Source organism: Eubalaena glacialis, chromosome 11 (assembly GCF_028564815.1).
Source record: "Eubalaena glacialis isolate mEubGla1 chromosome 11, mEubGla1.1.hap2.+ XY, whole genome shotgun sequence".
NCBI lineage: Eukaryota > Metazoa > Chordata > Mammalia > Artiodactyla > Balaenidae > Eubalaena > Eubalaena glacialis.
In genome coordinates this window covers 87,604,345-87,665,292 of record NC_083726.1, presented here as the reverse complement: position 1 = coordinate 87,665,292, position 60,948 = coordinate 87,604,345, and the positions used below count along the sequence as shown (strand labels likewise).

The 60,948-nt window shown below is 43.0% G+C and overlaps 6 pseudogenes; all 6 read left to right on the top strand.

Moving 5' to 3' along the window:
* The first annotated feature begins 1,418 nt into the window (after positions 1–1,418).
* LOC133101220 (E3 ubiquitin-protein ligase KCMF1-like) lies at positions 1,419–2,553 on the top strand (annotated as a pseudogene).
* An 8,607-nt stretch (positions 2,554–11,160) lies between these two features.
* Positions 11,161–12,295, top strand: LOC133101207 (E3 ubiquitin-protein ligase KCMF1-like; annotated as a pseudogene).
* Positions 12,296–20,908: 8,613 nt separating this feature from the next.
* LOC133101222 (E3 ubiquitin-protein ligase KCMF1-like) lies at positions 20,909–22,043 on the top strand (annotated as a pseudogene).
* An 8,611-nt stretch (positions 22,044–30,654) lies between these two features.
* LOC133101211 (E3 ubiquitin-protein ligase KCMF1-like) lies at positions 30,655–31,789 on the top strand (annotated as a pseudogene).
* Positions 31,790–40,398: 8,609 nt separating this feature from the next.
* LOC133101223 (E3 ubiquitin-protein ligase KCMF1-like) lies at positions 40,399–41,533 on the top strand (annotated as a pseudogene).
* Positions 41,534–50,144: 8,611 nt separating this feature from the next.
* Positions 50,145–51,279, top strand: LOC133101213 (E3 ubiquitin-protein ligase KCMF1-like; annotated as a pseudogene).
* The last annotated feature ends 9,669 nt before the right edge of the window (positions 51,280–60,948 follow it).

Sequence of the window (60,948 nt, the reverse complement as noted above, 5' to 3'; positions counted from 1 at the left end):
ACGCCAAGTCCAAAAGTTGCTGCGTGGAAGGGTGAAGTGTGTCCCAAGGGTCATTTTAGCTACTCTGAAGAGATAGGGAAAAATGTCGTGGAATGATTTTGTAATTGGGAAGACTAGGAAGGGCAGTGGTTTCCTCGTTTGAAAACTAGATAGTGGCGGCCACAAGGCTGCATGATGTTGCCTATCTTTTTTGCACTTCTAGGAATGACTCCGTGACGAAAAATGAGTTTTCTCATAAGAAGCCGGAGATCTCCACTGCTTCCTAGGAGTTCATCCTAAGGCGCACCTTACCTATATTGCGAAGTCAATGTGACCCATAGCCTCAAGATAAACCCCAGTGTTTCCCATCAGCAAAGTTTGGTGTGCAGCTGCCTCCAGGATCCTTGAGTGCATCGAGTGTTTTAAGTCCTCTATGCCTTTTCGGAGATTTAAGACAGTGGCATATGAATTCACTTCCGAGGGAGAACGTGTGTCCTGTGGGTCCCTTGTGCATCTTCCAAGCAACATAACGCGAAACAGACTTTAGGATGAACTCTTTCTACGCAGAGGGAAGGGCAATTAATTACTTTCTTGCTTGCATAGCTACCTTTCTACAGCTTAAACCAGTCCCGGGGACAGGGTTCTAGCCAGTCTTGTGTTGAACGTGGCTCTCCATTTGTGAGGACCTCTAAACTCCACTGAAACAATCCCTGTGACTAAAGTACATCCTGGGAACTCATACCAGTCATCACTGTAGCATGGCGGGAAGGTCGACTCTAGGCCCAGCCTGAAAAACAGTACAGAGGTGGTAGTGAGGGGGCGGCCGCCAGGCCGAGGGCGGTTTCGGGCGGTCTCCGGCACCCGGCGCCCGACCGCTGCCTGCTTGTGGGTGCGCGCAGATGACGTGCCCCGAGTCGCTGCGGCCGCGCCGCTCCCACAGTTCCCTCCCGCCCAGGGCACCAGGCGTCTGGGCCCGACGCGGCCAGCGAGAGGCGGGGCTGCAGAGCAGGCGGGGGAATGAGGTGGAGGAGGAGGACGAAGAGGAGGAGAAGGCGGAAGTTGGAGCCCGGGGAGAGTGGCGGTTGGTGGGCCGGGTGTAGGGAGGAGCGGGATTTACGGAGCGCGGCGCCACAACCTGGAACCGGCGGGCCCGAGAGTGACCGAGTCAAGGCATGTGCCAGCGGAACCGCGGCGTCGGACCGCCTCCTGGAGGAGCTCGGCCCCGTCCAGGCCCGGCCTCATTCCCAGCCCGCGCTTCCTCCTGCCGCGGCCGCCGCGCTGCCGCCGGCGCCGTAGCGCTCTGCTGCCCACCCCGTCCCCGCGGCCGAGCCCTGGATTCCAGTGGAAGAAAGCCATCCCACGAGTGCAGGACCAGGACCCCGCGGGGGACACTGCAGCCTGCGCTCGGTAGGGCCCCCGCCGCCACCTTCTGAAATAGGATGTCCCGACGTGACGGTGTCAGCTGTGATGCATGTTTCAAGGGAAATTTTCAAGGTCACAGCTATAAGTGTTTAATATGCAATGGTTACGATTTTTGTGCATCTTGTTATGAAAGTGGTGCAACAAGAACAAGGCATACAACTGACCATCCAATGCACTGCATGTTAACAAGGGTAGATGTTGATTTGTACTATGGTTCCTAAGCTTTCTCTGTAGAGCAGCCACAGGCTTTTACTTGTCCCTATTGTGGAAAAATTGGCTATACGGAGACATCTCTTCAAGAACATGCAGAAACATCAACAGAAGTGATGTATACAGTATTTGCAGCATTACCTGGAGGCAGTCCTAATCATGTCACGGATGACCCTGCAGCTCGTCTTACTCTTGAACACAGAGCCCCTAGAGATTTAGATGAATCGAGTGGTGTTCGACATATACATAGAATGAATGCTTCACCTTGGCTGGGGATTGGGAGGTCCTGGTGTACGTAGATCAAACATTCATTCCACTAGCAGTTCTACTGGCAGGCTTTCTTCTTCTCGGACTTCATATTCTCCAAGCAATAGGGAAGCCATTGATCCTATAGGTGAGCTTTGATCCCAGTTATCAGGAGTGAGACGTTCCGCAGGGGGACAGCTTAATTCCTCTGGCCCTTCCGCTTCGCAGTTACAACAACTGCAGATACAGCTGCAGCTAGAATGGCAGCACGCCCGGGCAGCACGGCCACAACTGGACACTGCACGCAACGCAACCCGGCATACTAACACAAGGAGTGTCACCACTACAATCACACATTCCACAGAAACAAACAACACAACTAACACAGAAAGCAGTCAGCAAACTATCCAGAATTCCCAGTTTCTTCTAAAAAGGTTGAACGATCCTAAATTGTCTGAAACAGTGCACCAGTCCGTAGAAAGTGAGTGCACAGACCGCACCCTCTTTATTCAAGAGCACCTTCGATCAACTTTATTTCGTGAAGAGAGCTCGTCCTCAGACGAGAATGAACGGGGTGAATTGGCAGATTTTGGTGCTTTGGGCTGTGTAGATATTATGCCTTTAGATGTTGCTTTAGAAAACCTAAATTTAAAAGAGAGTACTATAGGAAATGAACCTCCACCACCTCCTCTTTGATGACACCCCAATTCACAGACCATGTCCTCTGTGCTGTATTTCCCAATGAATGTGGACAACAACTATCTTGGGTTTGATTGGTGATTGTAATTTCAGGTCTGTCACTCTTGTTTTATTGTGTACATTCAAAAGGAAGAGCGAAAATCTATATGATAATCCTTTCCACTTAACTAATTTTTACCTCTAGCTGGAAAATATAGGTAGCAGTGCAGGGTGATCTCTGCTTCCTGTACCTTGACATGCAAAAGCTTCTGCTAATACTCCACAATCAAACTGAAGAGGAAAATTGAAATATCTAATGAAGCTGCTGTGTGTGATTATGAATATTAATCGATAAAAACTGTTGGGATTGTTTACCTTAAAAAAAAAAAAAAAAAAGTCTACCTATATACCGGTAACACTCCGAGGCATTTGGGTGATCCAAAGTCTCCTAGGCCTGAATAGGTCATTACATGCATAATGCTATTCACCACACGCAGAAATCCCAGCCTCAAACGTGTCATCGTGGAAGGTCCCAGTGTGTCCCAAATGTCTCCAGTAGTCAGGAAGAGAGTGCCTGTAAATGACCTGTGGGATCAAATTGGTAACTGGAGAATGTCAGGAAAGCCCACGTTTCCCCCTTTGGAAAGCGACATGGTTTTGGCCTCCAAGGTGTCTCTAACACACACTGCCCATCTATTCGTCACTCTACAAATATTTATGCGAGGAACAGTGAGATTTGCGTAAAGAAACCACGTGCTTTCGATTTCTTTCTTGGAGCTCATCCCACAGCATTCTGTAGCTAATGTGCCAACCAAATGTGACCTCTAGTTTAGAGGTAAGGTGCACATTTTCCCATCACAAAAGATAGGGTGCAACAGTTTCCAGGAAACCTTAGTCAATGGACTGCTTTAGCTCCAGTATTCCTCACAGTGCTTAGGACTCTCGCGTGTGTACTTTTCCCGTGGAAGTACACTGTGGCCCAAAAGCCATCTTAGCACCATCCGGGGAAACACATCTCTGGGAACCGCCCTTTCTGTTCAGTTTGAAGGGCTAGGAGCAGCTTGCTTAATTCAATGGCTTGCATTCCTCAGCTTTCAAACAACCTCAGGAAGACAGTTCTTGGTAGGCTTTCTTTCAATGTGGGTGTGCCAAAGTGAGGAAACCTGAGCTGCAATGTAAAAACACCGGGTCTCCAATTCATTTTGAGAACTCATGACAGACGTCTCTCTAACTGAAGAGGAAACCAGACATTAGGTCCAGCCAAAAATAATGCAGAGATTTACTTTGAGCGCTGCTCAGCATTTACATCATCCAAAGACACCTAGGCCTACTGAGGGCATTTAGAAGATTCTACAGTTAATTGCTCACAGTACACGTAGCACCCAAAGGTCTCATCGTGCAAGGGCAATCTTTGTTCCAAGTGTCTCTTGTAGCTAGTCAGAAAAGATAAGTAAATGTGCTGTGTGATCTACTTTGTAATTGGGAGGACTAGAAAAGTCAGTATTTTTCCCTTTTTAAAGACAGATAGTGACAACTTCAAGGCTGTCTGACGTTAACCATCTTTTATTCATTTCTGGGGATGCCTCTGTGAATAAAAGCACGTTTTCTCATAAGTAGTGGGGAGGTTTTCACCGCTTGGTCAGAGCTCATGCCACTGCCCACCCTAGATAAAGTGCAAAGTGAACGTGACCCCTAACATCAAGGTAAGCCCCAGTGTTTCCCATAAGCAAAGTTTGGTGTGCAGCAGTCTCCATGAACCCTGAGTCGATCGACTGCTTGAACTCCTCGATGCCTTTTTCTAGGCTTAAGACCGTCATGTATGAATTCATGTGTTTGGGAGACAGTTTTGTCCTGTCAGTTCCTTGGATATCTTCCAAGAGAAATAACACGAGACAGACTGTTGAGATCAGCTATTTCTATGCAGTGGGAAGAGGAATTAATTGCTTTTTGCTTGTATAGCTCGCTTTCTACAGCTTTAAAACAGCCCTGGGGACACAGTTTGACCCATTCTTAAGTTCAACGTTGCTCTCCCTTTTTGAGTGTCACTGAGCTGAAATGAATCAATCCCCGTGGCTAAAGTACCTCCTGGAAACTCCTACTTGTCATCTCTCTTCCATGACGGGAAGGTAGACCTTGGGTGAAGCCAGATAAACGTACCAAAATACCGGTAACACCGCGAGGCATTTGGATGATACAAAGACACCTAGGCCTGCCTAGATCATTACATGGGTAATGCTATTCACCGTATGCAGGACTCTCGGCGTCCAATGTGTCATCATGTAAGGGCCCAGTGTGTCACCAAAGGCTCCAGTAGTCAGGCAGAGAGTGACGGTAAATGTGCTGTGAGGTCAAGTTTGTAATTGGAGAATGTCGGGAATCCCACATATATATATATATATATATATATAACAGTCATAAATGTATATGCACCCAACATAGGACCACTTCAATACATAAGGCAACTGCTAACATCTATAAAAGAGGAAATCGACAGTAACACATAAAGGTGGGGGAGTTTAACACCTCACTTACACCAATGGACAGATCATCCAAACAGAAAATTAATAAGGAAACTCGAGCTTTAAATGACACAATAGACCAGATAGATTTAATGGATATTTACAGGACATTCCATTCCAAAACAGCAGATTACACTTTCTTCTCAAGTGCACATGGAACATTCTCTAGGATAGATTACATCACGGGTCACAAATTAAACCTCAGTAAATTTAAGAAAATTGAAATCACATCAATTATCTTTTGGGACCACAATGCTATGAGATTAGAAATCTATTACAGGGGAAAAAACATAAGAAACACAAAACATATGGAGGCTAAACACTACATTACTAAATAACCAAGAGATCACTGAAGAAATCAAAGAGGAAATCAAAAAATACCTAGAGACACATGACAAAGAAAACAAGACGATCCTAAACCTATGGGATGCAGCAAAAGCCGTTCTAAGGGAAGTTTATAGCAATAAAAGCCTACCTCAAGAAACAAGAAAAATCACAAATAAACAATCTAACCTTACACCTCAAAGAACTAGAGAAAGAAAAACAAACAAATTGCAAAGTGAGTAGAAGGAAAGAAATCAAAAGGATCAGAGCAGAAATAAAATAAATAGAAACAAAGAAAGCAATAACAAAGATCAATAAAACTAAAAGCTGCTTCTTTGAGAAGATAAACAAAATTCATATACCATTAACCAGACTCATCAAGAAAAACAGAGAGAGGACTCAGATCAATAAAAATAAAAATGAAAACGGAGAAGTTACAACAGACAATGCAGAAATACAAAGCATCCTAAGAGACTACTACAAGCAAATCTATGCAAATAAAATGGACAAACTGGAAGAAATGGACAAATTCTTAGAAAGATATCACCTTCCAAGACTGAACCAGGAAGAAACGGAAAATATGAACAGACAAATCACAAGTAATGAAATTGAAACCGTGATTTAAAAACTTCCAACAAGCAAAAGTCCAGGTCCAGATGGCTTCACAGGTGACTTCTATCAAACATTTAGAGAAGAGCTAACACCCATCCTTCTCAAACTCTTCCAAAAAATTGCGGAGGAAGGAAGACTCCCAAACACATTCTATGAGGCCACCATCACCCTGATACCAAAACCAGGCAAAGATACTACAAAAAAAGGAAATTACAGACCAATATCACTCTTGAATATACATGCAAAAATCCTCAACCAAATACTGGCAAACAGAATCCAACAACACATTAATAGAATTATACACCATGTCAAGTGGGATTTATCCCAGGGATGCAAGGATTCTTCAATATACGCAAATCAATCAATGTGATACACCAAATTAGCAAATTGAAGAAGAAACACCATATGATCATCACAATAGATGTAGAAAAAGCTTTTGACTTTTCAACACCCATTTATGATAAAAACTCTCCAGAGAGTGGGCATAGAGGAAACCTACCTCAACATCATAAAGGCCGTATATGAAAAACCCAAAGCAAACATCATTCTCAAAGGTGAAAAACTGAAAGAATTTCCTCTCAGATCAGGAACAAGACAAGGATGTGCACTCTCACCACGATTATTCAACATAGTTTTCGAAGTCCTAGCCACGGCCATCAGAGAAGAAAAAGAAATATACAGAATACAAATTGGGAAAGAAGAAGCAAAACTGTCACTGTTTGCAGACGACATGATACTATACATAGAGAATCCTAAAGATGCCACCAGAAAACTACTAGAGCTAATCAATAAATCTGGTAAAGTTGAAGGATACAAGTTTAATGCATAGAAATCTCTTGCATTCCTATATACTAATGATGAAAAATCTGAAAGAGAAATTAAGGAAACACTCCCATTTACCATTGCAACAACAACAAAAAATTACCTAGGAAGAAACCTACATAGGGAGGCAACTATGCAGAAAACTATAAGACACTGATGAAAGAAATTAAAGACGATACCAACAGATGGAGAGATATACCATATTTTTGGATTGGAAGAATCAATATTGTGAAAATGAGTATACTACCCACAGCAATCTAAAGATTCAATGCAATCCCTATCAAATTACCAATGACATTTTATACAGAAGTAGAACAAAAAAATCTTAAAATTTCTATGGAGACACAAAAGACCCCAAATAGCCAAAGCAGGCTTGTGGGAAAAAAATGGAGTTGGAGGAATCAGACTCCCTGACTTCAGACTATACTACAAAGCTACAGTAATCAAGGCAATATGGTACTGTCAGAAAACCAGAAATAGAGATCAACGGAACAGGATGGAAAGCCCAGAGATAAACAAACGCACCTGTAGTCAACTAATCTATGACAGAGTAGGCAAGGATATACAATAGAGAAAAGACAGTCTCTGCAATAAGTGGTGCTGGGAAAACTGGACAGCTACCTGTAAAAGAAGGAAATTAGAACACTCCATAACACCATACCCAAAAATAAACTCAAAATGGATTAGAGACCTAAATGTCAGACTGGGCAATATAAAAGTCTTAGAGGAAAACGTAGGAGGAACACTCTTTGACATAAATCACAGCAAGATCTTTTTTGATCCACTGCCTAGAGTAATGGAAATAAAACAAAAATAAACAAATGGGACCGAATGAAACATAAAAGCTTTTGCACAGCAAAGGAAACCATAAACAAGAGGAAAAGACAACCCTCAGAATGGGAGAAAATATTTCAAATGAATCAGAGGACAAAGGATTAATCTCCAAAACATATAAAAAGCTCATGCAGCTCAATAGTAAAAAAAAAAAGAAAACCACCCCAGCAAAAAATGGGCAGAAGAGCTAAATACACATTTTTTGAAAGAAGACATACAGATGGCCAAGAAGCACATGAAAAGCTGCCCAACACCACTAATTGTTAGAGAAAAGCAAATCGAAACTACAATGAGGTATCACCTCACACCACTTACAATGGGCATCATCAGAAAATCTACAAACAACAAATGCTGGAGAGGGTGTGGAGAAAAGGGAACCCTCTTGCACTGTTGGTGGGAATGTAAATTGATACCGCCACTATGGAGAACAATACGGAGGTTCCTTAAAGACCTAAAAATAGAATTACCATATGACCCAGCAATCCAACTACTGGGCATATACCCAGAGAACCATAATTCAAAAAGACACATGCACCCCAAAGTTCATTGCAGCACTATTTACAATAGCCAGGTCATGGAAGCAACCTAAATGCCCATGAAAAGATTAATGGATCTAGAGACTGTCATACAGAGTGAAGTAAGTCAGAAAGAGAAAAACAAATATCGTATATTAAGGCATATATGTGGAACCTAGAAAAATGGTACAGATGAACCACTTAGCAGGGCAGATATTGAGACAAAGATGTAGGGAACAAATGTACAGACACCAAGTGGGGAAAGCAGTGGTGGGGTGGGAGTGGGGGTGTGATGAATTGGGCAATTAGGGTTGACATGTATACACAGATGTGTATACAATTGATGACTAATAAGAACCTGCTGTATAAAAAAAATATATAAAATAAAATTCAAAAATTAAAAAAAAACCACCCAATCAAAAAATGGGCAGAAGAGCTAAGTAGACATTTCTCGAAAAAAGACATACAAATGGCCAATAAGCACATGAAAAGCTGCTCAACATCACTAATTATTAGAGAAAAGCAAATCAAAACTGCAATGTGGTATCACCTCACACCAGTTACAATGGGTATCATCAGAAAATCTACAAACAACAAATGATGGAGAGGGTGTGGAGAAAAGGGAACCCTCTTGCACTGTTGGTTGGAATGTAAATTGATACAGCCACTATGGAGAACAGTATGGAGCTTCCTTAAAAGACTAAAAATAGAATTACCATATGACCCAGCAATACCACTAGTGGGCATATAACCTGAGAATACCATAATTCAAAAAGACACATGCACCCCAGTATTCCTTGCAGCACTACTTACAATAGCCAGGTCATGGAAGCAACCTAAATGCCCATCAACAGACGAATAGTTAAAGAAGATGTGGTACATATGTACAATGGGATATTACTCAGCCTTAAAAAGAACGAAATTGTGTCATTTGTAGACAAGTGGATGGATCTAGAGACTGTCATACAGAGTGAAGTAAGCCAGAAAGAGAAAAACAGTTATGGTATATTAACACATGTATGTGGAACCTAGAAAAATGGTACAGAAGAACGGGTTTGCAGGGCAGAAATAGTGACACAGATGTACAGGAAAAAAGTATGGACAAAAAGAGGGGAAAGTGGCACGAGGGTGGAGGTGGTGTGATGAATTGAGAGACTGACATTGACATATATACACACATATGTATAAATTGGATAACTAATATAATCCTGCTGCATTAAAAAAATTTAAAATTCAAAACTTCAAAAAAAATAATTAAAATTAAAATTAATGTGACTATTTGAAACAAACAAACAAACAAAAAAACAACCTCAGGAAGACGGTTCTAGGCAGGCTCTCTTTCAATGTGGGTCTGCCTAAGTGAGGAAAGTGGAGCTGCACTGCAAAAAACCACCGGGACTCCAATTCATTTGGGGAATTCATGCCAGATGTCTCTCATCTTGAAGCAGCGATTAGACTGTAGGACCATCCCGAAATACACTAGAGATTTACCCTGAGCATTGCTACGCATTTGGAACATCCAATGTCACCTAGGTCTACCGGGGGCATTCAGACGATTATGCAATGCAGCAGACGCAGAACACGCCAAGTCCAAAAGTTGCTGCGTGGAAGGGTGAAGTGTGTCCCAAGGGTCATTTTAGCTACTCTGAAGAGATAGGGAAAAATGTCGTGGAATGATTTTGTAATTGGGAAGACTAGGAAGGGCAGTGGTTTCCTCGTTTGAAAACTAGATAGTGGCGGCCACAAGGCTGCATGATGTTGCCTATCTTTTTTGCACTTCTAGGAATGACTCCGTGACGAAAAATGAGTTTTCTCATAAGAAGCCGGAGATCTCCACTGCTTCCTAGGAGTTCATCCTAAGGCGCACCTTACCTATATTGCGGAGTCAATGTGACCCATAGCCTCAAGATAAACCCCAGTGTTTCCCATCAGCAAAGTTTGGTGTGCAGCTGCCTCCAGGATCCTTGAGTGCATCGAGTGTTTTAAGTCCTCTATGCCTTTTCGGAGATTTAAGACAGTGGCATATGAATTCACTTCCGAGGGAGAACGTGTGTCCTGTGGGTCCCTTGTGCATCTTCCAAGCAACATAACGCGAAACAGACTTTAGGATGAACTCTTTCTACGCAGAGGGAAGGGCAATTAATTACTTTCTTGCTTGCATAGCTACCTTTCTACAGCTTAAACCAGTCCCGGGGACAGGGTTCTAGCCAGTCTTGTGTTGAACGTGGCTCTCCATTTGTGAGGACCTCTAAACTCCACTGAAACAATCCCTGTGACTAAAGTACATCCTGGGAACTCATACCAGTCATCACTGTAGCATGGCGGGAAGGTCGACTCTAGGCCCAGCCTGAAAAACAGTACAGAGGTGGTAGTGAGGGGGCGGCCGCCAGGCCGAGGGCGGTTTCGGGCGGTCTCCGGCACCCGGCGCCCGACCGCTGCCTGCTTGTGGGTGCGCGCAGATGACGTGCCCCGAGTCGCTGCGGCCGCGCCGCTCCCACAGTTCCCTCCCGCCCAGGGCACCAGGCGTCTGGGCCCGACGCGGCCAGCGAGAGGCGGGGCTGCAGAGCAGGCGGGGGAATGAGGTGGAGGAGGAGGACGAAGAGGAGGAGAAGGCGGAAGTTGGAGCCCGGGGAGAGTGGCGGTTGGTGGGCCGGGTGTAGGGAGGAGCGGGATTTACGGAGCGCGGCGCCACAACCTGGAACCGGCGGGCCCGAGAGTGACCGAGTCAAGGCATGTGCCAGCGGAACCGCGGCGTCGGACCGCCTCCTGGAGGAGCTCGGCCCCGTCCAGGCCCGGCCTCATTCCCAGCCCGCGCTTCCTCCTGCCGCGGCCGCCGCGCTGCCGCCGGCGCCGTAGCGCTCTGCTGCCCACCCCGTCCCCGCGGCCGAGCCCTGGATTCCAGTGGAAGAAAGCCATCCCACGAGTGCAGGACCAGGACCCCGCGGGGGACACTGCAGCCTGCGCTCGGTAGGGCCCCCGCCGCCACCTTCTGAAATAGGATGTCCCGACGTGACGGTGTCAGCTGTGATGCATGTTTCAAGGGAAATTTTCAAGGTCACAGCTATAAGTGTTTAATATGCAATGGTTACGATTTTTGTGCATCTTGTTATGAAAGTGGTGCAACAAGAACAAGGCATACAACTGACCATCCAATGCACTGCATGTTAACAAGGGTAGATGTTGATTTGTACTATGGTTCCTAAGCTTTCTCTGTAGAGCAGCCACAGGCTTTTACTTGTCCCTATTGTGGAAAAATTGGCTATACGGAGACATCTCTTCAAGAACATGCAGAAACATCAACAGAAGTGATGTATACAGTATTTGCAGCATTACCTGGAGGCAGTCCTAATCATGTCACGGATGACCCTGCAGCTCGTCTTACTCTTGAACACAGAGCCCCTAGAGATTTAGATGAATCGAGTGGTGTTCGACATATACATAGAATGAATGCTTCACCTTGGCTGGGGATTGGGAGGTCCTGGTGTACGTAGATCAAACATTCATTCCACTAGCAGTTCTACTGGCAGGCTTTCTTCTTCTCGGACTTCATATTCTCCAAGCAATAGGGAAGCCATTGATCCTATAGGTGAGCTTTGATCCCAGTTATCAGGAGTGAGACGTTCCGCAGGGGGACAGCTTAATTCCTCTGGCCCTTCCGCTTCGCAGTTACAACAACTGCAGATACAGCTGCAGCTAGAATGGCAGCACGCCCGGGCAGCACGGCCACAACTGGACACTGCACGCAACGCAACCCGGCATACTAACACAAGGAGTGTCACCACTACAATCACACATTCCACAGAAACAAACAACACAACTAACACAGAAAGCAGTCAGCAAACTATCCAGAATTCCCAGTTTCTTCTAAAAAGGTTGAACGATCCTAAATTGTCTGAAACAGTGCACCAGTCCGTAGAAAGTGAGTGCACAGACCGCACCCTCTTTATTCAAGAGCACCTTCGATCAACTTTATTTCGTGAAGAGAGCTCGTCCTCAGACGAGAATGAACGGGGTGAATTGGCAGATTTTGGTGCTTTGGGCTGTGTAGATATTATGCCTTTAGATGTTGCTTTAGAAAACCTAAATTTAAAAGAGAGTACTATAGGAAATGAACCTCCACCACCTCCTCTTTGATGACACCCCAATTCACAGACCATGTCCTCTGTGCTGTATTTCCCAATGAATGTGGACAACAACTATCTTGGGTTTGATTGGTGATTGTAATTTCAGGTCTGTCACTCTTGTTTTATTGTGTACATTCAAAAGGAAGAGCGAAAATCTATATGATAATCCTTTCCACTTAACTAATTTTTACCTCTAGCTGGAAAATATAGGTAGCAGTGCAGGGTGATCTCTGCTTCCTGTACCTTGACATGCAAAAGCTTCTGCTAATACTCCACAATCAAACTGAAGAGGAAAATTGAAATATCTAATGAAGCTGCTGTGTGTGATTATGAATATTAATCGATAAAAACTGTTGGGATGGTTTACCTTAAAAAAAAAAAAAAAAAAAAGACTACCTATATACCGGTAACACTCCGAAGCATTTGGGTGATCCAAAGTCTCCTAGGCCTGAATAGATCATTACATGCATAATGCTATTCACCACACGCAGAAATCCCAGCCTCAAACGTGTCATCGTGGAAGGTCCCAGTGTGTCCCAAATGTCTCCAGTAGTCAGGAAGAGAGTGCCTGTAAATGACCTGTGGGATCAAATTGGTAACTGGAGAATGTCAGGAAAGCCCACGTTTCCCCCTTTGGAAAGCGACATGGTTTTGGCCTCCAAGGTGTCTCTAACACACACTGCCCATCTATTCGTCACTCTACAAATATTTATGCGAGGAACAGTGAGATTTGCGTAAAGAAACCACGTGCTTTCGATTTCTTTCTTGGAGCTCATCCCACAGCATTCTGTAGCTAATGTGCCAACCAAATGTGACCTCTAGTTTAGAGGTAAGGTGCACATTTTCCCATCACAAAAGATAGGGTGCAACAGTTTCCAGGAAACCTTGGTCAATGGACTGCTTTAGCTCCAGTATTCCTCACAGTGCTTAGGACTCTCGCGTGTGTACTTTTCCCGTGGAAGTACACTGTGGCCCAAAAGCCATCTTAGCACCATCCGGGGAAACACATCTCTGGGAACCGCCCTTTCTGTTCAGTTTGAAGGGCTAGGAGCAGCTTGCTTAATTCAATGGCTTGCATTCCTCAGCTTTCAAACAACCTCAGGAAGACAGTTCTTGGTAGGCTTTCTTTCAATGTGGGTGTGCCAAAGTGAGGAAACCTGAGCTGCAATGTAAAAACACCGGGTCTCCAATTCATTTTGAGAACTCATGACAGACGTCTCTCTAACTGAAGAGGAAACCAGACATTAGGTCCAGCCAAAAATAATGCAGAGATTTACTTTGAGCGCTGCTCAGCATTTACATCATCCAAAGACACCTAGGCCTACTGAGGGCATTTAGAAGATTCTACAGTTAATTGCTCACAGTACACGTAGCACCCAAAGGTCTCATCGTGCAAGGGCAATCTTTGTTCCAAGTGTCTCTTGTAGCTAGTCAGAAAAGATAAGTAAATGTGCTGTGTGATCTACTTTGTAATTGGGAGGACTAGAAAAGTCAGTATTTTTCCCTTTTTAAAGACAGATAGTGACAACTTCAAGGCTGTCTGACGTTAACCATCTTTTATTCATTTCTGGGGATGCCTCTGTGAATAAAAGCACGTTTTCTCATAAGTAGTGGGGAGGTTTTCACCGCTTGGTCAGAGCTCATGCCACTGCCCACCCTAGATAAAGTGCAAAGTGAACGTGACCCCTAACATCAAGGTAAGCCCCAGTGTTTCCCATAAGCAAAGTTTGGTGTGCAGCAGTCTCCATGAACCCTGAGTCGATCGACTGCTTGAACTCCTCGATGCCTTTTTCTAGGCTTAAGACCGTCATGTATGAATTCATGTGTTTGGGAGACAGTTTTGTCCTGTCAGTTCCTTGGATATCTTCCAAGAGAAATAACACGAGACAGACTGTTGAGATCAGCTATTTCTATGCAGTGGGAAGAGGAATTAATTGCTTTTTGCTTGTATAGCTCGCTTTCTACAGCTTTAAAACAGCCCTGGGGACACAGTTTGACCCATTCTTAAGTTCAACGTTGCTCTCCCTTTTTGAGTGTCACTGAGCTGAAATGAATCAATCCCCGTGGCTAAAGTACCTCCTGGAAACTCCTACTTGTCATCTCTCTTCCATGACGGGAAGGTAGACCTTGGGTGAAGCCAGATAAACGTACCAAAATACCGGTAACACCGCGAGGCATTTGGATGATACAAAGACACCTAGGCCTGCCTAGATCATTACATGGGTAATGCTATTCACCGTATGCAGGACTCTCGGCGTCCAATGTGTCATCATGTAAGGGCCCAGTGTGTCACCAAAGGCTCCAGTAGTCAGGCAGAGAGTGACGGTAAATGTGCTGTGAGGTCAAGTTTGTAATTGGAGAATGTCGGGAATCCCACATATATATATATATATATATATATATATAACAGTCATAAATGTATATGCACCCAACATAGGACCACTTCAATACATAAGGCAACTGCTAACATCTATAAAAGAGGAAATCGACAGTAACACATAAAGGTGGGGGAGTTTAACACCTCACTTACACCAATGGACAGATCATCCAAACAGAAAATTAATAAGGAAACTCGAGCTTTAAATGACACAATAGACCAGATAGATTTAATGGATATTTACAGGACATTCCATTCCAAAACAGCAGATTACACTTTCTTCTCAAGTGCACATGGAACATTCTCTAGGATAGATTACATCACGGGTCACAAATTAAACCTCAGTAAATTTAAGAAAATTGAAATCACATCAATTATCTTTTGGGACCACAATGCTATGAGATTAGAAATCTATTACAGGGGAAAAAACGTAAGAAACACAAAACATATGGAGGCTAAACACTACGTTACTAAATAACCAAGAGATCACTGAAGAAATCAAAGAGGAAATCAAAAAATACCTAGAGACACATGACAAAGAAAACAAGACGATCCTAAACCTATGGGATGCAGCAAAAGCCGTTCTAAGGGAAGTTTATAGCAATAAAAGCCTACCTCAAGAAACAAGAAAAATCACAAATAAACAATCTAACCTTACACCTCAAAGAACTAGAGAAAGAAAAACAAACAAATTGCAAAGTGAGTAGAAGGAAAGAAATCAAAAGGATCAGAGCAGAAATAAAATAAATAGAAACAAAGAAAGCAATAACAAAGATCAATAAAACTAAAAGCTGCTTCTTTGAGAAGATAAACAAAATTCATATACCATTAACCAGACTCATCAAGAAAAACAGAGAGAGGACTCAGATCAATAAAAATAAAAATGAAAACGGAGAAGTTACAACAGACAACGCAGAAATACAAAGCATCCTAAGAGACTACTACAAGCAAATCTATGCAAATAAAATGGACAAACTGGAAGAAATGGACAAATTCTTAGAAAGATATCACCTTCCAAGACTGAACCAGGAAGAAACGGAAAATATGAACAGACAAATCACAAGTAATGAAATTGAAACCGTGATTTAAAAACTTCCAACAAGCAAAAGTCCAGGTCCAGATGGCTTCACAGGTGACTTCTATCAAACATTTAGAGAAGAGCTAACACCCATCCTTCTCAAACTCTTCCAAAAAATTGCGGAGGAAGGAAGACTCCCAAACTCATTCTATGAGGCCACCATCACCCTGATACCAAAACCAGGCAAAGATACTACAAAAAAAGGAAATTACAGACCAATATCACTCTTGAATATACATGCAAAAATCCTCAACCAAATACTGGCAAACAGAATCCAACAACACATTAATAGAATTATACACCATGTCAAGTGGGATTTATCCCAGGGATGCAAGGATTCTTCAATATACGCAAATCAATCAATGTGATACACCAAATTAGCAAATTGAAGAAGAAACACCATATGATCATCACAATAGATGTAGAAAAAGCTTTTGACTTTTCAACACCCATTTATGATAAAAACTCTCCAGAGAGTGGGCATAGAGGAAACCTACCTCAACATCATAAAGGCCGTATATGAAAAACCCAAAGCAAACATCATTCTCAAAGGTGAAAAACTGAAAGAATTTCCTCTCAGATCAGGAACAAGACAAGGATGTGCACTCTCACCACGATTATTCAACATAGTTTTCGAAGTCCTAGCCACGGCCATCAGAGAAGAAAAAGAAATATACAGAATACAAATTGGGAAAGAAGAAGCAAAACTGTCACTGTTTGCAGACGACATGATACTATACATAGAGAATCCTAAAGATGCCACCAGAAAACTACTAGAGCTAATCAATAAATCTGGTAAAGTTGAAGGATACAAGTTTAATGCATAGAAATCTCTTGCATTCCTATATACTAATGATGAAAAATCTGAAAGAGAAATTAAGGAAACACTCCCATTTACCATTGCAACAACAACAAAAAATTACCTAGGAAGAAACCTACATAGGGAGGCAACTATGCAGAAAACTATAAGACACTGATGAAAGAAATTAAAGACGATACCAACAGATGGAGAGATATACCATATTTTTGGATTGGAAGAATCAATATTGTGAAAATGAGTATACTACCCACAGCAATCTAAAGATTCAATGCAATCCCTATCAAATTACCAATGACATTTTATACAGAAGTAGAACAAAAAAATCTTAAAATTTCTATGGAGACACAAAAGACCCCAAATAGCCAAAGCAGGCTTGTGGGAAAAAAATGGAGTTGGAGGAATCAGACTCCCTGACTTCAGACTATACTACAAAGCTACAGTAATCAAGGCAATATGGTACTGGCAGAAAACCAGAAATAGAGATCAACGGAACAGGATGGAAAGCCCAGAGATAAACAAACGCACCTGTAGTCAACTAATCTATGACAGAGTAGGCAAGGATATACAATAGAGAAAAGACAGTCTCTGCAATAAGTGGTGCTGGGAAAACTGGACAGCTACCTGTAAAAGAAGGAAATTAGAACACTCCATAACACCATACCCAAAAATAAACTCAAAATGGATTAGAGACCTAAATGTCAGACTGGGCAATATAAAAGTCTTAGAGGAAAACATAGGAGGAACACTCTTTGACATAAATCACAGCAAGATCTTTTTTGATCCACTGCCTAGAGTAATGGAAATATAACAAAAATAAACAAATGGGACCGAATGAAACATAAAAGCTTTTGCACAGCAAAGCAAACCATAAACAAGAGGAAAAGACAACCCTCAGAATGGGAGAAAATATTTCAAATGAATCAGAGGACAAAGGATTAATCTCCAAAACATATAAAAAGCTCATGCAGCTCAATAGTAAAAAAAAAAAGAAAACCACCCCAGCAAAAAATGGGCAGAAGAGCTAAATACACATTTTTTGAAAGAAGACATACAGATGGCCAAGAAGCACATGAAAAGCTGCCCAACACCACTAATTGTTAGAGAAAAGCAAATCGAAACTACAATGAGGTATCACCTCACACCACTTACAATGGGCATCATCAGAAAATCTACAAACAACAAATGCTGGAGAGGGTGTGGAGAAAAGGGAACCCTCTTGCACTGTTGGTGGGAATGTAAATTGATACCGCCACTATGGAGAACAATACGGAGGTTCCTTAAAGACCTAAAAATAGAATTACCATATGACCCAGCAATCCAACTACTGGGCATATACCCAGAGAACCATAATTCAAAAAGACACATGCACCCCAAAGTTCATTGCAGCACTATTTACAATAGCCAGGTCATGGAAGCAACCTAAATGCCCATGAAAAGATTAATGGATCTAGAGACTGTCATACAGAGTGAAGTAAGTCAGAAAGAGAAAAACAAATATCGTATATTAAGGCATATATGTGGAACCTAGAAAAATGGTACAGATGAACCACTTAGCAGGGCAGATATTGAGACAAAGATGTAGGGAACAAATGTACAGACACCAAGTGGGGAAAGCAGTGGTGGGGTGGGAGTGGGGGTGTGATGAATTGGGCAATTAGGGTTGACATGTATACACAGATGTGTATACAATTGATGACTAATAAGAACCTGCTGTATAAAAAAAATATATAAAATAAAATTCAAAAATTAAAAAAAAACCACCCAATCAAAAAATGGGCAGAAGAGCTAAGTAGACATTTCTCGAAAAAAGACATACAAATGGCCAATAAGCACATGAAAAGCTGCTCAACATCACTAATTATTAGAGAAAAGCAAATCAAAACTGCAATGTGGTATCACCTCACACCAGTTACAATGGGTATCATCAGAAAATCTACAAACAACAAATGATGGAGAGGGTGTGGAGAAAAGGGAACCCTCTTGCACTGTTGGTTGGAATGTAAATTGATACAGCCACTATGGAGAACAGTATGGAGCTTCCTTAAAAGACTAAAAATAGAATTACCATATGACCCAGCAATACCACTAGTGGGCATATAACCTGAGAATACCATAATTCAAAAAGACACATGCACCCCAGTATTCCTTGCAGCACTACTTACAATAGCCAGGTCATGGAAGCAACCTAAATGCCCATCAACAGACGAATAGTTAAAGAAGATGTGGTACATATGTACAATGGGATATTACTCAGCCTTAAAAAGAACGAAATTGTGTCATTTGTAGACAAGTGGATGGATCTAGAGACTGTCATACAGAGTGAAGTAAGCCAGAAAGAGAAAAACAGTTATGGTATATTAACACATGTATGTGGAACCTAGAAAAATGGTACAGAAGAACGGGTTTGCAGGGCAGAAATAGTGACACAGATGTACAGGAAAAAAGTATGGACAAAAAGAGGGGAAAGTGGCACGAGGGTGGAGGTGGTGTGATGAATTGAGAGACTGACATTGACATATATACACACATATGTATAAATTGGATAACTAATATAATCCTGCTGCATTAAAAAAATTTAAAATTCAAAACTTCAAAAAAAATAATTAAAATTAAAATTAATGTGACTATTTGAAACAAACAAACAAACAAAAAAACAACCTCAGGAAGACGGTTCTAGGCAGGCTCTCTTTCAATGTGGGTCTGCCTAAGTGAGGAAAGTGGAGCTGCACTGCAAAAAACCACCGGGACTCCAATTCATTTGGGGAATTCATGCCAGATGTCTCTCATCTTGAAGCAGCGATTAGACTGTAGGACCATCCCGAAATACACTAGAGATTTACCCTGAGCATTGCTACGCATTTGGAACATCCAATGTCACCTAGGTCTACCGGGGGCATTCAGACGATTATGCAATGCAGCAGACGCAGAACACGCCAAGTCCAAAAGTTGCTGCGTGGAAGGGTGAAGTGTGTCCCAAGGGTCATTTTAGCTACTCTGAAGAGATAGGGAAAAATGTCGTGGAATGATTTTGTAATTGGGAAGACTAGGAAGGGCAGTGGTTTCCTCGTTTGAAAACTAGATAGTGGCGGCCACAAGGCTGCATGATGTTGCCTATCTTTTTTGCACTTCTAGGAATGACTCCGTGACGAAAAATGAGTTTTCTCATAAGAAGCCGGAGATCTCCACTGCTTCCTAGGAGTTCATCCTAAGGCGCACCTTACCTATATTGCGGAGTCAATGTGACCCATAGCCTCAAGATAAACCCCAGTGTTTCCCATCAGCAAAGTTTGGTGTGCAGCTGCCTCCAGGATCCTTGAGTGCATCGAGTGTTTTAAGTCCTCTATGCCTTTTCGGAGATTTAAGACAGTGGCATATGAATTCACTTCCGAGGGAGAACGTGTGTCCTGTGGGTCCCTTGTGCATCTTCCAAGCAACATAACGCGAAACAGACTTTAGGATGAACTCTTTCTACGCAGAGGGAAGGGCAATTAATTACTTTCTTGCTTGCATAGCTACCTTTCTACAGCTTAAACCAGTCCCGGGGACAGGGTTCTAGCCAGTCTTGTGTTGAACGTGGCTCTCCATTTGTGAGGACCTCTAAACTCCACTGAAACAATCCCTGTGACTAAAGTACATCCTGGGAACTCATACCAGTCATCACTGTAGCATGGCGGGAAGGTCGACTCTAGGCCCAGCCTGAAAAACAGTACAGAGGTGGTAGTGAGGGGGCGGCCGCCAGGCCGAGGGCGGTTTCGGGCGGTCTCCGGCACCCGGCGCCCGACCGCTGCCTGCTTGTGGGTGCGCGCAGATGACGTGCCCCGAGTCGCTGCGGCCGCGCCGCTCCCACAGTTCCCTCCCGCCCAGGGCACCAGGCGTCTGGGCCCGACGCGGCCAGCGAGAGGCGGGGCTGCAGAGCAGGCGGGGGAATGAGGTGGAGGAGGAGGACGAAGAGGAGGAGAAGGCGGAAGTTGGAGCCCGGGGAGAGTGGCGGTTGGTGGGCCGGGTGTAGGGAGGAGCGGGATTTACGGAGCGCGGCGCCACAACCTGGAACCGGCGGGCCCGAGAGTGACCGAGTCAAGGCATGTGCCAGCGGAACCGCGGCGTCGGACCGCCTCCTGGAGGAGCTCGGCCCCGTCCAGGCCCGGCCTCATTCCCAGCCCGCGCTTCCTCCTGCCGCGGCCGCCGCGCTGCCGCCGGCGCCGTAGCGCTCTGCTGCCCACCCCGTCCCCGCGGCCGAGCCCTGGATTCCAGTGGAAGAAAGCCATCCCACGAGTGCAGGACCAGGACCCCGCGGGGGACACTGCAGCCTGCGCTCGGTAGGGCCCCCGCCGCCACCTTCTGAAATAGGATGTCCCGACGTGACGGTGTCAGCTGTGATGCATGTTTCAAGGGAAATTTTCAAGGTCACAGCTATAAGTGTTTAATATGCAATGGTTACGATTTTTGTGCATCTTGTTATGAAAGTGGTGCAACAAGAACAAGGCATACAACTGACCATCCAATGCACTGCATGTTAACAAGGGTAGATGTTGATTTGTACTATGGTTCCTAAGCTTTCTCTGTAGAGCAGCCACAGGCTTTTACTTGTCCCTATTGTGGAAAAATTGGCTATACGGAGACATCTCTTCAAGAACATGCAGAAACATCAACAGAAGTGATGTATACAGTATTTGCAGCATTACCTGGAGGCAGTCCTAATCATGTCACGGATGACCCTGCAGCTCGTCTTACTCTTGAACACAGAGCCCCTAGAGATTTAGATGAATCGAGTGGTGTTCGACATATACATAGAATGAATGCTTCACCTTGGCTGGGGATTGGGAGGTCCTGGTGTACGTAGATCAAACATTCATTCCACTAGCAGTTCTACTGGCAGGCTTTCTTCTTCTCGGACTTCATATTCTCCAAGCAATAGGGAAGCCATTGATCCTATAGGTGAGCTTTGATCCCAGTTATCAGGAGTGAGACGTTCCGCAGGGGGACAGCTTAATTCCTCTGGCCCTTCCGCTTCGCAGTTACAACAACTGCAGATACAGCTGCAGCTAGAATGGCAGCACGCCCGGGCAGCACGGCCACAACTGGACACTGCACGCAACGCAACCCGGCATACTAACACAAGGAGTGTCACCACTACAATCACACATTCCACAGAAACAAACAACACAACTAACACAGAAAGCAGTCAGCAAACTATCCAGAATTCCCAGTTTCTTCTAAAAAGGTTGAACGATCCTAAATTGTCTGAAACAGTGCACCAGTCCGTAGAAAGTGAGTGCACAGACCGCACCCTCTTTATTCAAGAGCACCTTCGATCAACTTTATTTCGTGAAGAGAGCTCGTCCTCAGACGAGAATGAACGGGGTGAATTGGCAGATTTTGGTGCTTTGGGCTGTGTAGATATTATGCCTTTAGATGTTGCTTTAGAAAACCTAAATTTAAAAGAGAGTACTATAGGAAATGAACCTCCACCACCTCCTCTTTGATGACACCCCAATTCACAGACCATGTCCTCTGTGCTGTATTTCCCAATGAATGTGGACAACAACTATCTTGGGTTTGATTGGTGATTGTAATTTCAGGTCTGTCACTCTTGTTTTATTGTGTACATTCAAAAGGAAGAGCGAAAATCTATATGATAATCCTTTCCACTTAACTAATTTTTACCTCTAGCTGGAAAATATAGGTAGCAGTGCAGGGTGATCTCTGCTTCCTGTACCTTGACATGCAAAAGCTTCTGCTAATACTCCACAATCAAACTGAAGAGGAAAATTGAAATATCTAATGAAGCTGCTGTGTGTGATTATGAATATTAATCGATAAAAACTGTTGGGATGGTTTACCTTAAAAAAAAAAAAAAAAAAAAGACTACCTATATACCGGTAACACTCCGAAGCATTTGGGTGATCCAAAGTCTCCTAGGCCTGAATAGATCATTACATGCATAATGCTATTCACCACACGCAGAAATCCCAGCCTCAAACGTGTCATCGTGGAAGGTCCCAGTGTGTCCCAAATGTCTCCAGTAGTCAGGAAGAGAGTGCCTGTAAATGACCTGTGGGATCAAATTGGTAACTGGAGAATGTCAGGAAAGCCCACGTTTCCCCCTTTGGAAAGCGACATGGTTTTGGCCTCCAAGGTGTCTCTAACACACACTGCCCATCTATTCGTCACTCTACAAATATTTATGCGAGGAACAGTGAGATTTGCGTAAAGAAACCACGTGCTTTCGATTTCTTTCTTGGAGCTCATCCCACAGCATTCTGTAGCTAATGTGCCAACCAAATGTGACCTCTAGTTTAGAGGTAAGGTGCACATTTTCCCATCACAAAAGATAGGGTGCAACAGTTTCCAGGAAACCTTGGTCAATGGACTGCTTTAGCTCCAGTATTCCTCACAGTGCTTAGGACTCTCGCGTGTGTACTTTTCCCGTGGAAGTACACTGTGGCCCAAAAGCCATCTTAGCACCATCCGGGGAAACACATCTCTGGGAACCGCCCTTTCTGTTCAGTTTGAAGGGCTAGGAGCAGCTTGCTTAATTCAATGGCTTGCATTCCTCAGCTTTCAAACAACCTCAGGAAGACAGTTCTTGGTAGGCTTTCTTTCAACGTGGGTGTGCCAAAGTGAGGAAACCTGAGCTGCAATGTAAAAACACCGGGTCTCCAATTCATTTTGAGAACTCATGACAGACGTCTCTCTAACTGAAGAGGAAACCAGACATTAGGTCCAGCCAAAAATAATGCAGAGATTTACTTTGAGCGCTGCTCAGCATTTACATCATCCAAAGACACCTAGGCCTACTGAGGGCATTTAGAAGATTCTACAGTTAATTGCTCACAGTACACGTAGCACCCAAAGGTCTCATCGTGCAAGGGCAATCTTTGTTCCAAGTGTCTCTTGTAGCTAGTCAGAAAAGATAAGTAAATGTGCTGTGTGATCTACTTTGTAATTGGGAGGACTAGAAAAGTCAGTATTTTTCCCTTTTTAAAGACAGATAGTGACAACTTCAAGGCTGTCTGACGTTAACCATCTTTTATTCATTTCTGGGGATGCCTCTGTGAATAAAAGCACGTTTTCTCATAAGTAGTGGGGAGGTTTTCACCGCTTGGTCAGAGCTCATGCCACTGCCCACCCTAGATAAAGTGCAAAGTGAACGTGACCCCTAACATCAAGGTAAGCCCCAGTGTTTCCCATAAGCAAAGTTTGGTGTGCAGCAGTCTCCATGAACCCTGAGTCGATCGACTGCTTGAACTCCTCGATGCCTTTTTCTAGGCTTAAGACCGTCATGTATGAATTCATGTGTTTGGGAGACAGTTTTGTCCTGTCAGTTCCTTGGATATCTTCCAAGAGAAATAACACGAGACAGACTGTTGAGATCAGCTATTTCTATGCAGTGGGAAGAGGAATTAATTGCTTTTTGCTTGTATAGCTCGCTTTCTACAGCTTTAAAACAGCCCTGGGGACACAGTTTGACCCATTCTTAAGTTCAACGTTGCTCTCCCTTTTTGAGTGTCACTGAGCTGAAATGAATCAATCCCCGTGGCTAAAGTACCTCCTGGAAACTCCTACTTGTCATCTCTCTTCCATGACGGGAAGGTAGACCTTGGGTGAAGCCAGATAAACGTACCAAAATACCGGTAACACCGCGAGGCATTTGGATGATACAAAGACACCTAGGCCTGCCTAGATCATTACATGGGTAATGCTATTCACCGTATGCAGGACTCTCGGCGTCCAATGTGTCATCATGTAAGGGCCCAGTGTGTCACCAAAGGCTCCAGTAGTCAGGCAGAGAGTGACGGTAAATGTGCTGTGAGGTCAAGTTTGTAATTGGAGAATGTCGGGAATCCCACATATATATATATATATATATATATATAACAGTCATAAATGTATATGCACCCAACATAGGACCACTTCAATACATAAGGCAACTGCTAACATCTATAAAAGAGGAAATCGACAGTAACACATAAAGGTGGGGGAGTTTAACACCTCACTTACACCAATGGACAGATCATCCAAACAGAAAATTAATAAGGAAACTCGAGCTTTAAATGACACAATAGACCAGATAGATTTAATGGATATTTACAGGACATTCCATTCCAAAACAGCAGATTACACTTTCTTCTCAAGTGCACATGGAACATTCTCTAGGATAGATTACATCACGGGTCACAAATTAAACCTCAGTAAATTTAAGAAAATTGAAATCACATCAATTATCTTTTGGGACCACAATGCTATGAGATTAGAAATCTATTACAGGGGAAAAAACGTAAGAAACACAAAACATATGGAGGCTAAACACTACGTTACTAAATAACCAAGAGATCACTGAAGAAATCAAAGAGGAAATCAAAAAATACCTAGAGACACATGACAAAGAAAACAAGACGATCCTAAACCTATGGGATGCAGCAAAAGCCGTTCTAAGGGAAGTTTATAGCAATAAAAGCCTACCTCAAGAAACAAGAAAAATCACAAATAAACAATCTAACCTTACACCTCAAAGAACTAGAGAAAGAAAAACAAACAAATTGCAAAGTGAGTAGAAGGAAAGAAATCAAAAGGATCAGAGCAGAAATAAAATAAATAGAAACAAAGAAAGCAATAACAAAGATCAATAAAACTAAAAGCTGCTTCTTTGAGAAGATAAACAAAATTCATATACCATTAACCAGACTCATCAAGAAAAACAGAGAGAGGACTCAGATCAATAAAAATAAAAATGAAAACGGAGAAGTTACAACAGACAACGCAGAAATACAAAGCATCCTAAGAGACTACTACAAGCAAATCTATGCAAATAAAATGGACAAACTGGAAGAAATGGACAAATTCTTAGAAAGATATCACCTTCCAAGACTGAACCAGGAAGAAACGGAAAATATGAACAGACAAATCACAAGTAATGAAATTGAAACCGTGATTTAAAAACTTCCAACAAGCAAAAGTCCAGGTCCAGATGGCTTCACAGGTGACTTCTATCAAACATTTAGAGAAGAGCTAACACCCATCCTTCTCAAACTCTTCCAAAAAATTGCGGAGGAAGGAAGACTCCCAAACTCATTCTATGAGGCCACCATCACCCTGATACCAAAACCAGGCAAAGATACTACAAAAAAAGGAAATTACAGACCAATATCACTCTTGAATATACATGCAAAAATCCTCAACCAAATACTGGCAAACAGAATCCAACAACACATTAATAGAATTATACACCATGTGAAGTGGGATTTATCCCAGGGATGCAAGGATTCTTCAATATACGCAAATCAATCAATGTGATACACCAAATTAGCAAATTGAAGAAGAAACACCATATGATCATCACAATAGATGTAGAAAAAGCTTTTGACTTTTCAACACCCATTTATGATAAAAACTCTCCAGAGAGTGGGCATAGAGGAAACCTACCTCAACATCATAAAGGCCGTATATGAAAAACCCAAAGCAAACATCATTCTCAAAGGTGAAAAACTGAAAGAATTTCCTCTCAGATCAGGAACAAGACAAGGATGTGCACTCTCACCACGATTATTCAACATAGTTTTCGAAGTCCTAGCCACGGCCATCAGAGAAGAAAAAGAAATATACAGAATACAAATTGGGAAAGAAGAAGCAAAACTGTCACTGTTTGCAGACGACATGATACTATACATAGAGAATCCTAAAGATGCCACCAGAAAACTACTAGAGCTAATCAATAAATCTGGTAAAGTTGAAGGATACAAGTTTAATGCATAGAAATCTCTTGCATTCCTATATACTAATGATGAAAAATCTGAAAGAGAAATTAAGGAAACACTCCCATTTACCATTGCAACAACAACAAAAAATTACCTAGGAAGAAACCTACATAGGGAGGCAACTATGCAGAAAACTATAAGACACTGATGAAAGAAATTAAAGACGATACCAACAGATGGAGAGATATACCATATTTTTGGATTGGAAGAATCAATATTGTGAAAATGAGTATACTACCCACAGCAATCTAAAGATTCAATGCAATCCCTATCAAATTACCAATGACATTTTATACAGAAGTAGAACAAAAAAATCTTAAAATTTCTATGGAGACACAAAAGACCCCAAATAGCCAAAGCAGGCTTGTGGGAAAAAAATGGAGTTGGAGGAATCAGACTCCCTGACTTCAGACTATACTACAAAGCTACAGTAATCAAGGCAATATGGTACTGGCAGAAAACCAGAAATAGAGATCAACGGAACAGGATGGAAAGCCCAGAGATAAACAAACGCACCTGTAGTCAACTAATCTATGACAGAGTAGGCAAGGATATACAATAGAGAAAAGACAGTCTCTGCAATAAGTGGTGCTGGGAAAACTGGACAGCTACCTGTAAAAGAAGGAAATTAGAACACTCCATAACACCATACCCAAAAATAAACTCAAAATGGATTAGAGACCTAAATGTCAGACTGGGCAATATAAAAGTCTTAGAGGAAAACATAGGAGGAACACTCTTTGACATAAATCACAGCAAGATCTTTTTTGATCCACTGCCTAGAGTAATGGAAATATAACAAAAATAAACAAATGGGACCGAATGAAACATAAAAGCTTTTGCACAGCAAAGCAAACCATAAACAAGAGGAAAAGACAACCCTCAGAATGGGAGAAAATATTTCAAATGAATCAGAGGACAAAGGATTAATCTCCAAAACATATAAAAAGCTCATGCAGCTCAATAGTAAAAAAAAAAAGAAAACCACCCCAGCAAAAAATGGGCAGAAGAGCTAAATACACATTTTTTGAAAGAAGACATACAGATGGCCAAGAAGCACATGAAAAGCTGCCCAACACCACTAATTGTTAGAGAAAAGCAAATCGAAACTACAATGAGGTATCACCTCACACCACTTACAATGGGCATCATCAGAAAATCTACAAACAACAAATGCTGGAGAGGGTGTGGAGAAAAGGGAACCCTCTTGCACTGTTGGTGGGAATGTAAATTGATACCGCCACTATGGAGAACAATACGGAGGTTCCTTAAAGACCTAAAAATAGAATTACCATATGACCCAGCAATCCAACTACTGGGCATATACCCAGAGAACCATAATTCAAAAAGACACATGCACCCCAAAGTTCATTGCAGCACTATTTACAATAGCCAGGTCATGGAAGCAACCTAAATGCCCATGAAAAGATTAATGGATCTAGAGACTGTCATACAGAGTGAAGTAAGTCAGAAAGAGAAAAACAAATATCGTATATTAAGGCATATATGTGGAACCTAGAAAAATGGTACAGATGAACCACTTAGCAGGGCAGATATTGAGACAAAGATGTAGGGAACAAATGTACAGACACCAAGTGGGGAAAGCAGTGGTGGGGTGGGAGTGGGGGTGTGATGAATTGGGCAATTAGGGTTGACATGTATACACAGATGTGTATACAATTGATGACTAATAAGAACCTGCTGTATAAAAAAAATATATAAAATAAAATTCAAAAATTAAAAAAAAACCACCCAATCAAAAAATGGGCAGAAGAGCTAAGTAGACATTTCTCGAAAAAAGACATACAAATGGCCAATAAGCACATGAAAAGCTGCTCAACATCACTAATTATTAGAGAAAAGCAAATCAAAACTGCAATGTGGTATCACCTCACACCAGTTACAATGGGTATCATCAGAAAATCTACAAACAACAAATGATGGAGAGGGTGTGGAGAAAAGGGAACCCTCTTGCACTGTTGGTTGGAATGTAAATTGATACAGCCACTATGGAGAACAGTATGGAGCTTCCTTAAAAGACTAAAAATAGAATTACCATATGACCCAGCAATACCACTAGTGGGCATATAACCTGAGAATACCATAATTCAAAAAGACACATGCACCCCAGTATTCCTTGCAGCACTACTTACAATAGCCAGGTCATGGAAGCAACCTAAATGCCCATCAACAGACGAATAGTTAAAGAAGATGTGGTACATATGTACAATGGGATATTACTCAGCCTTAAAAAGAACGAAATTGTGTCATTTGTAGACAAGTGGATGGATCTAGAGACTGTCATACAGAGTGAAGTAAGCCAGAAAGAGAAAAACAGTTATGGTATATTAACACATGTATGTGGAACCTAGAAAAATGGTACAGAAGAACGGGTTTGCAGGGCAGAAATAGTGACACAGATGTACAGGAAAAAAGTATGGACAAAAAGAGGGGAAAGTGGCACGAGGGTGGAGGTGGTGTGATGAATTGAGAGACTGACATTGACATATATACACACATATGTATAAATTGGATAACTAATATAATCCTGCTGCATTAAAAAAATTTAAAATTCAAAACTTCAAAAAAAATAATTAAAATTAAAATTAATGTGACTATTTGAAACAAACAAACAAACAAAAAAACAACCTCAGGAAGACGGTTCTAGGCAGGCTCTCTTTCAATGTGGGTCTGCCTAAGTGAGGAAAGTGGAGCTGCACTGCAAAAAACCACCGGGACTCCAATTCATTTGGGGAATTCATGCCAGATGTCTCTCATCTTGAAGCAGCGATTAGACTGTAGGACCATCCCGAAATACACTAGAGATTTACCCTGAGCATTGCTACGCATTTGGAACATCCAATGTCACCTAGGTCTACCGGGGGCATTCAGACGATTATGCAATGCAGCAGACGCAGAACACGCCAAGTCCAAAAGTTGCTGCGTGGAAGGGTGAAGTGTGTCCCAAGGGTCATTTTAGCTACTCTGAAGAGATAGGGAAAAATGTCGTGGAATGATTTTGTAATTGGGAAGACTAGGAAGGGCAGTGGTTTCCTCGTTTGAAAACTAGATAGTGGCGGCCACAAGGCTGCATGATGTTGCCTATCTTTTTTGCACTTCTAGGAATGACTCCGTGACGAAAAATGAGTTTTCTCATAAGAAGCCGGAGATCTCCACTGCTTCCTAGGAGTTCATCCTAAGGCGCACCTTACCTATATTGCGAAGTCAATGTGACCCATAGCCTCAAGATAAACCCCAGTGTTTCCCATCAGCAAAGTTTGGTGTGCAGCTGCCTCCAGGATCCTTGAGTGCATCGAGTGTTTTAAGTCCTCTATGCCTTTTCGGAGATTTAAGACAGTGGCATATGAATTCACTTCCGAGGGAGAACGTGTGTCCTGTGGGTCCCTTGTGCATCTTCCAAGCAACATAACGCGAAACAGACTTTAGGATGAACTCTTTCTACGCAGAGGGAAGGGCAATTAATTACTTTCTTGCTTGCATAGCTACCTTTCTACAGCTTAAACCAGTCCCGGGGACAGGGTTCTAGCCAGTCTTGTGTTGAACGTGGCTCTCCATTTGTGAGGACCTCTAAACTCCACTGAAACAATCCCTGTGACTAAAGTACATCCTGGGAACTCATACCAGTCATCACTGTAGCATGGCGGGAAGGTCGACTCTAGGCCCAGCCTGAAAAACAGTACAGAGGTGGTAGTGAGGGGGCGGCCGCCAGGCCGAGGGCGGTTTCGGGCGGTCTCCGGCACCCGGCGCCCGACCGCTGCCTGCTTGTGGGTGCGCGCAGATGACGTGCCCCGAGTCGCTGCGGCCGCGCCGCTCCCACAGTTCCCTCCCGCCCAGGGCACCAGGCGTCTGGGCCCGACGCGGCCAGCGAGAGGCGGGGCTGCAGAGCAGGCGGGGGAATGAGGTGGAGGAGGAGGACGAAGAGGAGGAGAAGGCGGAAGTTGGAGCCCGGGGAGAGTGGCGGTTGGTGGGCCGGGTGTAGGGAGGAGCGGGATTTACGGAGCGCGGCGCCACAACCTGGAACCGGCGGGCCCGAGAGTGACCGAGTCAAGGCATGTGCCAGCGGAACCGCGGCGTCGGACCGCCTCCTGGAGGAGCTCGGCCCCGTCCAGGCCCGGCCTCATTCCCAGCCCGCGCTTCCTCCTGCCGCGGCCGCCGCGCTGCCGCCGGCGCCGTAGCGCTCTGCTGCCCACCCCGTCCCCGCGGCCGAGCCCTGGATTCCAGTGGAAGAAAGCCATCCCACGAGTGCAGGACCAGGACCCCGCGGGGGACACTGCAGCCTGCGCTCGGTAGGGCCCCCGCCGCCACCTTCTGAAATAGGATGTCCCGACGTGACGGTGTCAGCTGTGATGCATGTTTCAAGGGAAATTTTCAAGGTCACAGCTATAAGTGTTTAATATGCAATGGTTACGATTTTTGTGCATCTTGTTATGAAAGTGGTGCAACAAGAACAAGGCATACAACTGACCATCCAATGCACTGCATGTTAACAAGGGTAGATGTTGATTTGTACTATGGTTCCTAAGCTTTCTCTGTAGAGCAGCCACAGGCTTTTACTTGTCCCTATTGTGGAAAAATTGGCTATACGGAGACATCTCTTCAAGAACATGCAGAAACATCAACAGAAGTGATGTATACAGTATTTGCAGCATTACCTGGAGGCAGTCCTAATCATGTCACGGATGACCCTGCAGCTCGTCTTACTCTTGAACACAGAGCCCCTAGAGATTTAGATGAATCGAGTGGTGTTCGACATATACATAGAATGAATGCTTCACCTTGGCTGGGGATTGGGAGGTCCTGGTGTACGTAGATCAAACATTCATTCCACTAGCAGTTCTACTGGCAGGCTTTCTTCTTCTCGGACTTCATATTCTCCAAGCAATAGGGAAGCCATTGATCCTATAGGTGAGCTTTGATCCCAGTTATCAGGAGTGAGACGTTCCGCAGGGGGACAGCTTAATTCCTCTGGCCCTTCCGCTTCGCAGTTACAACAACTGCAGATACAGCTGCAGCTAGAATGGCAGCACGCCCGGGCAGCACGGCCACAACTGGACACTGCACGCAACGCAACCCGGCATACTAACACAAGGAGTGTCACCACTACAATCACACATTCCACAGAAACAAACAACACAACTAACACAGAAAGCAGTCAGCAAACTATCCAGAATTCCCAGTTTCTTCTAAAAAGGTTGAACGATCCTAAATTGTCTGAAACAGTGCACCAGTCCGTAGAAAGTGAGTGCACAGACCGCACCCTCTTTATTCAAGAGCACCTTCGATCAACTTTATTTCGTGAAGAGAGCTCGTCCTCAGACGAGAATGAACGGGGTGAATTGGCAGATTTTGGTGCTTTGGGCTGTGTAGATATTATGCCTTTAGATGTTGCTTTAGAAAACCTAAATTTAAAAGAGAGTACTATAGGAAATGAACCTCCACCACCTCCTCTTTGATGACACCCCAATTCACAGACCATGTCCTCTGTGCTGTATTTCCCAATGAATGTGGACAACAACTATCTTGGGTTTGATTGGTGATTGTAATTTCAGGTCTGTCACTCTTGTTTTATTGTGTACATTCAAAAGGAAGAGCGAAAATCTATATGATAATCCTTTCCACTTAACTAATTTTTACCTCTAGCTGGAAAATATAGGTAGCAGTGCAGGGTGATCTCTGCTTCCTGTACCTTGACATGCAAAAGCTTCTGCTAATACTCCACAATCAAACTGAAGAGGAAAATTGAAATATCTAATGAAGCTGCTGTGTGTGATTATGAATATTAATCGATAAAAACTGTTGGGATGGTTTACCTTAAAAAAAAAAAAAAAAAAAAGACTACCTATATACCGGTAACACTCCGAAGCATTTGGGTGATCCAAAGTCTCCTAGGCCTGAATAGGTCATTACATGCATAATGCTATTCACCACACGCAGAAATCCCAGCCTCAAACGTGTCATCGTGGAAGGTCCCAGTGTGTCCCAAATGTCTCCAGTAGTCAGGAAGAGAGTGCCTGTAAATGACCTGTGGGATCAAATTGGTAACTGGAGAATGTCAGGAAAGCCCACGTTTCCCCCTTTGGAAAGCGACATGGTTTTGGCCTCCAAGGTGTCTCTAACACACACTGCCCATCTATTCGTCACTCTACAAATATTTATGCGAGGAACAGTGAGATTTGCGTAAAGAAACCACGTGCTTTCGATTTCTTTCTTGGAGCTCATCCCACAGCATTCTGTAGCTAATGTGCCAACCAAATGTGACCTCTAGTTTAGAGGTAAGGTGCACATTTTCCCATCACAAAAGATAGGGTGCAACAGTTTCCAGGAAACCTTAGTCAATGGACTGCTTTAGCTCCAGTATTCCTCACAGTGCTTAGGACTCTCGCGTGTGTACTTTTCCCGTGGAAGTACACTGTGGCCCAAAAGCCATCTTAGCACCATCCGGGGAAACACATCTCTGGGAACCGCCCTTTCTGTTCAGTTTGAAGGGCTAGGAGCAGCTTGCTTAATTCAATGGCTTGCATTCCTCAGCTTTCAAACAACCTCAGGAAGACAGTTCTTGGTAGGCTTTCTTTCAATGTGGGTGTGCCAAAGTGAGGAAACCTGAGCTGCAATGTAAAAACACCGGGTCTCCAATTCATTTTGAGAACTCATGACAGACGTCTCTCTAACTGAAGAGGAAACCAGACATTAGGTCCAGCCAAAAATAATGCAGAGATTTACTTTGAGCGCTGCTCAGCATTTACATCATCCAAAGACACCTAGGCCTACTGAGGGCATTTAGAAGATTCTACAGTTAATTGCTCACAGTACACGTAGCACCCAAAGGTCTCATCGTGCAAGGGCAATCTTTGTTCCAAGTGTCTCTTGTAGCTAGTCAGAAAAGATAAGTAAATGTGCTGTGTGATCTACTTTGTAATTGGGAGGACTAGAAAAGTCAGTATTTTTCCCTTTTTAAAGACAGATAGTGACAACTTCAAGGCTGTCTGACGTTAACCATCTTTTATTCATTTCTGGGGATGCCTCTGTGAATAAAAGCACGTTTTCTCATAAGTAGTGGGGAGGTTTTCACCGCTTGGTCAGAGCTCATGCCACTGCCCACCCTAGATAAAGTGCAAAGTGAACGTGACCCCTAACATCAAGGTAAGCCCCAGTGTTTCCCATAAGCAAAGTTTGGTGTGCAGCAGTCTCCATGAACCCTGAGTCGATCGACTGCTTGAACTCCTCGATGCCTTTTTCTAGGCTTAAGACCGTCATGTATGAATTCATGTGTTTGGGAGACAGTTTTGTCCTGTCAGTTCCTTGGATATCTTCCAAGAGAAATAACACGAGACAGACTGTTGAGATCAGCTATTTCTATGCAGTGGGAAGAGGAATTAATTGCTTTTTGCTTGTATAGCTCGCTTTCTACAGCTTTAAAACAGCCCTGGGGACACAGTTTGACCCATTCTTAAGTTCAACGTTGCTCTCCCTTTTTGAGTGTCACTGAGCTGAAATGAATCAATCCCCGTGGCTAAAGTACCTCCTGGAAACTCCTACTTGTCATCTCTCTTCCATGACGGGAAGGTAGACCTTGGGTGAAGCCAGATAAACGTACCAAAATACCGGTAACACCGCGAGGCATTTGGATGATACAAAGACACCTAGGCCTGCCTAGATCATTACATGGGTAATGCTATTCACCGTATGCAGGACTCTCGGCGTCCAATGTGTCATCATGTAAGGGCCCAGTGTGTCACCAAAGGCTCCAGTAGTCAGGCAGAGAGTGACGGTAAATGTGCTGTGAGGTCAAGTTTGTAATTGGAGAATGTCGGGAATCCCACATATATATATATATATATATATATAACAGTCATAAATGTATATGCACCCAACATAGGACCACTTCAATACATAAGGCAACTGCTAACATCTATAAAAGAGGAAATCGACAGTAACACATAATATTGGGGGAGTTTAACACCTCACTTACACCAATGGACAGATCATCCAAACAGAAAATTAATAAGGAAACTCGAGCTTTAAATGACACAATAGACCAGATAGATTTAATGGATATTTACAGGACATTCCATTCCAAAACAGCAGATTACACTTTCTTCTCAAGTGCACATGGAACATTCTCTAGGATAGATTACATCACGGGTCACAAATTAAACCTCAGTAAATTTAAGAAAATTGAAATCACATCAATTATCTTTTGGGACCACAATGCTATGAGATTAGAAATCTATTACAGGGGAAAAAACATAAGAAACACAAAACATATGGAGGCTAAACACTACATTACTAAATAACCAAGAGATCACTGAAGAAATCAAAGAGGAAATCAAAAAATACCTAGAGACACATGACAAAGAAAACAAGACGATCCTAAACCTATGGGATGCAGCAAAAGCCGTTCTAAGGGAAGTTTATAGCAATAAAAGCCTACCTCAAGAAACAAGAAAAATCACAAATAAACAATCTAACCTTACACCTCAAAGAACTAGAGAAAGAAAAACAAACAAATTGCAAAGTGAGTAGAAGGAAAGAAATCAAAAGGATCAGAGCAGAAATAAAATAAATAGAAACAAAGAAAGCAATAACAAAGATCAATAAAACTAAAAGCTGCTTCTTTGAGAAGATAAACAAAATTCATATACCATTAACCAGACTCATCAAGAAAAACAGAGAGAGGACTCAGATCAATAAAAATAAAAATGAAAACGGAGAAGTTACAACAGACAACGCAGAAATACAAAGCATCCTAAGAGACTACTACAAGCAAATCTATGCAAATAAAATGGACAAACTGGAAGAAATGGACAAATTCTTAGAAAGATATCACCTTCCAAGACTGAACCAGGAAGAAACGGAAAATATGAACAGACAAATCACAAGTAATGAAATTGAAACCGTGATTTAAAAACTTCCAACAAGCAAAAGTCCAGGTCCAGATGGCTTCACAGGTGACTTCTATCAAACATTTAGAGAAGAGCTAACACCCATCCTTCTCAAACTCTTCCAAAAAATTGCGGAGGAAGGAAGACTCCCAAACACATTCTATGAGGCCACCATCACCCTGATACCAAAACCAGGCAAAGATACTACAAAAAAAGGAAATTACAGACCAATATCACTCTTGAATATACATGCAAAAATCCTCAACCAAATACTGGCAAACAGAATCCAACAACACATTAATAGAATTATACACCATGTGAAGTGGGATTTATCCCAGGGATGCAAGGATTCTTCAATATACGCAAATCAATCAATGTGATACACCAAATTAGCAAATTGAAGAAGAAACACCATATGATCATCACAATAGATGTAGAAAAAGCTTTTGACTTTTCAACACCCATTTATGATAAAAACTCTCCAGAGAGTGGGCATAGAGGAAACCTACCTCAACATCATAAAGGCCGTATATGAAAAACCCAAAGCAAACATCATTCTCAAAGGTGAAAAACTGAAAGAATTTCCTCTCAGATCAGGAACAAGACAAGGATGTGCACTCTCACCACGATTATTCAACATAGTTTTCGAAGTCCTAGCCACGGCCATCAGAGAAGAAAAAGAAATATACAGAATACAAATTGGGAAAGAAGAAGCAAAACTGTCACTGTTTGCAGACGACATGATACTATACATAGAGAATCCTAAAGATGCCACCAGAAAACTACTAGAGCTAATCAATAAATCTGGTAAAGTTGAAGGATACAAGTTTAATGCATAGAAATCTCTTGCATTCCTATATACTAATGATGAAAAATCTGAAAGAGAAATTAAGGAAACACTCCCATTTACCATTGCAACAACAACAAAAAATTACCTAGGAAGAAACCTACATAGGGAGGCAACTATGCAGAAAACTATAAGACACTGATGAAAGAAATTAAAGACGATACCAACAGATGGAGAGATATACCATATTTTTGGATTGGAAGAATCAATATTGTGAAAATGAGTATACTACCCACAGCAATCTAAAGATTCAATGCAATCCTTATCAAATTACCAATGACATTTTATACAGAAGTAGAACAAAAAAATCTTAAAATTTCTATGGAGACACAAAAGACCCCAAATAGCCAAAGCAGGCTTGTGGGAAAAAAATGGAGTTGGAGGAATCAGACTCCCTGACTTCAGACTATACTACAAAGCTACAGTAATCAAGGCAATATGGTACTGGCAGAAAACCAGAAATAGAGATCAACGGAACAGGATGGAAAGCCCAGAGATAAACAAACGCACCTGTAGTCAACTAATCTATGACAGAGTAGGCAAGGATATACAATAGAGAAAAGACAGTCTCTGCAATAAGTGGTGCTGGGAAAACTGGACAGCTACCTGTAAAAGAAGGAAATTAGAACACTCCATAACACCATACCCAAAAATAAACTCAAAATGGATTAGAGACCTAAATGTCAGACTGGGCAATATAAAAGTCTTAGAGGAAAACATAGGAGGAACACTCTTTGACATAAATCACAGCAAGATCTTTTTTGATCCACTGCCTAGAGTAATGGAAATAAAACAAAAATAAACAAATGGGACCGAATGAAACATAAAAGCTTTTGCACAGCAAAGGAAACCATAAACAAGAGGAAAAGACAACCCTCAGAATGGGAGAAAATATTTCAAATGAATCAGAGGACAAAGGATTAATCTCCAAAACATATAAAAAGCTCATGCAGCTCAATAGTAAAAAAAAAAAGAAAACCACCCCAGCAAAAAATGGGCAGAAGAGCTAAATACACATTTTTTGAAAGAAGACATACAGATGGCCAAGAAGCACATGAAAAACTGCCCAACACCACTAATTGTTAGAGAAAAGCAAATCGAAACTACAATGAGGTATCACCTCACACCACTTACAATGGGCATCATCAGAAAATCTACAAACAACAAATGCTGGAGAGGGTGTGGAGAAAAGGGAACCCTCTTGCACTGTTGGTGGGAATGTAAATTGATACCGCCACTATGGAGAACAATACGGAGGTTCCTTAAACACCTAAAAATAGAATTACCATATGACCCAGCAATCCAACTACTGGGCATATACCCAGAGAACCATAATTCAAAAAGACACATGCACCCCAAAGTTCATTGCAGCACTATTTACAATAGCCAGGTCATGGAAGCAACCTAAATGCCCATGAAAAGATTAATGGATCTAGAGACTGTCATACAGAGTGAAGTAAGTCAGAAAGAGAAAAACAAATATCGTATATTAAGGCATATATGTGGAACCTAGAAAAATGGTACAGATGAACCACTTAGCAGGGCAGATATTGAGACAAAGATGTAGGGAACAAATGTACAGACACCAAGTGGGGAAAGCAGTGGTGGGGTGGGAGTGGGGGTGTGATGAATTGGGCAATTAGGGTTGACATGTATACACAGATGTGTATACAATTGATGACTAATAAGAACCTGCTGTATAAAAAAAATATATAAAATAAAATTCAAAAATTAAAAAAAAACCACCCAATCAAAACATGGGCAGAAGAGCTAAGTAGACATTTCTCGAAAAAAGACATACAAATGGCCAATAAGCACATGAAAAGCTGCTCAACATCACTAATTATTAGAGAAAAGCAAATCAAAACTGCAATGTGGTATCACCTCACACCAGTTACAATGGGTATCATCAGAAAATCTACAAACAACAAATGATGGAGAGGGTGTGGAGAAAAGGGAACCCTCTTGCACTGTTGGTTGGAATGTAAATTGATACAGCCACTATGGAGAACAGTATGGAGCTTCCTTAAAAGACTAAAAATAGAATTACCATATGACCCAGCAATACCACTAGTGGGCATATAACCTGAGAATACCATAATTCAAAAAGACACATGCACCCCAGTATTCCTTGCAGCACTACTTACAATAGCCAGGTCATGGAAGCAACCTAAATGCCCATCAACAGACGAATAGTTAAAGAAGATGTGGTACATATGTACAATGGGATATTACTCAGCCTTAAAAAGAACGAAATTGTGTCATTTGTAGACAAGTGGATGGATCTAGAGACTGTCATACAGAGTGAAGTAAGCCAGAAAGAGAAAAACAGTTATGGTATATTAACACATGTATGTGGAACCTAGAAAAATGGTACAGAAGAACGGGTTTGCAGGGCAGAAATAGTGACACAGATGTACAGGAAAAAAGTATGGACAAAAAGAGGGGAAAGTGGCACGAGGGTGGAGGTGGTGTGATGAATTGAGAGACTGACATTGACATATATACACACATATGTATAAATTGGATAACTAATATAATCCTGCTGCATTAAAAAAATTTAAAATTCAAAACTTCAAAAAAAATAATTAAAATTAAAATTAATGTGACTATTTGAAACAAACAAACAAACAAAAAAACAACCTCAGGAAGACGGTTCTAGGCAGGCTCTCTTTCAATGTGGGTCTGCCTAAGTGAGGAAAGTGGAGCTGCACTGCAAAAAACCACCGGGACTCCAATTCATTTGGGGAATTCATGCCAGATGTCTCTCATCTTGAAGCAGCGATTAGACTGTAGGACCATCCCGAAATACACTAGAGATTTACCCTGAGCATTGCTACGCATTTGGAACATCCAATGTCACCTAGGTCTACCGGGGGCATTCAGACGATTATGCAATGCAGCAGACGCAGAACACGCCAAGTCCAAAAGTTGCTGCGTGGAAGGGTGAAGTGTGTCCCAAGGGTCATTTTAGCTACTCTGAAGAGATAGGGAAAAATGTCGTGGAATGATTTTGTAATTGGGAAGACTAGGAAGGGCAGTGGTTTCCTCGTTTGAAAACTAGATAGTGGCGGCCACAAGGCTGCATGATGTTGCCTATCTTTTTTGCACTTCTAGGAATGACTCCGTGACGAAAAATGAGTTTTCTCATAAGAAGCCGGAGATCTCCACTGCTTCCTAGGAGTTCATCCTAAGGCGCACCTTACCTATATTGCGAAGTCAATGTGACCCATAGCCTCAAGATAAACCCCAGTGTTTCCCATCAGCAAAGTTTGGTGTGCAGCTGCCTCCAGGATCCTTGAGTGCATCGAGTGTTTTAAGTCCTCTATGCCTTTTCGGAGATTTAAGACAGTGGCATATGAATTCACTTCCGAGGGAGAACGTGTGTCCTGTGGGTCCCTTGTGCATCTTCCAAGCAACATAACGCGAAACAGACTTTAGGATGAACTCTTTCTACGCAGAGGGAAGGGCAATTAATTACTTTCTTGCTTGCATAGCTACCTTTCTACAGCTTAAACCAGTCCCGGGGACAGGGTTCTAGCCAGTCTTGTGTTGAACGTGGCTCTCCATTTGTGAGGACCTCTAAACTCCACTGAAACAATCCCTGTGACTAAAGTACATCCTGGGAACTCATACCAGTCATCACTGTAGCATGGCGGGAAGGTCGACTCTAGGCCCAGCCTGAAAAACAGTACAGAGGTGGTAGTGAGGGGGCGGCCGCCAGGCCGAGGGCGGTTTCGGGCGGTCTCCGGCACCCGGCGCCCGACCGCTGCCTGCTTGTGGGTGCGCGCAGATGACGTGCCCCGAGTCGCTGCGGCCGCGCCGCTCCCACAGTTCCCTCCCGCCCAGGGCACCAGGCGTCTGGGCCCGACGCGGCCAGCGAGAGGCGGGGCTGCAGAGCAGGCGGGGGAATGAGGTGGAGGAGGAGGACGAAGAGGAGGAGAAGGCGGAAGTTGGAGCCCGGGGAGAGTGGCGGTTGGTGGGCCGGGTGTAGGGAGGAGCGGGATTTACGGAGCGCGGCGCCACAACCTGGAACCGGCGGGCCCGAGAGTGACCGAGTCAAGGCATGTGCCAGCGGAACCGCGGCGTCGGACCGCCTCCTGGAGGAGCTCGGCCCCGTCCAGGCCCGGCCTCATTCCCAGCCCGCGCTTCCTCCTGCCGCGGCCGCCGCGCTGCCGCCGGCGCCGTAGCGCTCTGCTGCCCACCCCGTCCCCGCGGCCGAGCCCTGGATTCCAGTGGAAGAAAGCCATCCCACGAGTGCAGGACCAGGACCCCGCGGGGGACACTGCAGCCTGCGCTCGGTAGGGCCCCCGCCGCCACCTTCTGAAATAGGATGTCCCGACGTGACGGTGTCAGCTGTGATGCATGTTTCAAGGGAAATTTTCAAGGTCACAGCTATAAGTGTTTAATATGCAATGGTTACGATTTTTGTGCATCTTGTTATGAAAGTGGTGCAACAAGAACAAGGCATACAACTGACCATCCAATGCACTGCATGTTAACAAGGGTAGATGTTGATTTGTACTATGGTTCCTAAGCTTTCTCTGTAGAGCAGCCACAGGCTTTTACTTGTCCCTATTGTGGAAAAATTGGCTATACGGAGACATCTCTTCAAGAACATGCAGAAACATCAACAGAAGTGATGTATACAGTATTTGCAGCATTACCTGGAGGCAGTCCTAATCATGTCACGGATGACCCTGCAGCTCGTCTTACTCTTGAACACAGAGCCCCTAGAGATTTAGATGAATCGAGTGGTGTTCGACATATACATAGAATGAATGCTTCACCTTGGCTGGGGATTGGGAGGTCCTGGTGTACGTAGATCAAACATTCATTCCACTAGCAGTTCTACTGGCAGGCTTTCTTCTTCTCGGACTTCATATTCTCCAAGCAATAGGGAAGCCATTGATCCTATAGGTGAGCTTTGATCCCAGTTATCAGGAGTGAGACGTTCCGCAGGGGGACAGCTTAATTCCTCTGGCCCTTCCGCTTCGCAGTTACAACAACTGCAGATACAGCTGCAGCTAGAATGGCAGCACGCCCGGGCAGCACGGCCACAACTGGACACTGCACGCAACGCAACCCGGCATACTAACACAAGGAGTGTCACCACTACAATCACACATTCCACAGAAACAAACAACACAACTAACACAGAAAGCAGTCAGCAAACTATCCAGAATTCCCAGTTTCTTCTAAAAAGGTTGAACGATCCTAAATTGTCTGAAACAGTGCACCAGTCCGTAGAAAGTGAGTGCACAGACCGCACCCTCTTTATTCAAGAGCACCTTCGATCAACTTTATTTCGTGAAGAGAGCTCGTCCTCAGACGAGAATGAACGGGGTGAATTGGCAGATTTTGGTGCTTTGGGCTGTGTAGATATTATGCCTTTAGATGTTGCTTTAGAAAACCTAAATTTAAAAGAGAGTACTATAGGAAATGAACCTCCACCACCTCCTCTTTGATGACACCCCAATTCACAGACCATGTCCTCTGTGCTGTATTTCCCAATGAATGTGGACAACAACTATCTTGGGTTTGATTGGTGATTGTAATTTCAGGTCTGTCACTCTTGTTTTATTGTGTACATTCAAAAGGAAGAGCGAAAATCTATATGATAATCCTTTCCACTTAACTAATTTTTACCTCTAGCTGGAAAATATAGGTAGCAGTGCAGGGTGATCTCTGCTTCCTGTACCTTGACATGCAAAAGCTTCTGCTAATACTCCACAATCAAACTGAAGAGGAAAATTGAAATATCTAATGAAGCTGCTGTGTGTGATTATGAATATTAATCGATAAAAACTGTTGGGATGGTTTACCTAAAAAAAAAAAAAAAAAAAAAGACTACCTATATACCGGTAACACTCCGAGGCATTTGGGTGATCCAAAGTCTCCTAGGCCTGAATAGGTCATTACATGCATAATGCTATTCACCACACGCAGAAATCCCAGCCTCAAACGTGTCATCGTGGAAGGTCCCAGTGTGTCCCAAATGTCTCCAGTAGTCAGGAAGAGAGTGCCTGTAAATGACCTGTGGGATCAAATTGGTAACTGGAGAATGTCAGGAAAGCCCACGTTTCCCCCTTTGGAAAGCGACATGGTTTTGGCCTCCAAGGTGTCTCTAACACACACTGCCCATCTATTCGTCACTCTACAAATATTTATGCGAGGAACAGTGAGATTTGCGTAAAGAAACCACGTGCTTTCGATTTCTTTCTTGGAGCTCATCCCACAGCATTCTGTAGCTAATGTGCCAACCAAATGTGACCTCTAGTTTAGAGGTAAGGTGCACATTTTCCCATCACAAAAGATAGGGTGCAACAGTTTCCAGGAAACCTTGGTCAATGGACTGCTTTAGCTCCAGTATTCCTCACAGTGCTTAGGACTCTCGCGTGTGTACTTTTCCCGTGGAAGTACACTGTGGCCCAAAAGCCATCTTAGCACCATCCGGGGAAACACATCTCTGGGAACCGCCCTTTCTGTTCAGTTTGAAGGGCTAGGAGCAGCTTGCTTAATTCAATGGCTTGCATTCCTCAGCTTTCAAACAACCTCAGGAAGACAGTTCTTGGTAGGCTTTCTTTCAATGTGGGTGTGCCAAAGTGAGGAAACCTGAGCTGCAATGTAAAAACACCGGGTCTCCAATTCATTTTGAGAACTCATGACAGACGTCTCTCTAACTGAAGAGGAAACCAGACATTAGGTCCAGCCAAAAATAATGCAGAGATTTACTTTGAGCGCTGCTCAGCATTTACATCATCCAAAGACACCTAGGCCTACTGAGGGCATTTAGAAGATTCTACAGTTAATTGCTCACAGTACACGTAGCACCCAAAGGTCTCATCGTGCAAGGGCAATCTTTGTTCCAAGTGTCTCTTGTAGCTAGTCAGAAAAGATAAGTAAATGTGCTGTGTGATCTACTTTGTAATTGGGAGGACTAGAAAAGTCAGTATTTTTCCCTTTTTAAAGACAGATAGTGACAACTTCAAGGCTGTCTGACGTTAACCATCTTTTATTCATTTCTGGGGATGCCTCTGTGAATAAAAGCACGTTTTCTCATAAGTAGTGGGGAGGTTTTCACCGCTTGGTCAGAGCTCATGCCACTGCCCACCCTAGATAAAGTGCAAAGTGAACGTGACCCCTAACATCAAGGTAAGCCCCAGTGTTTCCCATAAGCAAAGTTTGGTGTGCAGCAGTCTCCATGAACCCTGAGTCGATCGACTGCTTGAACTCCTCGATGCCTTTTTCTAGGCTTAAGACCGTCATGTATGAATTCATGTGTTTGGGAGACAGTTTTGTCCTGTCAGTTCCTTGGATATCTTCCAAGAGAAATAACACGAGACAGACTGTTGAGATCAGCTATTTCTATGCAGTGGGAAGAGGAATTAATTGCTTTTTGCTTGTATAGCTCGCTTTCTACAGCTTTAAAACAGCCCTGGGGACACAGTTTGACCCATTCTTAAGTTCAACGTTGCTCTCCCTTTTTGAGTGTCACTGAGCTGAAATGAATCAATCCCCGTGGCTAAAGTACCTCCTGGAAACTCCTACTTGTCATCTCTCTTCCATGACGGGAAGGTAGACCTTGGGTGAAGCCAGATAAACGTACCAAAATACCGGTAACACCGCGAGGCATTTGGATGATACAAAGACACCTAGGCCTGCCTAGATCATTACATGGGTAATGCTATTCACCGTATGCAGGACTCTCGGCGTCCAATGTGTCATCATGTAAGGGCCCAGTGTGTCACCAAAGGCTCCAGTAGTCAGGCAGAGAGTGACGGTAAATGTGCTGTGAGGTCAAGTTTGTAATTGGAGAATGTCGGGAATCCCACATATATATATATATATATATATATATAACAGTCATAAATGTATATGCACCCAACATAGGACCACTTCAATACATAAGGCAACTGCTAACATCTATAAAAGAGGAAATCGACAGTAACACATAAAGGTGGGGGAGTTTAACACCTCACTTACACCAATGGACAGATCATCCAAACAGAAAATTAATAAGGAAACTCGAGCTTTAAATGACACAATAGACCAGATAGATTTAATGGATATTTACAGGACATTCCATTCCAAAACAGCAGATTACACTTTCTTCTCAAGTGCACATGGAACATTCTCTAGGATAGATTACATCACGGGTCACAAATTAAACCTCAGTAAATTTAAGAAAATTGAAATCACATCAATTATCTTTTGGGACCACAATGCTATGAGATTAGAAATCTATTACAGGGGAAAAAACGTAAGAAACACAAAACATATGGAGGCTAAACACTACGTTACTAAATAACCAAGAGATCACTGAAGAAATCAAAGAGGAAATCAAAAAATACCTAGAGACACATGACAAAGAAAACAAGACGATCCTAAACCTATGGGATGCAGCAAAAGCCGTTCTAAGGGAAGTTTATAGCAATAAAAGCCTACCTCAAGAAACAAGAAAAATCACAAATAAACAATCTAACCTTACACCTCAAAGAACTAGAGAAAGAAAAACAAACAAATTGCAAAGTGAGTAGAAGGAAAGAAATCAAAAGGATCAGAGCAGAAATAAAATAAATAGAAACAAAGAAAGCAATAACAAAGATCAATAAAACTAAAAGCTGCTTCTTTGAGAAGATAAACAAAATTCATATACCATTAACCAGACTCATCAAGAAAAACAGAGAGAGGACTCAGATCAATAAAAATAAAAATGAAAACGGAGAAGTTACAACAGACAACGCAGAAATACAAAGCATCCTAAGAGACTACTACAAGCAAATCTATGCAAATAAAATGGACAAACTGGAAGAAATGGACAAATTCTTAGAAAGATATCACCTTCCAAAACTGAACCAGGAAGAAACGGAAAATATGAACAGACAAATCACAAGTAATGAAATTGAAACCGTGATTTAAAAACTTCCAACAAGCAAAAGTCCAGGTCCAGATGGCTTCACAGGTGACTTCTATCAAACATTTAGAGAAGAGCTAACACCCATCCTTCTCAAACTCTTCCAAAAAATTGCGGAGGAAGGAAGACTCCCAAACTCATTCTATGAGGCCACCATCACCCTGATACCAAAACCAGGCAAAGATACTACAAAAAAAGGAAATTACAGACCAATATCACTCTTGAATATACATGCAAAAATCCTCAACCAAATACTGGCAAACAGAATCCAACAACACATTAATAGAATTATACACCATGTGAAGTGGGATTTATCCCAGGGATGCAAGGATTCTTCAATATACGCAAATCAATCAATGTGATACACCAAATTAGCAAATTGAAGAAGAAACACCATATGATCATCACAATAGATGTAGAAAAAGCTTTTGACTTTTCAACACCCATTTATGATAAAAACTCTCCAGAGAGTGGGCATAGAGGAAACCTACCTCAACATCATAAAGGCCGTATATGAAAAACCCAAAGCAAACATCATTCTCAAAGGTGAAAAACTGAAAGAATTTCCTCTCAGATCAGGAACAAGACAAGGATGTGCACTCTCACCACGATTATTCAACATAGTTTTCGAAGTCCTAGCCACGGCCATCAGAGAAGAAAAAGAAATATACAGAATACAAATTGGGAAAGAAGAAGCAAAACTGTCACTGTTTGCAGACGACATGATACTATACATAGAGAATCCTAAAGATGCCACCAGAAAACTACTAGAGCTAATCAATAAATCTGGTAAAGTTGAAGGATACAAGTTTAATGCATAGAAATCTCTTGCATTCCTATATACTAATGATGAAAAATCTGAAAGAGAAATTAAGGAAACACTCCCATTTACCATTGCAACAACAATAAAAAATTACCTAGGAAGAAACCTACATAGGGAGGCAACTATGCAGAAAACTATCAGACACTGATGAAAGAAATTAAAGACGATACCAACAGATGGAGAGATATACCATATTTTTGGATTGGAAGAATCAATATTGTGAAAATGAGTATACTACCCACAGCAATCTAAAGATTCAATGCAATCCCTATCAAATTACCAATGACATTTTATACAGAAGTAGAACAAAAAAATCTTAAAATTTCTATGGAGACACAAAAGACCCCAAATAGCCAAAGCAGGCTTGTGGGAAAAAAATGGAGTTGGAGGAATCAGACTCCCTGACTTCAGACTATACTACAAAGCTACAGTAATCAAGGCAATATGGTACTGGCAGAAAACCAGAAATAGAGATCAACGGAACAGGATGGAAAGCCCAGAGATAAACAAACGCACCTGTAGTCAACTAATCTATGACAGAGTAGGCAAGGATATACAATAGAGAAAAGACAGTCTCTGCAATAAGTGGTGCTGGGAAAACTGGACAGCTACATGTAAAAGAAGGAAATTAGAACACTCCATAACACCATACCCAAAAATAAACTCAAAATGGATTAGAGACCTAAATGTCAGACTGGGCAATATAAAAGTCTTAGAGGAAAACATAGGAGGAACACTCTTTGACATAAATCACAGCAAGATCTTTTTTGATCCACTGCCTAGAGTAATGGAAATAAAACAAAAATAAACAAATGGGACCGAATGAAACATAAAAGCTTTTGCACAGCAAAGGAAACCATAAACAAGAGGAAAAGACAACCCTCAGAATGGGAGAAAATATTTCAAATGAATCAGAGGACAAAGGATTAATCTCCAAAACATATAAAAAGCTCATGCAGCTCAATAGTAAAAAAAAAAAGAAAACCACCCCAGCAAAAAATGGGCAGAAGAGCTAAATACACATTTTTTGAAAGAAGACATACAGATGGCCAAGAAGCACATGAAAAGCTGCCCAACACCACTAATTGTTAGAGAAAAGCAAATCGAAACTACAATGAGGTATCACCTCACACCACTTACAATGGGCATCATCAGAAAATCTACAAACAACAAATGCTGGAGAGGGTGTGGAGAAAAGGGAACCCTCTTGCACTGTTGGTGGGAATGTAAATTGATAGCGCCACTATGGAGAACAATACGGAGGTTCCTTAAAGACCTAAAAATAGAATTACCATATGACCCAGCAATCCAACTACTGGGCATATACCCAGAGAACCATAATTCAAAAAGACACATGCACCCCAAAGTTCATTGCAGCACTATTTACAATAGCCAGGTCATGGAAGCAACCTAAATGCCCATGAAAAGATTAATGGATCTAGAGACTGTCATACAGAGTGAAGTAAGTCAGAAAGAGAAAAACAAATATCGTATATTAAGGCATATATGTGGAACCTAGAAAAATGGTACAGATGAACCACTTAGCAGGGCAGATATTGAGACAAAGATGTAGGGAACAAATGTACAGACACCAAGTGGGGAAAGCAGTGGTGGGGTGGGAGTGGGGGTGTGATGAATTGGGCAATTAGGGTTGACATGTATACACAGATGTGTATACAATTGATGACTAATAAGAACCTGCTGTATAAAAAAAATATATAAAATAAAATTCAAAAATTAAAAAAAAACCACCCAATCAAAAAATGGGCAGAAGAGCTAAGTAGACATTTCTCGAAAAAAGACATACAAATGGCCAATAAGCACATGAAAAGCTGCTCAACATCACTAATTATTAGAGAAAAGCAAATCAAAACTACAATGAGGTATCACCTCACACCAGTTACAATGGGTATCATCAGAAAATCTACAAACAACAAATGATGGAGAGGGTGTGGAGAAAAGGGAACCCTCTTGCACTGTTGGTTGGAATGTAAATTGATACAGCCACTATGGAGAACAGTATGGAGCTTCCTTAAAAGACTAAAAATAGAATTACCACATGACCCAGCAATACCACTAGTGGGCATATAACCTGAGAATACCATAATTCAAAAAGACACATGCACCCCAGTATTCCTTGCAGCACTACTTACAATAGCCAGGTCATGGAAGCAACCTAAATGCCCATCAACAGACGAATAGTTAAAGAAGATGTGGTACATATGTACAATGGGATATTACTCAGCCTTAAAAAGAACGAAATTGTGTCATTTGTAGACAAGTGGATGGATCTAGAGACTGTCATACAGAGTGAAGTAAGCCAGAAAGAGAAAAACAGTTATGGTATATTAACACATGTATGTGGAACCTAGAAAAATGGTACAGAAGAACGGGTTTGCAGGGCAGAAATAGTGACACAGATGTACAGGAAAAAAGTATGGACAAAAAGAGGGGAAAGTGGCACGAGGGTGGAGGTGGTGTGATGAATTGAGAGACTGACATTGACATATATACACACATATGTATAAATTGGATAACTAATATAATCCTGCTGCATTAAAAAAATTTAAAATTCAAAACTTCAAAAAAAATAATTAAAATTAAAATTAATGTGACTATTTGAAACAAACAAACAAACAAAAAAACAACCTCAGGAAGACGGTTCTAGGCAGGTTCTCTTTCAATGTGGGTCTGCCTAAGTGAGGAAAGTGGAGCTGCACTGCAAAAAACCACCGGGACTCCAATTCATTTGGGGAATTCATGCCAGATGTCTCTCATCTTGAAGCAGCGATTAGACTGTAGGACCATCCCGAAATACACTAGAGATTTACCCTGAGCATTGCTACGCATTTGGAACATCCAATGTCACCTAGGTCTACCGGGGGCATTCAGACGATTATGCAATGCAGCAGACGCAGAACACGCCAAGTCCAAAAGTTGCTGCGTGGAAGGGTGAAGTGTGTCCCAAGGGTCATTTTAGCTACTCTGAAGAGATAGGGAAAAATGTCGTGGAATGATTTTGTAATTGGGAAGACTAGGAAGGGCAGTGGTTTCCTCGTTTGAAAACTAGATAGTGGCGGCCACAAGGCTGCATGATGTTGCCTATCTTTTTTGCACTTCTAGGAATGACTCCGTGACGAAAAATGAGTTTTCTCATAAGAAGCCGGAGATCTCCACTGCTTCCTAGGAGTTCATCCTAAGGCGCACCTTACCTATATTGCGAAGTCAATGTGACCCATAGCCTCAAGATAAACCCCAGTGTTTCCCATCAGCAAAGTTTGGTGTGCAGCTGCCTCCAGGATCCTTGAGTGCATCGAGTGTTTTAAGTCCTCTATGCCTTTTCGGAGATTTAAGACAGTGGCATATGAATTCACTTCCGAGGGAGAACGTGTGTCCTGTGGGTCCCTTGTGCATCTTCCAAGCAACATAACGCGAAACAGACTTTAGGATGAACTCTTTCTACGCAGAGGGAAGGGCAATTAATTACTTTCTTGCTTGCATAGCTACCTTTCTACAGCTTAAACCAGTCCCGGGGACAGGGTTCTAGCCAGTCTTGTGTTGAACGTGGCTCTCCATTTGTGAGGACCTCTAAACTCCACTGAAACAATCCCTGTGACTAAAGTACATCCTGGGAACTCATACCAGTCATCACTGTAGCATGGCGGGAAGGTCGACTCTAGGCCCAGCCTGAAAAACAGTACAGAGGTGGTAGTGAGGGGGCGGCCGCCAGGCCGAGGGCGGTTTCGGGCGGTCTCCGGCACCCGGCGCCCGACCGCTGCCTGCTTGTGGGTGCGCGCAGATGACGTGCCCCGAGTCGCTGCGGCCGCGCCGCTCCCACAGTTCCCTCCCGCCCAGGGCACCAGGCGTCTGGGCCCGACGCGGCCAGCGAGAGGCGGGGCTGCAGAGCAGGCGGGGGAATGAGGTGGAGGAGGAGGACGAAGAGGAGGAGAAGGCGGAAGTTGGAGCCCGGGGAGAGTGGCGGTTGGTGGGCCGGGTGTAGGGAGGAGCGGGATTTACGGAGCGCGGCGCCACAACCTGGAACCGGCGGGCCCGAGAGTGACCGAGTCAAGGCATGTGCCAGCGGAACCGCGGCGTCGGACCGCCTCCTGGAGGAGCTCGGCCCCGTCCAGGCCCGGCCTCATTCCCAGCCCGCGCTTCCTCCTGCCGCGGCCGCCGCGCTGCCGCCGGCGCCGTAGCGCTCTGCTGCCCACCCCGTCCCCGCGGCCGAGCCCTGGATTCCAGTGGAAGAAGGCCATCCCACGAGTGCAGGACCAGGACCCCGCGGGGGACACTGCAGCCTGCGCTCGGTAGGGCCCCCGCCGCCACCTTCTGAAATAGGATGTCCCGACGTGACGGTGTCAGCTGTGATGCATGTTTCAAGGGAAATTTTCAAGGTCACAGCTATAAGTGTTTAATATGCAATGGTTACGATTTTTGTGCATCTTGTTATGAAAGTGGTGCAACAAGAACAAGGCATACAACTGACCATCCAATGCACTGCATGTTAACAAGGGTAGATGTTGATTTGTACTATGGTTCCTAAGCTTTCTCTGTAGAGCAGCCACAGGCTTTTACTTGTCCCTATTGTGGAAAAATTGGCTATACGGAGACATCTCTTCAAGAACATGCAGAAACATCAACAGAAGTGATGTATACAGTATTTGCAGCATTACCTGGAGGCAGTCCTAATCATGTCACGGATGACCCTGCAGCTCGTCTTACTCTTGAACACAGAGCCCCTAGAGATTTAGATGAATCGAGTGGTGTTCGACATATACATAGAATGAATGCTTCACCTTGGCTGGGGATTGGGAGGTCCTGGTGTACGTAGATCAAACATTCATTCCACTAGCAGTTCTACTGGCAGGCTTTCTTCTTCTCGGACTTCATATTCTCCAAGCAATAGGGAAGCCATTGATCCTATAGGTGAGCTTTGATCCCAGTTATCAGGAGTGAGACGTTCCGCAGGGGGACAGCTTAATTCCTCTGGCCCTTCCGCTTCGCAGTTACAACAACTGCAGATACAGCTGCAGCTAGAATGGCAGCACGCCCGGGCAGCACGGCCACAACTGGACACTGCACGCAACGCAACCCGGCATACTAACACAAGGAGTGTCACCACTACAATCACACATTCCACAGAAACAAACAACACAACTAACACAGAAAGCAGTCAGCAAACTATCCAGAATTCCCAGTTTCTTCTAAAAAGGTTGAACGATCCTAAATTGTCTGAAACAGTGCACCAGTCCGTAGAAAGTGAGTGCACAGACCGCACCCTCTTTATTCAAGAGCGCCTTCGATCAACTTTATTTCGTGAAGAGAGCTCGTCCTCAGACGAGAATGAACGGGGTGAATTGGCAGATTTTGGTGCTTTGGGCTGTGTAGATATTATGCCTTTAGATGTTGCTTTAGAAAACCTAAATTTAAAAGAGAGTACTATAGGAAATGAACCTCCACCACCTCCTCTTTGATGACACCCCAATTCACAGACCATGTCCTCTGTGCTGTATTTCCCAATGAATGTGGACAACAACTATCTTGGGTTTGATTGGTGATTGTAATTTCAGGTCTGTCACTCTTGTTTTATTGTGTACATTCAAAAGGAAGAGCGAAAATCTATATGATAATCCTTTCCACTTAACTAATTTTTACCTCTAGCTGGAAAATATAGGTAGCAGTGCAGGGTGATCTCTGCTTCCTGTACCTTGACATGCAAAAGCTTCTGCTAATACTCCACAATCAAACTGAAGAGGAAAATTGAAATATCTAATGAAGCTGCTGTGTGTGATTATGAATATTAATCGATAAAATCTGTTGGGCTGGTTTACCTTAAAAAAAAAAAAAAAAAGACTACCTATATACCGGTAACACTCCGAGGCATTTGGGTGATCCAAAGTCTCCTAGGCCTGAATAGGTCATTACATGCATAATGCTATTCACCACACGCAGAAATCCCAGCCTCAAACGTGTCATCGTGGAAGGTCCCAGTGTGTCCCAAATGTCTCCAGTAGTCAGGAAGAGAGTGCCTGTAAATGACCTGTGGGATCAAATTGGTAACTGGAGAATGTCAGGAAAGCCCACGTTTCCCCCTTTGGAAAGCGACATGGTTTTGGCCTCCAAGGTGTCTCTAACACACACTGCCCATCTATTCGTCACTCTACAAATATTTATGCGAGGAACAGTGAGATTTGCGTAAAGAAACCACGTGCTTTCGATTTCTTTCTTGGAGCTCATCCCACAGCATTCTGTAGCTAATGTGCCAACCAAATGTGACCTCTAGTTTAGAGGTAAGGTGCACATTTTCCCATCACAAAAGATAGGGTGCAACAGTTTCCAGGAAACCTTAGTCAATGGACTGCTTTAGCTCCAGTATTCCTCACAGTGCTTAGGACTCTCGCGTGTGTACTTTTCCCGTGGAAGTACACTGTGGCCCAAAAGCCATCTTAGCACCATCCGGGGAAACACATCTCTGGGAACCGCCCTTTCTGTTCAGTTTGAAGGGCTAGGAGCAGCTTGCTTAATTCAATGGCTTGCATTCCTCAGCTTTCAAACAACCTCAGGAAGACAGTTCTTGGTAGGCTTTCTTTCAATGTGGGTGTGCCAAAGTGAGGAAACCTGAGCTGCAATGTAAAAACACCGGGTCTCCAATTCATTTTGAGAACTCATGACAGACGTCTCTCTAACTGAAGAGGAAACCAGACATTAGGTCCAGCCAAAAATAATGCAGAGATTTACTTTGAGCGCTGCTCAGCATTTACATCATCCAAAGACACCTAGGCCTACTGAGGGCATTTAGAAGATTCTACAGTTAATTGCTCACAGTACACGTAGCATCCAAAGGTCTCATCGTGCAAGGGCAATCTTTGTTCCAAGTGTCTCTTGTAGCTAGTCAGAAAAGATAAGTAAATGTGCTGTGTGATCTACTTTGTAATTGGGAGGACTAGAAAAGTCAGTATTTTTCCCTTTTTAAAGACAGATAGTGACAACTTCAAGGCTGTCTGACGTTAACCATCTTTTATTCATTTCTGGGGATGCCTCTGTGAATAAAAGCACGTTTTCTCATAAGTAGTGGGGAGGTTTTCACCGCTTGGTCAGAGCTCATGCCACTGCCCACCCTAGATAAAGTGCAAAGTGAACGTGACCCCTAACATCAAGGTAAGCCCCAGTGTTTCCCATAAGCAAAGTTTGGTGTGCAGCAGTCTCCATGAACCCTGAGTCGATCGACTGCTTGAACTCCTCGATGCCTTTTTCTAGGCTTAAGACCGTCATGTATGAATTCATGTGTTTGGGAGACAGTTTTGTCCTGTCAGTTCCTTGGATATCTTCCAAGAGAAATAACACGAGACAGACTGTTGAGATCAGCTATTTCTATGCAGTGGGAAGAGGAATTAATTGCTTTTTGCTTGTATAGCTCGCTTTCTACAGCTTTAAAACAGCCCTGGGGACACAGTTTGACCCATTCTTAAGTTCAACGTTGCTCTCCCTTTTTGAGTGTCACTGAGCTGAAATGAATCAATCCCCGTGGCTAAAGTACCTCCTGGAAACTCCTACTTGTCATCTCTCTTCCATGACGGGAAGGTAGACCTTGGGTGAAGCCAGATAAACGTACCAAAATACCGGTAACACCGCGAGGCATTTGGATGATACAAAGACACCTAGGCCTGCCTAGATCATTACATGGGTAATGCTATTCACCGTATGCAGGACTCTCGGCGTCCAATGTGTCATCATGTAAGGGCCCAGTGTGTCACCAAAGGCTCCAGTAGTCAGGCAGAGAGTGACGGTAAATGTGCTGTGAGGTCAAGTTTGTAATTGGAGAATGTCGGGAATCCCATATATATATATATATATATATATATATAAAACAGTCATAAATGTATATGCACCCAACATAGGACCACTTCAATACATAAGGCAACTGCTAACATCTATAAAAGAGGAAATCGACAGTAACACATAATAGTGGGGGAGTTTAACACCTCACTTACACCAATGGACAGATCATCCAAACAGAAAATTAATAAGGAAACTCGAGCTTTAAATGACACAATAGACCAGATAGATTTAATGGATATTTACAGGACATTCCATTCCAAAACAGCAGATTACACTTTCTTCTCAAGTGCACATGGAACATTCTCTAGGATAGATTACATCACGGGTCACAAATTAAACCTCAGTAAATTTAAGAAAATTGAAATCACATCAATTATCTTTTGGGACCACAATGCTATGAGATTAGAAATCTATTACAGGGGAAAAAACGTAAGAAACACAAAACATATGGAGGCTAAACACTACGTTACTAAATAACCAAGAGATCACTGAAGAAATCAAAGAGGAAATCAAAAAATACCTAGAGACACATGACAAAGAAAACAAGACGATCCTAAACCTATGGGATGCAGCAAAAGCCGTTCTAAGGGAAGTTTATAGCAATAAAAGCCTACCTCAAGAAACAAGAAAAATCACAAATAAACAATCTAACCTTACACCTCAAAGAACTAGAGAAAGAAAAACAAACAAATTGCAAAGTGAGTAGAAGGAAAGAAATCAAAAGGATCAGAGCAGAAATAAAATAAATAGAAACAAAGAAAGCAATAACAAAGATCAATAAAACTAAAAGCTGCTTCTTTGAGAAGATAAACAAAATTCATATACCATTAACCAGACTCATCAAGAAAAACAGAGAGAGGACTCAGATCAATAAAAATAAAAATGAAAACGGAGAAGTTACAACAGACAACGCAGAAATACAAAGCATCCTAAGAGACTACTACAAGCAAATCTATGCAAATAAAATGGACAAACTGGAAGAAATGGACAAATTCTTAGAAAGATATCACCTTCCAAGACTGAACCAGGAAGAAACGGAAAATATGAACAGACAAATCACAAGTAATGAAATTGAAACCGTGATTTAAAAACTTCCAACAAGCAAAAGTCCAGGTCCAGATGGCTTCACAGGTGACTTCTATCAAACATTTAGAGAAGAGCTAACACCCATCCTTCTCAAACTCTTCCAAAAAATTGCGGAGGAAGGAAGGCTCCCAAACTCATTCTATGAGGCCACCATCACCCTGATACCAAAACCAGGCAAAGATACTACAAAAAAAGGAAATTACAGACCAATATCACTCTTGAATATACATGCAAAAATCCTCAACCAAATACTGGCAAACAGAATCCAACAACACATTAATAGAATTATACACCATGTGAAGTGGGATTTATCCCAGGGATGCAAGGATTCTTCAATATACGCAAATCAATCAATGTGATACACCAAATTAGCAAATTGAAGAAGAAACACCATATGATCATCACAATAGATGTAGAAAAAGCTTTTGACTTTTCAACACCCATTTATGATAAAAACTCTCCAGAGAGTGGGCATAGAGGAAACCTACCTCAACATCATAAAGGCCGTATATGAAAAACCCAAAGCAAACATCATTCTCAAAGGTGAAAAACTGAAAGAATTTCCTCTCAGATCAGGAACAAGACAAGGATGTGCACTCTCACCACGATTATTCAACATAGTTTTCGAAGTCCTAGCCACGGCCATCAGAGAAGAAAAAGAAATATACGGAATACAAATTGGGAAAGAAGAAGCAAAACTGTCACTGTTTGCAGACGACATGATACTATACATAGAGAATCCTAAAGATGCCACCAGAAAACTACTAGAGCTAATCAATAAATCTGGTAAAGTTGAAGGATACAAGTTTAATGCATAGAAATCTCTTGCATTCCTATATACTAATGATGAAAAATCTGAAAGAGAAATTAAGGAAACACTCCCATTTACCATTGCAACAACAACAAAAAATTACCTAGGAAGAAACCTACATAGGGAGGCAACTATGCCGAAAACTATAAGACACTGATGAAAGAAATTAAAGACGATACCAACAGATGGAGAGATATACCATATTTTTGGATTGGAAGAATCAATATTGTGAAAATGAGTATACTACCCACAGCAATCTAAAGATTCAATGCAATCCCTATCAAATTACCAATGACATTTTATACAGAAGTAGAACAAAAAAATCTTAAAATTTCTATGGAGACACAAAAGACCCCAAATAGCCAAAGCAGGCTTGTGGGAAAAAAATGGAGTTGGAGGAATCAGACTCCCTGACTTCAGACTATACTACAAAGCTACAGTAATCAAGGCAATATGGTACTGGCAGAAAACCAGAAATAGAGATCAACGGAACAGGATGGAAAGCCCAGAGATAAACAAACGCACCTGTAGTCAACTAATCTATGACAGAGTAGGCAAGGATATACAATAGAGAAAAGACAGTCTCTGCAATAAGTGGTGCTGGGAAAACTGGACAGCTACCTGTAAAAGAAGGAAATTAGAACACTCCATAACACCATACCCAAAAATAAACTCAAAATGGATTAGAGACCTAAATGTCAGACTGGGCAATATAAAAGTCTTAGAGGAAAACATAGGAGGAACACTCTTTGACATAAATCACAGCAAGATCTTTTTTGATCCACTGCCTAGAGTAATGGAAATAAAACAAAAATAAACAAATGGGACCGAATGAAACATAAAAGCTTTTGCACAGCAAAGGAAACCATAAACAAGAGGAAAAGACAACCCTCAGAATGGGAGAAAATATTTCAAATGAATCAGAGGACAAAGGATTAATCTCCAAAACATATAAAAAGCTCATGCAGCTCAATAGTAAAAAAAAAAAAAGAAAACCACCCCAGCAAAAAATGGGCAGAAGAGCTAAATACACATTTTTTGAAAGAAGACATACAGATGGCCAAGAAGCACATGAAAAGCTGCCCAACACCACTAATTGTTAGAGAAAAGCAAATCGAAACTACAATGAGGTATCACCTCACACCACTTACAATGGGCATCATCAGAAAATCTACAAACAACAAATGCTGGAGAGGGTGTGGAGAAAAGGGAACCCTCTTGCACTGTTGGTGGGAATGTAAATTGATACCGCCACTATGGAGAACAATACGGAGGTTCCTTAAAGACCTAAAAATAGAATTACCATATGACCCAGCAATCCAACTACTGGGCATATACCCAGAGAACCATAATTCAAAAAGACACATGCACCCCAAAGTTCATTGCAGCACTATTTACAATAGCCAGGTCATGGAAGCAACCTAAATGCCCATGAAAAGATTAATGGATCTAGAGACTGTCATACAGAGTGAAGTAAGTCAGAAAGAGAAAAACAAATATCGTATATTAAGGCATATATGTGGAACCTAGAAAAATGATACAGATGAACCACTTAGCAGGGCAGATATTGAGACAAAGATGTAGGGAACAAATGTACAGACACCAAGTGGGGAAAGCAGTGGTGGGGTGGGAGTGGGGGTGTGATGAATTGGGCAATTAGGGTTGACATGTATACACAGATGTGTATACAATTGATGACTAATAAGAACCTGCTGTATAAAAAAAATATATAAAATAAAATTCAAAAATTAAAAAAAAACCACCCAATCAAAACATGGGCAGAAGAGCTAAGTAGACATTTCTCAAAAAAAGACATACAAATGGCCAATAAGCACATGAAAAGCTGCTCAACATCATTAATTATTAGAGAAAAGCAAATCAAAACTACAATGTGGTATCACCTCACACCAGTTACAATGGGTATCATCAGAAAATCTACAAACAACAAATGATGGAGAGGGTGTGGAGAAAAGGGAACCCTCTTGCACTGTTGGTTGGAATGTAAATTGATACAGCCACTATGGAGAACAGTATGGAGCTTCCTTAAAAGACTAAAAATAGAATTACCATATGACCCAGCAATACCACTAGTGGGCATATAACCTGAGAATACCATAATTCAAAAAGACACATGCACCCCAGTATTCCTTGCAGCACTACTTACAATAGCCAGGTCATGGAAGCAACCTAAATGCCCATCAACAGACGAATAGTTAAAGAAGATGTGGTACATATGTACAATGGGATATTACTCAGCCTTAAAAAGAACGAAATTGTGTCATTTGTAGACAAGTGGATGGATCTAGAGACTGTCATACAGAGTGAAGTAAGCCAGAAAGAGAAAAACAGTTATGGTATATTAACACATGTATGTGGAACCTAGAAAAATGGTACAGAAGAACGGGTTTGCAGGGCAGAAATAGTGACACAGATGTACAGGAAAAAAGTATGGACAAAAAGAGGGGAAAGTGGCACGAGGGTGGAGGTGGTGTGATGAATTGAGAGACTGACATTGACATATATACACACATATGTATAAATTGGATAACTAATATAATCCTGCTGCATTAAAAAAATTTAAAATTCAAAACTTCAAAAAAAATAATTAAAATTAAAATTAATGTGACTATTTGAAACAAACAAACAAACAAAAAAACAACCTCAGGAAGACGGTTCTAGGCAGGCTCTCTTTCAATGTGGGTCTGCCTAAGTGAGGAAAGTGGAGCTGCACTGCAAAACACCACCGGGACTCCAATTCATTTGGGGAATTCATGCCAGATGTCTCTCATCTTGAAGCAGCGATTAGACTGTAGGACCATCCCGAAATACACTAGAGATTTACCCTGAGCATTGCTACGCATTTGGAACATCCAATGTCACCTAGGTCTACCGGGGGCATTCAGACGATTATGCAATGCAGCAGACGCAGAACACGCCAAGTCCAAAAGTTGCTGCGTGGAAGGGTGAAGTGTGTCCCAAGGGTCATTTTAGCTACTCTGAAGAGATAGGGAAAAATGTCGTGGAATGATTTTGTAATTGGGAAGACTAGGAAGGGCAGTGGTTTCCTCGTTTGAAAACTAGATAGTGGCGGCCACAAGGCTGCATGATGTTGCCTATCTTTTTTGCACTTCTAGGAATGACTCCGTGACGAAAAATGAGTTTTCTCATAAGAAGCCGGAGATCTCCACTGCTTCCTAGGAGTTCATCCTAAGGCGCACCTTACCTATATTGCGAAGTCAATGTGACCCATAGCCTCAAGATAAACCCCAGTGTTTCCCATCAGCAAAGTTTGGTGTGCAGCTGCCTCCAGGATCCTTGAGTGCATCGAGTGTTTTAAGTCCTCTATGCCTTTTCGGAGATTTAAGACAGTGGCATATGAATTCACTTCCGAGGGAGAACGTGTGTCCTGTGGGTCCCTTGTGCATCTTCCAAGCAACATAACGCGAAACAGACTTTAGGATGAACTCTTTCTACGCAGAGGGAAGGGCAATTAATTACTTTCTTGCTTGCATAGCTACCTTTCTACAGCTTAAACCAGTCCCGGGGACAGGGTTCTAGCCAGTCTTGTGTTGAACGTGGCTCTCCATTTGTGAGGACCTCTAAACTCCACTGAAACAATCCCTGTGACTAAAGTACATCCTGGGAACTCATACCAGTCATCACTGTAGCATGGCGGGAAGGTCGACTCTAGGCCCAGCCTGAAAAACAGTACAGAGGTGGTAGTGAGGGGGCGGCCGCCAGGCCGAGGGCGGTTTCGGGCGGTCTCCGGCACCCGGCGCCCGACCGCTGCCTGCTTGTGGGTGCGCGCAGATGACGTGCCCCGAGTCGCTGCGGCCGCGCCGCTCCCACAGTTCCCTCCCGCCCAGGGCACCAGGCGTCTGGGCCCGACGCGGCCAGCGAGAGGCGGGGCTGCAGAGCAGGCGGGGGAATGAGGTGGAGGAGGAGGACGAAGAGGAGGAGAAGGCGGAAGTTGGAGCCCGGGGAGAGTGGCGGTTGGTGGGCCGGGTGTAGGGAGGAGCGGGATTTACGGAGCGCGGCGCCACAACCTGGAACCGGCGGGCCCGAGAGTGACCGAGTCAAGGCATGTGCCAGCGGAACCGCGGCGTCGGACCGCCTCCTGGAGGAGCTCGGCCCCGTCCAGGCCCGGCCTCATTCCCAGCCCGCACTTCCTCCTGCCGCGGCCGCCGCGCTGCCGCCGGCGCCGTAGCGCTCTGCTGCCCACCCCGTCCCCGCGGCCGAGCCCTGGATTCCAGTGGAAGAAAGCCATCCCACGAGTGCAGGACCAGGACCCCGCGGGGGACACTGCAGCCTGCGCTCGGTAGGGCCCCCGCCGCCACCTTCTGAAATAGGATGTCCCGACGTGACGGTGTCAGCTGTGATGCATGTTTCAAGGGAAATTTTCAAGGTCACAGCTATAAGTGTTTAATATGCAACGGTTACGATTTTTGTGCATCTTGTTATGAAAGTGGTGCAACAAGAACAAGGCATACAACTGACCATCCAATGCACTGCATGTTAACAAGGGTAGATGTTGATTTGTACTATGGTTCCTAAGCTTTCTCTGTAGAGCAGCCACAGGCTTTTACTTGTCCCTATTGTGGAAAAATTGGCTATACGGAGACATCTCTTCAAGAACATGCAGAAACATCAACAGAAGTGATGTATACAGTATTTGCAGCATTACCTGGAGGCAGTCCTAATCATGTCACGGATGACCCTGCAGCTCGTCTTACTCTTGAACACAGAGCCCCTAGAGATTTAGATGAATCGAGTGGTGTTCGACATATACATAGAATGAATGCTTCACCTTGGCTGGGGATTGGGAGGTCCTGGTGTACGTAGATCAAACATTCATTCCACTAGCAGTTCTACTGGCAGGCTTTCTTCTTCTCGGACTTCATATTCTCCAAGCAATAGGGAAGCCATTGATCCTATAGGTGAGCTTTGATCCCAGTTATCAGGAGTGAGACGTTCCGCAGGGGGACAGCTTAATTCCTCTGGCCCTTCCGCTTCGCAGTTACAACAACTGCAGATACAGCTGCAGCTAGAATGGCAGCACGCCCGGGCAGCACGGCCACAACTGGACACTGCACGCAATGCAAACCGGCATACTAACACAAGGAGTGTCACCACTACAATCACACATTCCACAGAAACAAACAACACAACTAACACAGAAAGCAGTCAGCAAACTATCCAGAATTCCCAGTTTCTTCTAAAAAGGTTGAACGATCCTAAATTGTCTGAAACAGTGCACCAGTCCGTAGAAAGTGAGTGCACAGACCGCACCCTCTTTATTCAAGAGCGCCTTCGATCAACTTTATTTCGTGAAGAGAGCTCGTCCTCAGACGAGAATGAACGGGGTGAATTGGCAGATTTTGGTGCTTTGGGCTGTGTAGATATTATG